General features: G+C 43.5%; 3 protein-coding genes across 4 annotated transcripts; 1 reads left to right on the forward strand and 2 right to left on the reverse strand.

Moving 5' to 3' along the window:
- Positions 1 to 1,273: 1,273 nt before the first annotated feature.
- Positions 1,274 to 5,483, reverse strand: rtca (RNA 3'-terminal phosphate cyclase). The gene is made up of 11 exons (XM_084547970.1): positions 5,337 to 5,483; positions 5,058 to 5,158; positions 4,202 to 4,345; positions 3,994 to 4,117; positions 3,471 to 3,529; positions 2,750 to 2,891; positions 2,538 to 2,659; positions 2,365 to 2,423; positions 1,960 to 2,054; positions 1,769 to 1,873; positions 1,274 to 1,614 (listed from the first exon to the last, which is right to left on the reverse strand). Exons 1-11 carry the CDS (start codon positions 5,385 to 5,387, stop codon positions 1,516 to 1,518), a joined length of 1,101 nt encoding a protein of 366 aa, XP_084404096.1. The 5' UTR covers positions 5,388 to 5,483; the 3' UTR covers positions 1,274 to 1,515.
- A 1,060-nt stretch (positions 5,484 to 6,543) lies between these two features.
- On the forward strand, positions 6,544 to 10,899 carry LOC311491099 (uncharacterized protein; the record flags this gene model as incomplete). Its single annotated transcript, XM_084548968.1, has 6 exons — positions 6,544 to 6,609; positions 8,109 to 8,269; positions 8,793 to 8,912; positions 9,394 to 9,418; positions 9,599 to 9,640; positions 10,670 to 10,899. Exons 1-6 carry the CDS (start codon positions 6,561 to 6,563, stop codon positions 10,897 to 10,899), a joined length of 627 nt encoding a protein of 208 aa, XP_084405094.1. The 5' UTR covers positions 6,544 to 6,560.
- Positions 10,645 to 38,059, reverse strand: orc1 (origin recognition complex, subunit 1). 2 transcript variants are annotated; one of them, XM_084548213.1, is made up of 18 exons: positions 37,764 to 38,059; positions 36,574 to 36,701; positions 36,000 to 36,172; positions 35,215 to 35,683; positions 34,461 to 34,707; positions 33,957 to 34,019; positions 32,780 to 32,887; positions 31,840 to 32,101; positions 31,401 to 31,507; positions 31,209 to 31,310; positions 30,940 to 31,111; positions 30,211 to 30,318; positions 27,356 to 27,505; positions 22,957 to 23,076; positions 22,704 to 22,873; positions 22,536 to 22,623; positions 20,539 to 20,746; positions 10,645 to 10,772 (listed from the first exon to the last, which is right to left on the reverse strand). In XM_084548213.1, exons 1-17 carry the CDS (start codon positions 37,856 to 37,858, stop codon positions 20,552 to 20,554), a joined length of 2,757 nt encoding a protein of 918 aa, XP_084404339.1. In that variant the 5' UTR covers positions 37,859 to 38,059; the 3' UTR covers positions 10,645 to 10,772; positions 20,539 to 20,551. The 2 variants fall into 2 exon arrangements, with proteins under 2 accessions (XP_084404339.1, XP_084404338.1); XM_084548212.1 differs by lacking the exon at positions 10,645 to 10,772 and having other exon boundaries at positions 20,288 to 20,746.
- Between the last annotated feature and the right edge of the window lie 33,720 nt (positions 38,060 to 71,779).

Consider the following 71,779-nt stretch of genomic DNA (forward strand, 5'->3'; position numbering starts at 1 on the left):
TGATACACCTGTCCCGTCTCACTGCAGCCTGTAAACAAACTACAATACCCAGAATTCAACTCTCAGATCATATGCTGCAGCAGATAAATTCACCTCAACAATGACATTATTCATGTTCATGAAAAGTCTTAATTTAGATTCAAAATGTTCACCTCTGATCCAATGTGAATAAAACAAAAAAGAGGAGGAGCTTTAAATACTGGACGTCCAGACTTAAACCAGCTGGTCTGGGTACTGGAGTCCTCTCATCCTTCCACATGTGTGTGGTTGGTTCCTTCATGACTGTTTTAACGTTGAGTTGATGTAGAAGCAGCGTCAGAAAGGTGGTGATTGTTAAACTGGAGTTAAACTGGATTGATATGAGGAGATGATCCATATTTTAGAACCAGCTACAGTTCAATAGAGCTACACAATGAAAACACAGTAGAATCTCTGTTAATAAAAACTAATGCACTCCTCTCATCCTTCTACAGGTGAGCAGGAGGATGAAGGATCCTCAGGACGAAGGCTGCACAGCTTCAGGCTCTTTCCTGAAGCTTTAACCTCCTGAGACCCAGCGTCCTCATACGGGGACATTCAGTGGATTCATTCCGCAGCCGATGACGGGACAAAAGTGGACAAGGTACAAAACCACATCAGATCATATGGCTGAAACTTGTTTATTTATGCTTATTAACTTTTCTAGTTTGATATGATACGCAAATGTAAGAAATTCTAGCAATAGTAACGAGCTACAGCGTCGCTAATTAGCAAGTACTCATTTGAGGACATTGGGTTTTATTGTTTGTAATTCTGTCTGTTCAGGAATTGAAATAAATTGTTTTACATTTACACATTGGTGACTTTATTGTATTATACAGCGAAATAATCCCCATGTCCACATATGAGGACAATTTATTATTTCTCCAAAAACTTCCTGTTCAAAGATGGTTGTTTTTCTACTTTCTACTAATCACAAATACCGTGGGAAAAATTCAAAATGCATACCAAACAAAAGCTCAGAATCTCAGAGTCAAACTCTGCCACCCAATAAATCTGAATATTTACTGACATTAATACTGAACTGTGCTTTAATTTCCATTGTTTTTTTTATAGCTTTGTAATGAAATTAAGAACCTTGGAACCTAAAAACTCCTCTGTTTCATTCAAATGTTTTAATTCACGGCTTCATATCTTCAGTTAACTCAAGGAAGGAAAGTGGAGGATGAAGAGAAGAAAGGTAATATTATTGAGTAGTAAAGTCTCTCCTTATTGGAAATGATCGGACAGAAACGAGTGTGAACATTTATTTATTTATTTATTTATTACAGTATTTAAGGAAAAACCCTGAGAGACAGAAGCTAAGAGGGTCGGCCACGTGGTGAGCAGCTACCGAGTCCAGTAGAGACAGGGTGGTGTGTGTTTGGTGTGTGTGTGTGTGTGTGTGTGTGTGTGTGTGTGTTTGGTGTGTGTTTGGTGTGTGTTTGGTGTGTGTTTGGTGTGTGTTTGTGTGTGTGTGTTCGAGTGTGTTGACGGCTACAGGTTAGCGTTAGCTGCTCCTGATCCTTGACATTCGATGATGTAGTTGACGTTGCTGCTCAGCTCGTCTTCACACTTCGTTATCGTGAACTTTGCCTGAAAAAAAAAAAAAAAGACAACCAGAAATAAACGGGTTAATAATTCCGACCTGGATGAGGCCAAAAAAAAAAAACCTCCAGAAACCAGAGAATCAGTTTGTTTCTCAGCTCTCAGATCTTCTCCTGCTGAGTGTGATATCTTCTGTTCGTACCTGAGTCAGCTGCTCTGCGATGTGAATTGCCGTCTGTGTGTGCAGCGTCACGGGGCCGGTTCTAATCCGAGACGTCCCCTTCGCCAGCGCCATGAAGACGATGAGCTGTGGAGGAAGAGCAGGTGGAGGTGGAGGTGAGGTCGCCGCCGGGTGTTGGGTCAGCTCTGCTCTAAAACGTGTCGGTGTCTCACCTGGTCCTGCAGGAACTCGTCCACACAGCCGTTGTGTCTGATGTTCCTCAGCAACATCTCAGCAGCTTCAATACCAATTTTATCTGCATACACACCTGAAACACACACACACACAGTTTACCTGGATGTCTCATCACACAGAGACCATCTACCGTTAAAGCTTCAGAGACTGAAATTGGGATTAAATATAAACTAGATTATTGAGTGTGCAACAAATGAATTTTAACTATGTTCAGAAACTCACTCTAAGATTATTCTTTATGTTCATTACAGTAACAGATAAAGCTGAGTGGTACAGACGTGTACCGCGTTCTAATTTAAGTCATTTTCTCTATGAAGTCTGGTTGTGTGTCCGGTGTCTGGTGCGTTAGCGCCTCCTGCTGCTTCACATGAACTTCAGCTCACCTTTCTTTCCCAGAGCTGAACCTGCGAACATACAACCTGTGGAGGACTCAGCGATGATTCTGGAACAGAGAGAGGAGAGAAGGACCAATCAGAGAGCTGCTCACCTGAGCCATTAATGACATCACGGTGCATTCACTGACTGGTAGCTGACTGGAGTGTTAAAGTTTGTTTACATGATGCCGTTCCCGTTCCCACAGGCGTTTTCTTTCTCCTGCAGCGCCTGGATGTTGATGTAAAGGTCTTTAATTTCCTTCCTGATGGTTCTAACAGCAGCGGCCGACATGTCTTTAGCCAACTGAGGACGACACAGACACGACGAGTTACAGTCAGCTCAGTAAAATAAAATAAAATAAGTAGAACATGTGACTGAAGGATGCAGCTTTACTTTGTAGGGCAGGACTCCAGCGACGAACGCTCTGCCGTGGATCTTGGTGATGTTTCCTCTCTCCGTCATGACGACGGGCTGCAGCTCTTTGACTGGATTCACCGTCACCAACACCTCCCCTCCTCCTTTAGGGTAGAAGCCCCTGAAACACGACAGGACGCTGGCTCAGATACAACAGATACAAAACCAGAACCAGTTTACCTCTGAGACCACAACAAGACCGGTTCTGGTTTCTGTCACAGACTGGAGTTCATTTCACTTCTGACAATACAGACGAGTCTCATCTCAGCAAGGATCCTCCTCCTCCTGCTCCTCTTTCATTTCTTCTACCTCCTCCTTCTCATTTTTTCTGGCTACAATTTAATTTAGTTTCAAACTTTATGTTTTGTGCACATTTTTACTTCTGTTCTAGTTTTAATTTATATGAAATATTTTTATTTCTATGTTCCAGATGTTTTATCCAGGTCCAGTATTTTTACTCATGAATTTACTAAAGCTAACGTCCTCATTGGTTCCAGAGGTTTGTGGCGTCTCCTCCGTCTTTGCTTTCGTCCAGCTCTTGTCTGTCCTCAAGTCTTTCAGTCCTGACACTGCTCTCAGAGCTGGACGAAGAATTCCATCCGGAGGAAACGTCATCCTCGATATCACATCTTTCAAACTGAGACCGATTTCAACTGTAAAAGAATCTATTTCTAGTTTTTCTAGCCGGAAGATGTCTGACCTCATTTTGATGTCACAGTCAAAATGGACGCCGAACCTCTCCGCGATGGGTTTAAAGACCTGAAGAAGAAAAGACGAGAGACGGTGACTCAACAATCAGAGCTAAGAGTCAAAGACTGGACTGGGTGAGCTTTAGCATGCTAGCTAAGGTTAGCTGCTAGACAAAAACACCGTCTGCTGCCTCTTGTGTGATGCTAATGACAATGCTAAAGGTAATGATGAAGCTAATGGTGATGCTAACAGCTAGCATGTCAGTGCTGCTTTCCATCAGTGTGTTTCTGCACATCTAGAGCTCTAAAACTAAAGCTGGGGGTAGTTTATATTTGTGAGTATGCAACCTCTCCTACATGTCGCATCGCTGCCCTCTGCAGGAAAAAACTATTAACAACAACAAGAGTCTCATGTTTGAATAACACTGAATAAATATGTATTAGGGGGAAATCAGGAATTGTTGATGAGGCCAGTGTGTGTTCAGTGTGTGTTCAGTGTGTGTTCAGTGTGTGTTCAGTGTGCGCGTCCAGCACCTTGACAGTGTAGTCGATCTGAGGAGCCATCTCTGCGTTGGTTCCTCCCTTCAGACAGAGCTGTGAGGCTTCACCAGCAAAAAGAGCGCAGGGCAGAGCGGCCTGGAGCAGCAGACACACACTCCTGCAACACACACAGGTCAGTCTTTATAAGCAGACAAAACCCAAATAAGACCACACACAGTCAGGCCCAGCGAGTCGGTCTCACCCTGCCGTCTGAGGGTCGGCCGTGTGGTTTCCTGACCGGATCTTTCCTGGAGTCAGGCTGATGTCGGTGGAGCCGATGCTGGCTCCCTGCAGACTCCCAGAACACAGGTCTGAGACCAGCTGCAGGCCGCTCAAGTGCTGCGGTCTGGACACAGGAAAACATGAGAAAAAATCCTCACCAAACTCCATTCAGAAAACCTCACATTTTAATGGCTTGACTAAGGAGACGCCGTCTAATGAATTTACGCTAAAATTTGAAAGAAAACCTTCAAAATCTGACAAAGACACGTTAGTGAAGATGATCAGGGTTGATGTAGTAAGCTTAGGATGCAACTATTTAATTAACAGAATTGATAAGGAGCTGCTGGATGAGGTCATTGTGGAGTTTTCTAGAAGGAGTGCAGCACAGACGTGAAGGGATTATTTGGAGATTTTTGGTAAAAATTAAATAAATTAATTGATATGTGTGATGCCGAATTACAGAAACTGCATCTTATTTTATTAACATCATGATTGGTGCTTGAAACGTTGAGTGCGTTTACTAATTCTCTTAATTTGCTTAGATTTTGAATGGAGTCTGGTTGGCGTCTTCCTCTCGGTGGATGCTGCACATTGTACCAAAGTTTCTCGGCAGCAGCATCCGGATGAAACCGGGTTGGTCAGTGCGGTTTAAATAAAATATAATCATGAAATAATAAATAAATATATATATATATATATATATTAATAAAATATTTTAGAAAGGAGAGCTTGTTTTTATTATCATGAATTAATTTGTGCTGAGTAAGTTAGCCGACGCACCAACTTCAATGAATAGGCTAACGGTTAGCCTGCTAGCCAGTGAGATGCTAACTCACCTGAGCCCGGGGGTGCTCCTGCCGGCTCGGACTTTGGTGAGTTTGATGGCGGTGCCGATGATGCAACTGAGCGCCGCGGAGACCCTCAGGATCTGTCCGCCCTGCAGAGAACCGGAACCGGGGGGGGGGAGGGGAACAGAACCGACATCAGTGAGGACAGAGCCGGGTGCTACAGGGGTTAGCCTTCTGTTAGCATGTTAGCGGCGCGGAACAACGGCAGCCCCCCCTTTTTCTTTCTTTCTGTCGTGTCTCCGGTGAATAAAGTGTGCGTGTACTCACTCCCTCCATCACGCTGCCGTCTATCTCCACCGCCGCAGAGTCCATCTTCATTCACAACACAAAACTTAACTTTTAATTCAGATACAAACGTTCAGAACAACCGCAGCCTCCGGCACTTTCTCCTGTGTGTGATTTCTTCTTCGTCAAGTTTCACGTTAGACGGTGGCGATGACAGTCACTTCCGCTAGATTTCAAAATAAAACAAAGCAAGTTCCTGTTATCAACCGACAACAGATTCTTTTTAAAAAGTAAAATATTTTAAACTTTTAATTTCAGTTTTTAAAACACAGATGTGTGATGACATCATATCTTCTAAAAGCTGTAAATATCTTGTTTATTGTAGAGTTTTATGTCTGTGCTGTGTCAGAGTGTAAACACACCACACACGCTGTGAAACACTTTCTAGAAACTGTGGTTTCAATCCTTTGAGATTTGTGAAACTGAAAGAGGACGAGGAGACGAGGAGGTCATACAGGAAGATAGTAGCAATGTCATGTAGTTACACCCACGCAGATAGTTTTGCTGGTGTGTTCTTTCTACCGGGGCACCATCGAGAGTGTCCTCACCGGCTGCATCACTGCGTGCTACGGAGGCTGCTCTGCCTCCTGCAGAAAGACTCTGCAACGCGTAATGAACACAGCCAGCAAGCTCATCAGTGCCCCTCTGCCCTCCCTCACAGACATGTTCCACAGCCGCCTCACTCGCAGAGCCACCAGCATTGCCAGTGACGCTTCCTACCCCCCCCCCCCCCCCCGTCTCTTTTTTATTATTATGTGAGAAAGAGAGAGAAACGTTTTTTCGTTTTTTTCTGTATGTTGTGAACGTAGTGGAAAAATGACAATAAAGAAATCTTGAATCTTACAGTAATGGCCCCATAAGAAGATGATCAGCAGCTCCTGAGGCAGCTTGAACTTCATGAGCTGGTGCTGGAAGTCCAAGCTCTGCTGGGCCTTCTTCTGAATGTTTGTTAATATTCTAGCTCAGCCTGTTATGATCATCAGCTGATCAGTCAGTCTTCACCTGGGTTCCAGTCTGAACACACGGTGGCGCTGCAGCTCTGCGCTGATCCAGCGCTGATCCAGCAGGTGACAGTAAAACTTGTGATAAGGCTGAGGGCTGGACTGAGGACGTCACCTGTCCCTCCCAGGAACCAGGCTGTTAGGCTACTTAGCGGTAACAGCAGGAAGAGTGTCAGTGAGCGGCTGCTGGAGAGGGAGACACACCATGATGAACCCGAGGAGCCCGAACCCGAGGAGCCCGATGGCTGCAGTCTGTGAGTTCACTTTTACGCGTCCAGATTAAAGTTCAGTTTTTAGATTCATTTAATGTCAGGGATGTGTAAAAAGGTGAATAAAAGTGAACTTAAGTTAAAAACAAACTAAATGAATCGACCCGTTTTTATTTAATCAGCTGTTTATCTCGGTCACACCGGGACATGCGCGCTCAGACCGCTGCTCCACATCTGGAGCACGAGGAGGTGGAGAGGAATGATATCACTCTCAGCTTTCATATCATATAATAATAGGCCGTAGTTGTGGTGGTGGTGGGGTGGTGGTGGTGGTGTGGGGTGGGGTGGGGTAGGAGAAACGTGCGGGGAAACCCCTGCGCGTAAAGTAGGCCCACGACGCGGCTTCGCTTCAGATCAGAGGAGGATGAACCGGAGCAGAGTTCTCAGAGTTTTCTGGATTCTGGAGGCGATCAGTGAGTTTAAGGACAGAGTGGACAGAGAAATGATCAGTGACATGTTAGTTTAGAGCAGATTAACTCTGACAGAGTCAAGACCTCATGGTTTTAGAGCTGGGGCGTTCCTCCGTGTGTGTGTCTGCTGAGCTCTGCTCCAGGATTACTATACATCAAGAAATGGATTTAACTGTAATGAACCGTTTTTTATGTAAATGCAGTAAATGCTCCTGTTACTCGGTTTATTCTCTCGGTTTAAAGTCCAGAGAAAATGTTTTAGGTTTTTTTTTTTTGTTGCTCTCAGACACAAACTAAACCTGATGGAAACGAGCTGCAGCATGAAAAATGATTCAGCCATTCCTGGAAATATCCTCTAACGAACGGATGGGCCCTGGGGGGTATGGGGGCTACGGGGGGTACGGGGTACGGGGTGGAGGTGTCGGGGTCTCTCCTGATGCTCCTCGTGTTCTTTGTTTCTCAGAGTGAAGCTCAGTCCTCTGGTTGTGGTTGTGCTGCTGTGTACTCAGCTTTTGTCTGTTCTGTGTTTCCTTGTAGCTCTTTCTGTTGGTTATTTTAGTTTTCTCTGTGTAATTTTATTGCACCTGTTTTCTTTTTTTAATGCTTGTTGCCTCTGGTTTCTTGGTTTTCTTGTCTTGTGGTTTGGCAGTTAGCGACTGAGCAGTGCCAGTAAGCGTGAAGTGGATTCATGTGTGTCAGTGTGTGGCTGATGTACACGAGCGTGGGAACCCCCAGCTTCACCTCACATCACCCTGGTCATGTTAGGCAACCATGGGTGACATGAAATAAAATGTGTTATTATTATTATTATTATTATTATTATTCATGGAGTTAGACGCTCGCTGGTCGTTTTAAATGTTTCCTGTCTGACTCTGTTCAGACCGGAGCTGAGGGTGGAAGCAGCTCATTAATTTTCCAGTCACCTGTTGTGGAGTTCAAACGCCCACAGAGCCACAGCAGTGAAAGCAGGCGTCTCTCTGCAGCTCTCAGATGAAGTTGTTGTCGACTTCCTGTTCTCTAACTCCAAAGAGACTCTGCTGTCTGGTTCACGGTGTTGTGTCGTCCATGTTTCAGGTTTTTGGACTCTGATGATGCTGATGATTCAAACTGCAGCAGCTTTATCATCGTCTTCCTTAAACTGCAGCGTCTCTCAGCTTCCTAATGGACACTTCTTATACCAACTGTCTCAGACGCCCACCTCAGGCAAATGTGACACGTGCTGGGAGGATCAGAATGTAAGTCAACCCTCTGAAGCCACCGTGTGTTCATTGGCTGTATCATGACTGACGGTGAGAAAGTGAACATTTAGAGAGGTTTCCATTAGAGGAATGTTGAGGAAAGCTCTCCAGATTTATCATCCGGCACATTTTTGGTTCATTTCAGATCCATCAGGTACCAGGTTACCATAGGTTACCACAGGTTACCACAGGTTACCTAGATACACCAGATTTGTCTAAAGACTAAAAGCTTCTGGGCTGTTTTGGAAGAAAGTTGACCACAAAGAGACATAAGACGATCACAACAGACACAGGACGATTATAAGACAATCATAAGAGACCCAAGACTGTCACAAAGAGACAGAAGAGGATCAAAATAAGACATAAGATGATCACAAGAGACTTAAGACAATTGCAAAGAGGCATAAAATAACAGACATAAGATGATCATAAGAGACAGAAGACCACAACAAACAGAAGACCTATCACCTTTACCTGAGTCTGACTTCATAACAAACCATTCTGTTTATGTTTCTTCCAGAAAACGGTGCTTGTCCGGGACTCAGAGTTTTATCCAGACATCGTCCAGAGTGTCACTGATCACTCCATCGTGATGACAGACTGCCATGATTACCTGCGCTACACCTGGGAGTGTAACGGGGTAAAGAGACCTTCATTTAATTAAACCGTGACATTAATCAACAGAGAAAACGTTAAAACTCTGATTTCATCTTCTTCTACTGAATCAGTTCAGGCTTAGAGACAAAGATGTTCTGTTTCTGGTAGATGTGATGCTCCACAGCAGCAGAACATCTTCGTCTATAAAGTGATAAATTCATCACAGCAACAATTTACTAATTTACAGACTGGCCGATGTTAGAAACATTAAGTTTTATGTGAAAGGTTTGAGTTTAATGTCAGATTGTGTTTGAGGTTGTGACGCAGTTTAGTTTAAAATAGACACAACAGACGCGTCCACAGCTCAGTCTGATGCTAACGCTAGCAACAGGCTACAGAACATGCCCAGACATGTTCTCTATCTACGCCAGGTCCAGACGAGACCCCGGCACTAAACCAAAGTGACGGTTATTTGATCATAATCTGTGACGACAACTGTTTTATGATTTACTTCCTCTTCTTAGGTGGCGGAGGAAACGTCCTGCAGAGGTGAGAACATTGCAGCGATGGCAACACTAAACCACAACGTGATGCGGTTTCAGTGCCAAACCTCTATCTCTTGAAACATTAACATGCCTGCTTTCACTCATTCTGCAGCTTCAACCATCTGAGGCTGGTTTAATAAAATAAAAGCTAAACTAAACGTGTTCTCTTCTGACTCTCTTCCAGTGAACTGCAGCCTCTTTATCACCACACGCCACACACCGTCATGTAAGTGTCTGTGGTTTCTGTCACAGCGCATCTCAATGTTATGATGAGATCAGACGATCAGATCTGAATTTATAAAATGGTCTCGCAACTGTAACTTTCTGAAGTCAGCCTTGTTCTCCACTCTATAGCTCTGTCTCACTTCCTGTATGCTGGTAACCCCCCCCCCCCCCCCCCCCCCCGACCACCACCCTCCCCACCCTTATTGTGCTCCACCTTTTCTTGTAAGACAAACTTGTTTTTGCTGATTCAGGATGAGTGACAGTGGGTGCACAGCTTTAGAGGAAACCACCGTGATATTAATTCTTGGCAGGGATCTGTCAACACTTCTTTTGTCGATGATTTAATGTGGTATTCTAGGTAAGAATGCAGCAGAGCCACGTACCTCACCTCTTATCGCTCAGATATCAGTGAGATCTGAGGCGTCTCCGTCCTTCAGACGACTGCAGAACTTTAAAATGGAAAATTTCTCTTTATTTACGACAAGACAGAAATCAGATCCTAAGAATCTAGTCAGTAGAATATTGTAGCAGCTGCTGTCTCTAATGGATCTCTACCTACCGCTGGATCAGAACCATCAACAGCTGCTTGTTGACTTGGAGACATGATCCAGATGTTGGAACAAGATGGAAAGACTCTCACACGTTAAGATCTGATTTATTTTAGAGAAGGAAGGAAGGAAGGAAGGGAGGAAGGAAGGAAGGAAGGAAGGAAAAGAAGGAAACAGGAAGGTTTTATTCCCTCAGGACGGAGTTAGTGTCAGGAACTGAACATATCTGAGGACCTTCTGAGGGACAGGTCGTCCGTCCTTTAGACTGTCTTTACGTCTCTTTAGGGACGTCATCTCTTAAAACTACGTTGTTTCTTGGGACGTCCCAAGATGGGACTGAACGTCTTATAATCCACCAGGCTGGATTATCATGATCTGGTTGACTTTTGTCCTGAATGCCACTGAACTAAGATGGACCAGTATGAGTTCCAGTGGTGATGCTAAGCTAGGCTAAACACTTTTGTCTCATCTTTGTCTCTCAGGGCTCTGCTTCTCCAGTTCTCTGTGTGTCAGTGAGTTGGTTGGAGGTCTTCTCATCGGTCTTCTCATTGGTCTCATCGCTCTGGGTTTCATCATCTGGTTTGTCTGGATGAAGTGCAAGAGAAGAAGATCTTCAAACATCCCACCGTCTCCCACAGAGCTGGAGCCCATCCAACAAACACAAAACAACTCAACGGAGGGAGGAGAAAAACTCAATGGTGCAATGGTTTGAACTCTTATGTACAATAAGAATAATTTGTATATATTTGTGTAGATTTGTATTGATATATATATATATATGTATGTAATAATAATATGTAATAAAAATATTTTTAACATATATTTTTTATAACATATTCTAAAGTTAATTTTAGAAGTAACGATAAAAAATATCTAAAACAATGATAATACAATTTATATAAAAATATTTTTATTTAAAAAGTGATGTTTGCTGACGGCTGTGAGTAAATAATGATCTGTTAATATTAGGATCAGTTTAGAAGAAGAAGTTAAAAACAGTCCAGTCTGTTTTTACCTTTTAGGACCTTTTTAAACTATAAATATCAAACTTTTTATGAGCTGTTGTTACAGATCAGATTGTGAACCAACACGTCTGATCTTTAGTTGTGGTGCTCATGAGCTAACTGCTAAAGTGCTAGCCATACAAACTAGCTTGCTGTTGCTGCTGCTGAGCTGTTAGCCAGCTAGCTAATAACTGCTTGCAGGACTAGGGTTTATCTGAGAATTTATTTTATGGGTAAATCGTCAAAAAGAAAAAAGCTGCAGCTCCACCTCAGTGACCGTTGCTGAATCAGCTGAGAGCCTGGAGGAATTAGTTTGTTGACGTTTGTTGTTCGTTAGAATCGTAGAGCCTTGTGTCATCTGATGCTACTTCCCTTAAATATCCAGATAAGATGTTTGTGTTCAGCCCTTAAAAGGACAGACTCAGGGGAACACGAGTGACATTCACTGAGAAACACCTTCACTCGTTCTACAAGTTTAACTACAATCCTCTGAGGACTTCCCCCGAGGATTCCCCGTCCACACCCAGACTAAGATAAGATAACAACTAGATCAAGCAGTGCTGCTTAAAAGCCTTTGTACCCTTCAGAGTTTTAAATCTACCTTTATGACTAAAATACTAAATCCCAAGTCCTAAAAGTAGACAAAGAGACCCCAATATTACATATCAGGTCCACCACTTCAACATCTCATTTAAACCAAACTATTCTACTTTGGTCTCATCTGTCCACTAAACATTGTCCCAATAGTCTTCTGTCTTGTCCACATGATGTTTAGAAATGTTCTTCTTGGAGAGCAGTGTCTTTGTCCATCACACCATGGTTGTTCAGTGGATTCATCAACATTAACATCAGCCAATGAGAGAGAGGCCTTTAGCTGCTTAGAAGTTCCCCTGGGTTCCTTTGGGACCTCTCAGACTATTATGGAGTGATCTTTGTTGGTGGACCACTCCTGTGGAGGGGAACAGTCGTCTTCAGTCTGTCTGACTGTGGACTATTTGTGGGTTCCAAACTCTTTAGAGATGGTTCTGGAACCTTTTCCAGCCTGATGAGCAACAACAACTCTTTCTCTGAGCTCCTCAGAAAGCTCCTTTGTCCACAAACATGTGTTGTGAAGATCAGACTGAGACAAATCCCTGATTTATTGAAACTAAACCAGGAACTGAACCACACCTGAGTCTCATTACATTGATGGAGACACTTCTGAACACATGGACTCTGATTGGATCCTAGAGGAGCTCCTCTCTGATATGTAATATTGGTGTATTTTACTGGATAAATAAACACGTTATAATATTTCTGTCAGTATTTATCAGATACAGTCGTAGGCGGCTGTGTTTTATTTCATAGACAGATAACGACTACCAACCAGCCGCCGCTCCCACACCCACGCCAGCGCTGATAAAATCTTGATTTCGTAACCTCAGCGTCGTCTCAATCAAAACACAGCAGCTATTATCTTTACTCAGCCTTCTGGATATGTTCCCTGGTTTATTTACTTTTAGAAATGCATATAGCCAAAATAATTTGACTTCATTTACAGAAAAAAAAAAATTACAAAAATAAACCCTCTCCTGTCAAAAGTGAAAACAGATTTCTACAAAGTTAGGGTAATTAATTAAAAATATATAATGTAGTGAATACTTTAATCAGACTCCAGGTTCAAGGCAGCAGCTCTAACTGTTATATAAGTCTCTATTTCAATGTACAAACAAGAATAAATATAGTTATATAATCCTACTGTGGAAGTGGATATAATAATAATAATAATAATAATAATAATAATAATATATATTTGATTATCTATGTGATATTAAGACTCGGTGAATGAACGTTCAGTGTTGGGATCCATCCCCCCAACAAAAGATGATTTTTATTTCCTGTTTTCTAATAAACTCCCTGGCCACTTCATTAGGTACACTGGCCACTTCATTAGGTACACCAGTTGATGTAGAAGCAGCGTCAGAAAGGTGGTGATTGACCTGATGATGATTGTGGAGGATGGAGTTAAACTGGATTGATTTGAGGAGATGATCCATGTTTTAGAACCAGCTACAGTTCAATAGATCTACACAATGAAAACACAGTAGAATCAACATCTCTCTCAGTTAGTAGAAACTAAAGCTGAACACCAGAGTCACTGCTGTACCTAATGAAGTGGCCAGGGAGCGCTGTTTTCTGTGTCGTCGTGTAACATCTCAACAGGAAAAAGGAAAATCATGTTTAACATCCAGTTTGTTTTCTGAACACGACACTGACGTTATATCTGATGAATGAACCGTTTAGTTTTATCTCTTTATTCTACTAACAATCATTTTATATCTTTATATCATCTGGTGCTGGTTTAGTTTTGGGCTTTTTGTTTGAAAAGTTGTAGAACAGTGAGTCAGTGATGATGGACAACAAACATGGTTCAGTTTCTGTCAGATTAAATAAAAAAAGACAAAATGAGTTAAAACGGGCTGTTTTTATTATTATTAATTATTAATTATAATAATAATTTTATTTGCTCTGATTTTATGTTGAAGAACAAGTCGTTGTGATTGGTTCTTCTCATCAGGCCTCATTCTTTGTTAACAGAATTAACTCTTTATTTTTGTTAATGAAGTTAAAAACCCTTAACTCCTCCACTGCCACGGATCCAGAGGATTGATTGATGTGCATGTAGTTCATCTATGTGCTTTTATTCACCATTATTTCTAAATATGCTTAATAAAATCATTTTAAATTACTTTGTCTTTTTGATTGAAATCATTTCAGTTTCAGTTTTATGATGGAAAAGGTCGTCCAGTGGTTTATAATTTATAATCAGGTCAGAAAGTCTCACTCTCACGTTTTCATCATTTCCAGGTAGAAACGTTTATTAGATTTTACTGATTTATAAAATATTCTTCTTCTTCTTGTTGAGATGGGGATGTTTTAGGTGAGACGACTGGAGGAGTTATGTGTGAACATCAGCTAATACAGACGCTTCCCTAACGTTGTGATGTTTAGATGCAGAATCGTTCTCGGCTCCTCAGTCTGAGTCTGAAACAACGGAGGAAATAAAAACTCCTGGAGGAGAAGAGAAGCTACATGATACATGGATGAAGAGAGTCAGGTATAGATGAGATAGCATAGCCTAGCTTAGCTTAGCTTAGCATAAAGACTGGAGACAGTGGAAGTAGTCTGGCCTTGAAGACGGAGGACGAAGCATTCATGGATATTTGACTTTCTGCCAAACTGAAGGAGGGAAACTAATGACGTCCAGTGTGTTGCTGCTGCAGACGACAACAACACAATCTGTGACTCACTTCCTGTTTAAATGTCAGCTTCACAAACCTTCACAAAAAACTTTCCTTCATTTTCCTGCAGGAAAACACTTCTACGACCCTGATCGGATAAAACTGAGATGTTGACATCCACTCAGGACGAGAGGATCTGAGCTACTTGTTTCCATTTTCTCATTTCGGGAGGAAAATATTTATTAGACTTACAATAAACTATAAACACTTGAGGTCACCAGGCTCTCTACAGCAGCAGCAGCAGCAGCAGCAGCAGCAGCACATCTGACCTGGAGCACTGGTGTCAGGTTTACTGAGCTCAAACCTAACGAGTCGACCTGCGGTTCAGATGATTAGACGCTAAAGTGTTTTGTTATAAAACAGAGCTGAGTGTTTTATGAAGTCAATTACATGAATGAATGAGCTTCAGATTGTTATAGTTACCGTCTATTATCACATCAGCTGTGACTCAGTGAAGCGTTATCTAAAGAGAAACCTCTGAGGCTCTGCCGCTCCCTCGTATGGAAGTTTACTTTACACCCTGAAGCGTGTCAGATGACATAACTACTGAAGCAGCTTCCGACACGCTGAGGTCAACAGCTCTGCTTTATTTGCAGATCAAGAGTTATTTATTTATTGTCTGAAGAGGCTCTTAAAATAGCAGTTTGTTTCCAATTAAACCAGAAAAAGTGACCTCAGCCAGTCATGATCTGAGCAGACCGGACTACGAGCTGCTGCTGAGTCTGTTCATCTTCAGCTCCTAAATAAACCCAACGCGTCTGAGTCACGTCGTGGACATCGCTTTAAAAATGATCAGTCAGTCATTCAGTCACTTTCTGAAGAGAATCACCAGCGCAGGGAGGACGGAGGACGGAGGACGGAGGACAGAGGATGGAGGACAGAGGACGGAGGACGGGGGACAGAGGACAGAGGACAGAGGACGGAGGACGGAGGACGCCTCGTAGAGGTTTTAATTTGACAGCTTTAGATTAAAGATTAAACTTGTGCAAATATGTGCGCCCCACCCCAGGTCACCTGTAAATAACAGAGCTCATAAAGCTCTGACAGGTGCAGCAGCGTCTGCAGGTGCTTCATTCTGCTGCTGATTCCCTGGACTGGTTTGGGGAGTTTCTCTAACAGGGCTAACCCCCACAGGCACCTGGTCGCCTGCAGGGGATGTTCTAAAAATAGCACTTGTCGCCATGAGCGCCTCTAAAAATTGTATTTAATTGTGTCGCTGTTCTTTTTATATCAATAATACTTGCATTACTGTACAGTTGAACATGGTATTATTTAATATAAAATCATATATATGTTATGTTTTCTGTTTATATGAACTCTGACCTCGTCTGGTGTCAAAGTTCAACATCACGCGCAAGACAAACCGCCATCTTTGTTTGTACCGACGTATGGAAGCGGCCGCGGCTACGCTGAGGAGCTAGATGAGGGTCAACAACAGAAACACATGGAAGAGAAGCTAAAGATAACGTACCATGTTGTGGGACGTCCCAGTGAGTGGGAGGAAGCCTTCTTTTTTACCGCAGTAAAAGAAACGTGCGTATATCTCATTTATGGGGTTGCTGTGGCAACGGCAAAGCGGCACAACGAGGAGAGACGTAAGGGAAGCACCATTTAGCTAAACGGATGTTTTTAGTGAAACGCCATGTTCTAAAAGTTTGTTCTAAAAGTTTGTTAAAATGCTACAGATTTGTACAAATGTGAAATGATTCATTTAAACATGTGAAAGAATGTGTTTCTTTAATATCACATTACTGGTGGTTTGTACAGACGTGGGACAAAGTTCATGATTTGTTCAAAAATGTCATAAAGGTGTTAATATGAACAAAAATCAAACAGGTGACTTTAAACAAAGTGCTGCAGATGTGCTCCTTCATACAGAGCAGTCTGGAAAGAGAGATGAGTCAGAGACGTGTGATAATAGCTCAAATGTTGAAACTGAATGATAGGAACAAAAATAATAATAAATGTTTTAAATAATTAGGTTTCTACCGTGTAAATCATTACTAATATTTATTGTGAGGATTCATTAACAACATTATGATATAACAGCAACCACTAACTTGAGCAGACAGCTTTATTATTATTATTATTACTGTTCTTCTTATTAAAGGTGAACTTTGTGACTGTGTTATTCAGTAGGTTTGTATCAAAGCCCTTTGAATTACTCGCTACCTGTGAAGAAGCTCTCAGTTTCAAAAAGGCTGGTGAGCCCTGCTCTGCTCTAGAAGCTAAATGTCAAGCAGTTAAACTTCCTGAATGAAAAACAACTACCTTTAAACTTCAGAGGCTTCCCTGGAGGATGACTCAGCTTCCTTGTTCTGACCTTTTCTCGTGAACCGACAGCGTGCGCTGCAGGCAGTCTGTTGTGACGATTTAGGAAACTATCTGTGAACTGTGATTCTTTGAAACTAAATTTCTCATTGTCCTCTGGACACACACAAGCGGTAAGCAGAGCGCTGGCCTCCTGTAATGATGCTCTGCATCACGTACCGTAAGGTAAAGCCACCATCTCACTTCCCATCATTGATCAGCTGCTGTGGTCGGGTTGCTATGGCAACGCCTGCATACGGGATATGTTAAATAGTGCGCTCGACTTGTTTATAATAAAAAAAAAAAAAAACAACAACACAATTTTAACTCTAAAACACATGAAAGCATTATTAATTGATTAAATATTTCTTTCTCTCGTAAGTGACCATGGTATAAGCGGGACAATGCCCTGGGAGGTGTCCATCAACAGAAATGTTAGAATCATGTGGGGAGGCAGGACTTTACTTTACTTTACTCTCAGTTTAAAAAAGCTCGTCTTGACGACTGAACTAATCTGCTGGAGTCAGATTTAAAGCTGGAGTCAGAACTCCCGCCGAGGTTTCTTCCAGCAGGGCGCCAGTAGGAGGCTGGGGGGACGATGACAAAACCATCTCAGAACCAGGGTCCAGGTGATAGAGAGTCAGTTTGGTTTTATTTAGTTTCAGGACGTTTGCCTCCATCCATGACTGTACATACTTCAGACTATAACTGAGAGATGTTGATCCCCCCCCCCTTGGTGTAGTTCCCCATCATCATGATGAGATGTCAGCCTCTCAAGGTATTGAAGGTGTTTTTTTTTTTCTCAGTGTTCACTGTTCAGTTCTTCCTGTTCACAGAATGAGTCCTCCACAGCTCTCTAAGAAACATTCACCACGACCCACTCACTGTTCTTGGTGATGGTGGTGGTTTGTCTTTAGGTGGTTGTCTTTTTTTATTTTATTCAGGTCAGCATGTGCTCACATTAATCATTTTAAAGGAATAAGAAAAGGAAAGATGTGTGCCCCAGATTTAGCAGAAGCTCATTTCCATGTGTAGTCCTCCATGTAGTCCTACCTCATGTACACACTCAACCTAGAGCTGAACAGTGAGTACAAGTACTAGCACTCAGAACCACACCACATCGAGCTCTGGAAGAAATAAGAGACCACTGCAAAATGATCAGTTTTGCTGGTTTTTCTACGTATTTATTAAAATGAACATTTCTGTTTCATTCTATAAAGTGCTGACAACATTTCTCTCAAATTTAAAATTCAAATATTACCTTTTAGATCATTTATTGGCAGAAAATGACGACTGGTCACAATAACAAAACAGATGCAGTGTTTTCAGACCTCGAATAATGTAAAGAAAACATTTCTTCAACAACACAACACTAATATTTTAACTTAGGAAGAGTTTAGAAATCATTATTGGTGGGATAATCTCAATCTTTAATCACAGCAGTAGGTTTTTTATAATCTTCCTCATAAAATAAGATTTGGTTCAGGTGATCAGCTGATCAGTGTCTCAGTCAGTAGAATGAGGAGGCTTGTGTAGGAATCGAACAAACACTGGGCTGGTCTGGCTGCCGTAGATGTAGAGATGCTGATTGAAGAGACATTGGTGGTCTCTTCATGTTTTCCAGAGCTGTATACTGTACATGCTGTGTGCACCGTGCACGCTGCAGGGCACATACAGAGGAAGATAAGTATCTGATGCGCCGCTGATTTAGCAAGAATGGAGCGGTCCAGCAGAGGTTCATCACAGGGACACTTCAACTGGATCTAAAACAAGAATCCAGATCTGTTTGGAGGAGTGGACCTCAGTCTCTTCTGCAGTGAGTCCAGACCTGGTCCAGAACCATAGGAGACGTCTGATCTCTGTGCTAAATATTAAGTTCCGTTTTTCTAGTGTATCAAACACTTATTTCATGCAATATAATGCAAATGAATTATTTATAAATCATACAATGTGATTATCTGGATTCTTGTTTTAGATCCCGTCTCTCCAGTTGAAGTGTCCCTATAATGAACCTCTGCTGGACATGTCCATTCTTGATAAATCAGCGGCGTATCAGATACTTCTTTTCACACTGTATGTGCCCTGCAGCGTGCACGGTGCACACAGCAAACCACCACCAACACCAACACCAACACCACCAACACCCACAACAGTGGGTGGTGGTGAATGTTTTTCTCAGAGAGCTGTGGAGGACTCATTCTGTGAACAGGAACAACTCAACAGTGAATACTGAGAAAAACCCACCTTCAATACCTTGAGAGGCTAACGTCTCATCATGATGATGGTGAACCACACCAAGGGGTCTCTTGTTTAAGAAATGTTTTCTTTTCATTATTCGAGGTCTGAAAACACTGCATCTGTTTTGTTATTGTGACCAGTCGTCATTTTCTGCCAATAAATGATCTAAAAGGTAATATTTGAATTTTAAATTTGAGAGAAATGTTGTCAGCACTTTATAGAATGAAACAGAAATGTTCATTTTAATAAATACGTAGAAAAACCAGCAAAACTGATCATTTTGCAGTGGTCTCTTATTTCTTCCAGAGCTGGATGTGGTGTGGTTCTGAGTGCTGGTACTTGTACTCACTGTTCAGCTCTAGGTTGAGTGTGTACATGAGGTAGGACTACATGGAGGACTACACATGGAAATGAGCTTCTGCTAAATCTGGGGCACACATCTTTTCTTTTTCCTTTAAAATGATTAATGTGAGCACATGCTGACCTGAATAAAATAAAAAAAGACAACCGCCTAAAGACAAACCACCACCCACCAAGAACAGTGAGTGGGTCGTGGTGAACGTTTCTTAGAGAGCTGTGGAGGACTCATTCTGTGAACAGGAAGAACTGAACAGAATACTGAGAAAAAAACACCTTCAATACCTTGAGAGGCTGACGTCTCATCATGATGATGGGGAATCATGGGGGGGGGGGGGGGGGGGGGTAACAACATCTCTCAGTTATAGTCTGAAGTATGTACAGTCATGGATGGAGGCAAACGTCCTGAAACTAAATAAAACCAAACTGACTCTCTATCACCTGGACCCTGGTTCTGAGATGGTTTTGTCATCGTCCCCCCAGCCTCCTACTGTCGCCCTGCTGGAAGAAACGTAAAGTCCTACCCCCCCACACATGATTCTGAGAAGATAACTCATCTTATTTCCTCTCATTTAGACCAACTCTAACTCTCTGTACATCAGACTGAACCAGACTGATCACATGACACCGGTACTGTCACCCACTCTACTGTAGGATTCAATTTAAAATGTTTATACTAGTTTATAAGAGTCTTGTCTGAACTAATTCCTAGTCTGTGACCACCAGATCAACAGTGGACTGGTCCAATCACAGACGAGCTCTGATGTCATCAGTCCTGACTCGAGGTCCTCAGGTTAAACTCGTCCTCTGAACTAAATCTAAACGTTTCATCTCCTCTTTACTTTGACCTGCTGTGAGTTTATTTTATTTTACACATTAAGGCTGAAAGCTGAAGAACGGAGCAGCTCAGTTCATATTAAAGATGGCGCTTTATTGCATATTCAACTTGTGAAACATTTAAAACAAGATAAGAATCAACACGAGAGCCAAACGTCACGTTTCCATTAAAACCGGGGACGTCACAAAGTCTCCCATTAAAACCACAGCACACGGAGGAGTCTCTGTCTCTGTCTGGTCTGGTCTGGTCTGGTCTGGTCTGGACTGGTCTGGACTGGTCTGGTCTGAGCAGTCAGTCAGTCAGTCAGTTTCAGGTGTGAATACCTCGGGTCCTCCTTCAGTCGGCCTTCAGGGCGTAGAGCACGTCGTCCTGGCTGACGTTGAGGCGGACCCGCTGCAGGACGTCCAGGCGGCTGGGCTCCAGCAGCAGCAGCCTGCAGGCCCCCAGGCGCCGGCACACGGCCAGGCCCTCGGACACGCTGATGGGCTGGAGACCCTCCACCCGACACAGAGCCTGGTGCTGCACGAACACCTGACAGACAAAACCCAGGACACGGTGAATATTCATCTACGAACACGTTTAAAATCTGATCAAATATAAACGAAGAGGAAACGTTCACATTCAAGTCTCATCTAAGAACTTTACTCAGCGGTTCCTGTTCCCAGGCTTTCATTAGACCCCGTCTCTTTTTTTGTGTCTTAATAAAATACATAATTATGAAAATCAAATATACACGAATATATGATTTAGCGACAGCAGCAGCCTGTCCACTTCATCTACATGAGACTAAACATAAAGCACCAGTCTAACTTTGCTAGCTAGCTCTTCTAAAGCTAAGCTAGGTCACGTTGCGTCTGAGTCGCTTCCTTCAGGTTTTGACCGACTCTCTTTAAATCATTTTAAATCTCCGTCGTCTAAAAAGTCACGAGCACAAACATCAGGTTATAAAAAGTGGAGGTGACGTAAAAGTTTTAAAAGCGAACAACACAAATGACGTCACATGCAAAAATGTTTGACTGATCATTAGACGCTGGCAGGCTGCTGCAGCATTAACACTGCTTCACACTACATGAAGGTCTTGACCTCTGACCTCTGACTGACACAGCGTGGACGATGGATTAGCATTTAGCATTTAGCTAAAACTTTCCATAGATGTAGCTCCTGGAATAAATCCGTCCTGTTTAATCTGTAACGTCTGATTCAACCTTTTAAATGATCGAGAGCAGCAGCTGATCTGTGTTGATCCAGAAGCTTCACTAAAGACACAAACACTCTGATTAATGTTTAATCTAAAGACGACAGATTAAAAGCAGACAAAAATGCAGTGAGGATCAAAAATGTCTGTCAAGATTAACACCAGAGTTCCTTCCACTAATAAAAGTATAAATAGTTTCAGTCGTTTGTCACGAACAAAAACAAGGAACTTCAGAGTTTTCAGAGACGTCAGTCGACACAGACTGAAAGGAGGTGAACAGTCTCTCACTGTTAACCACAGACCACATCCTTGTAGATGAACTCGGAGCTTTAAGTAAAAAAAAAAATCATTTTTTTCGATTGATTTTTTAGCTGAACAGAGACGGAGATGATCTACAATCTAAAATATGACTTTTAGAAATTAAAGGTCTGTGAAAATGGAGATTAGAGCTTTAAGTACAGGAAGTAAATAACAACGAGCTAAAGAGATTTTGTTGAATAAAGTTTGAACCGCTACAGATTTAACACACCATACACGATCAGCCACAACATTACAACCACTGACCACTGATAACATTTAAACCATCTTGTGACAGTTCAGTGTTCTGCTGGGAAACTTCTGGACCTGGCATTCATTGGTGTGGATGTTACTTAGACATGTAGCACCCACCTAGACCAGACCAGGCACCCCCACCCCATAGCAATGACACTCCTTGATGGCAGCAGCCATCCCCAGCAGGATGCAGCCTGACACAGACACACACACAAAAACACTTTAGGAACAACTAAAAAAAAAACATGAAGAACAGCACAAGGTGTTGACCTGGCCTCCAGATTCACTAGATCCCAAACTGATCAAGTATCTGTGGATTGATCCAAAGAGGCCCCTCCCCTCAAAGACCCCCCCACTAACAACAGGACACCCTCAGAAGGACCATGTCCATTCTCTGATGAGTCACCGCAAAGGAGACCTACACAATATTAGGAAGGTGGTCATAATGTTATGGCTGATCAGTGTATCTTTATAAATCCAGCTTAAATAGTCAGTGCCTCTCCAACCAAGATCCTCAGGTCACAGATTTAAATGTGCCTGATAAATAAAGTGACGTCTCTGATTCTTCTTCACCTGTTGGAACGTGGCCTCCTCTAATCCCAGCCTCCTAAACTCCGTGATGACGGCTCTGAGGAAGAGCTGCTCCTGCGTCGACGCGCACCTGAAAAACACACATCGGTCACTTCACCCGCCTCCGCCGCCTCCGCCGCTCCTCCGTGAATGATGCGACGAGAGTCTCACTTGATGGCGGTGACGTAGGCCGAGGAGAACATCTCGTTCAGCGCCTCCATCACGTGACTCATTCCCACCAGTCCCGTGGCGGACGGCTCGGCGGACGAATGCTCGCAGATCTCCGTCGCGCGCCGGCAGATGTCCAGACATCGGCGAGCGTCGCCGGACAGAGCGGCCACCTGTCGGAGGAAGGAAGAGGAGCACGGAGCGTGAGCGGAGCGGAGACGTGGCGGCGTGAAAGAACGCCGGCGGCTCGTCCTACCTTCCTGGACGCCAGCTGCAAAGCGTCCTCCTCGAAGGCCTTCACCTTGTTGAGCCGGGACATGATGATCTGCTGCAGCTGCTTGAAGCCGTACGGCTGGAACGACATCCGGGTCAAACCCTGGAGAAACAAAAACCAGCATCCGCCAAACTGTCTCAGATCAGTGTTTCCCACACAGAGACGAATCTGTGGCGGTGCACCACAGATTCAACACCGACCAAAAAAAATAAATAAAAAGATTCAACACCGACCGTCAAATATTGCGTTTCGTTTAGAGATGCACCGATTTATCGGCTGGTGACCGGAATCGGCCGATTTTCACGTGATCGGCCATGACCGGAGACCGGCCGGTCAGTCTGACATATGCCGATTTTTTGCCGGTCAAATGCGCTCGCATTTACATCGCGCAACATCAGCATCACACGCAGGCCAGCTGACAGTCTTGCCTGGGCCCGGGACGAGATAATCTTAGATACCCCCCCCCCCCCTCGCTCCACTGTGACCTTCTCTCTCTTCTCTCACCGGTAGCCTGACTCTGTCCCTCCGCTCCGGGACAGCGGGCCCCTCCCGCATCACTCTCTCTGTTACATGACTGCAGCTGGATCTCTCTCCTCTCTGACGGAGCTACCAAACTCAACTGTTTCTGTCAAAGATAACGTGTTGTGTCGGGTTTGTATACAAGCTAATGGACGTTAGCATTAGAGCTAGCCTGTTAGCTTACGTTACAAGGCGATATTTTATTATTATTATTTTTTTGTTGTTGTTATTTATATATTATTTTATTGCCATTACCTGTTTTCATACAGAAGTTTAGTTTGCTAAATACATCACATTTCTTTAGTTGGATACTGGATATGAAAAGAAAGAAATGGTTCTTCCACAACACTGCACTTTAGATGTGTGTGAACTTCCCACACCAGGAGTAATTTATATAGTTCTATTTTTATAGTGATAGCGATTATCTGTTCAAAAAATGTTCTATTAAAGAAAAGATAATATTAATATTCTATTAAAGAAGAGAAAATAAATCTTTGTGTGTGTTGTAAAGTGGTTAGAAAAAATGGAATCGGAATCGGTTAAAATCGGTATCGGCAGGTCAAACTCAATGAAAAATCGGAAATCGGAATCGGCCGGGAAAATTGTAATTGGTGCATCTCTAGTTTCTTTATTCTTTTTTTACGCTATTTAAAACACGCAGCGTATTCGTTCAGCTGCATTTCCTTTCCCTGCTCTCTCTCCGTCTCTCCGTCTCTCACTCTCTCCGTCACGCCTCCGTCTCTCTCTCTCTCTCTCTCTCTCTCTCTCTCTCACTCACACCTCCGTCTCTCTCTCTCTCTCTCTCTCTCTCACTCACACCTCCATCTCTCTCTCTCTCTCTCTCTCTCTCTCTCTCTCTCTCACTCACACCTCCGTCTCTCTCTCTCTCTCTCTCTCTCTCTCTCACTCACACCTCCGTCTCTCTCTCTCTCTCTCTCACTCACGCCTCCGTCTCTCACTCTCTCTCTCTCTCTCTCACTCACACCTCCGTCTCTCTCTCTCTCTCTCTCTCACTCACGCCTCCGTCTCTCACTCTCTCCGTCTCTCCGTCTCTCACTCACGCCTCCGTCTCTCACTCTCTCTCTCTCTCACACACACACACACACACACAGCCACACACACACACACACACACACACACACACACACACACACACAGCCTCTCACACACACACACACACACAGCCCCTCCCCTCCGTGCACACCACGTCTGTCTGGATTAGAGTGCGGATCGGGTCGCATTTTTCTGTCCGAGCCCGGCCCGCGTCCAACAGAGCAGTAACCGAACCCGACCCGAGCCCGACAGGCATTAAGATATTTATGTCCGAGCCCGACCCGGGCCCGACACAGTTAAAATCTATTTTTTTTCTCATATTAATGACACATGCACTTTTTTGTGTGTACAGCCCGCTTATTAAGCAACTGTAGGAAGGCGTTCGGAAATGTCAACAGATGAGCGCATCAGCCCGATGGATACCCGGGTCCTCTAGTCTGGACCATCTGTGCCCTCATGCCCTCATGCACATACCCTATCCAATCGTAGATGTAATTATGCCAGAGTATAGCAACAATGCTAATTTGCATCCACAGGCAGGTAACACAATTAGAGATGCCCCCCCGCGCTCCACTGTGACCTTCTCTCTCTTCTCTCACCGGTAGCCTGACTCTGTCCCTCCGCTCCGGGACAGCGGGCCCCTCCCGCATCACTCTCTCTGTCTCCTGACTGCAGCCGGATCTCTCTCCTCTCTGACGGAGCTACCAAACTCAACTGTTTCTGTCAAAGATAACGTGTTGTGTCGGGCTTTTATACAAGCTAATGGACGTTAGCATCAGAGCTAGCCTGTTAGCTTACGTTACAAGGCTGGTAAACGTTGGCTGCGCTGTTTCTAACCTACGTTCACTTTACTAGTCCCAGCTTCACCGTCACCACCTTTTTTTAAATATTTGTTAAGAAAATCTTTAAGGCCTCTATTTTCTTCTTCTCTTCTTCTCTTTTCTTTCCTTTTCTGAGCACCGGACTAATGCTGACCGGACATTTTGAGCGTACTGAACTTCAAATCAAACGGCAACATCAAATTTTGATCAGTGGCCAAACCATTTTTGTGTTGGGGTGGGGGGGTTCTTGACCACTATTTAAAGGACAATTAGGAAGAAAACAAATAAAAAGCTTTTATGTAACTCAAATATTTAAAAAAAAAATTTTTTCCACACCAGGAGTAATTTATATAGTTCTATTTTTATGGTGATAGCGATTATCTGTTAAAAAAATGTTCTATTAAAGAAAAGATAATATTAATATTCTATTAAAGAAGAGAAAATAAATCTTTGTGTGTGTTGTAAAGTGGTTAGAAAAAATGAAATCGGAATCGGCCAAAATCGGTATCGGCAGGTCAAACTCAATGAAAAATCGGAAATCGGAATCGGCCGGGAAAATTGTAATCGGTGCATCTCTAAACACAATAACATGATAAGACACAGGACAGGACAACAGATGACAATAAGAGCACATCACATGACAGGACATTACTGAGAAGATAAAAGTCAATGGTTTCAGACTGGTTTGGTTTCAACCGCTGCTTGAGGTGAGTTTTGAAGGTTCATAATGTGGGACACTGCCTCATGGAGAGAGGAAGACTGTCCCAGATCTGACTGGTCTTTATAGAAAGAGCATTTTGTCTGAAGGTTGTTTTTCTGTGTGGGACGTCCAAGTGCCCTCTAGAGGAGGGGCTGGTGTATAAAAGTAGAGTAGCATTATGAGTAAGGTCTGAACTCAGCTCAGATTCATTCTCTGCAGCAGGAAACGTGACTTCAGGTCTGCTGAGTTATTTTCATGCAAATGAGTTTATGAGAAATGCCAGATTAATGGTAATCTCAACCACAGATGCTGCAGAAGAAGAAGAACTGATGTGAAGCTTTGTAGGAGAAATCTGCAGATCAGATCAAAAGCAAAGACCACAGAGACAAACAGGTGGTGGCACAGAGCTCCAGTCTGACTGACAGCTTAACAGTTTAACCTCAGCTACAGATACAGAACCATCAGGTCCATGTTCCTGACCCTGGTCTCTGTGGACCCTGGACTCTCGTCTCTATAACCCTGGTCACCACGGACCCTGGTCTCTAGTCTCTATGGACCCTGGTCTCTAGTCTCTATGGACCCTGGTCACCATGGACCCTGGTCTCTAGTCTCCATGGACCCTCGTCTCTATAACCCTGGTCACCATGGACCCTGGTCTCTATGGACCCTGGTCTCCATGGACCCTGGTCTCTATAGACTCTGGTCTCTATGGACCCTGGTCTCCATGGACCCTGGTCTCCATGGACCCTGGTCTCTATGGACCCTGGTCTCTATGGACCCTGGTCTCCATGGACCCTGGTCTCTATAGACTCTGGTCTCTATGGACCCTGGTCTCCATGGACCCTGGTCTCCATGGACCCTGGTCTCTATGGACAGGTCAGACTTCAGTGTCAGTAACATTGTGTCTGATTAATTAGTGATAAACTAAAACATCTTCTAGATCAGAGAGTAGAAAACACCCTGATAGCAATGATATCATTCTGAACTCATTCAGCAACCCCTTGACTAGAACTGGACCAAGAGTTTAGAGAAATACCACAAAGGTTCTAGTAACAAGAGAACCAGGCCCACTCTCCATCTGGACATGTGGAGAACCAAAGAACCCAAAGTGTTCCACGTTGGGTTCTTACCTCTTGAAAGGGAATCGACTACAAAATCGACTATTAAATTGAGGCCCAGGTCTCAGATTCTATCAGTCCAGTCACCGTGTGGTTCATAGCTGATGTAGAATCATGTGATAGACTCTAAAGACTCATGAACGCAGCGTGGTCGTGACGTGAGCTCTCACCAGTCGGCTGGCCACCCTGTTGATCATGATCCTCTCCGGCAGGTCCATGGTGTTGGCGATGGTCAGGACCACCAGGCGGGCGTGGCGTCGCGTCGGCCAATCAAACAGGTTGTACATGACGTTCTGCTTCCTGGTCCACAGCAGGTCCAGCTGCAGGGAGGACGGGTCATGGTCACAGAGGTTAGACCTTTATTAACTCTGAACTAATCCACCTACAGCAGCTTAAAGAATAACGAGTTTAAGCAACAACACTGTCATAATCACTTTATTGTCAAGGTCTGCTTCTTTTATTTGGTCCATCATTTTTAAGTTTGAGTTTCAAATCAGTGGAAAAACAAAGAAACTGGAAAATATTCCAGATTTCAGACTAGACACTAGAATTCAGTTAATTAATCGATTTTAATTCCAGCTGAAATATTCCAGTATTAATCATGGACTGCATATAAAGACGCGTCTAATAGTCGTTGTTCTATTTCTGCCTTGGAGTGGACAAGTGGGAGGAGCTGGGGGCGGAGCGAGGGGTGCATCTGACAGAAAAAGAAAACGAAGAAGACAGAAGACAAATAAGACGACAAAGACGGCAATGAAGGTGATGGAGACAAATAAATGAAGACAATGAACGGCGAAGAAAAAGACAATTAAGGTGATGAAGAAGAAGACGACGACACTGAAGACAACGAAAGGTGAAGAAGATGACGAAGACAGAAAACCTGTCAGTGTCTCCAGATTAAGAGTGTCAGTCTAACCCAGGACACCTTGAATCATGTCCGTCTCTGAGGACGAGTGTCTTCCTCATAGCCTTTGTCGTCTTCTTCAACATCTTCTTTGACTCCTTCATCTTTCTTGTCGTCCTGTCCGTCTTCTTCATCATCGCAATCGTCTTTATTGTCTTCTGCTGTCTTCTTCACCTTTCTTTGTCTTCATTGTTGTCGTCCTATCCTTCTTCATTTTGTCTTAGTTGTCGTCTTCTTCATCACCTTAATTGTCTTTTTCTTTGCTGTTTGTCGTCTTCTTCATTTATTTGTCTCCATCACCTTCATTGCCGTCTTTGTCGTCTTATTTGTCTTCTGTCTTCTTCATCATCTTGACTGTCTTCTTCGTTTTCTCTTCATCTTCATCGTGTTTGACAGTATTTTGTAGTGATGCACGATATATCGGCCGCCGATATAATATCGGCCGATATGGTCATTTTTTTACACATCGGTATCGGTCAGGTGTAAAAATAGAGCCGATGTGAACAGGCCGATAATTATTCCTGTGTATTTGATGTGTGTGCAGAGCTAGTGAGCGGAGCTGAGCGGTGCGAATGTCCTGCTCCTCGCTCAGGTGGCTGTTCAGTCGGCCGCTCCTCCGCTCAAATTCACGTCAGGCCGCTCCGCTCAATTTCGCTCCCCGCTCCACCTAAAAGTCCTCCCCCGCTGCAGCGAAATCGCTCCACGCTCGCTCCAATTTAAAAGAGGGAGAAATAACCCTATCAGTTTCCTTTCTAAAATATTTCACGAACTCCATCTTGCCATGGCAATTTTTTTGAAAATGAACGGTTTTGGTTTTATTAGGAAGAAATTAATTCTGGGTGGATTTGGGCACGCGTCAGGCTGGTGGTGTGAGCGGTATCGGAGCGGAACAGAGCGCCCGCTCCGGCCTCTAAATTAACAAGCGCTCCGCGCTCCACCAAAGTTCCATCCGCTCCGCCCCTCGCTCGCTCGCGCTCCGCTCACTAGCTCTGATAGCAGTAGCTTTCTTCCGCTGCTTAGCATTAGCTAGTTTTTCATATTCTTTGTAGGCTTCGGGATGCTTGTTTTTTAAGTGGGTGATCAAATTGGTTGTGTTGAACGATTTGACACGAGCTCCCCCTCGCATCACCCGGCCTTCACAGTCATTACATACAGTATAGCGAGGAGTCATTACATACAGCATAGGATCCTCTTCAAAGACTTTGAAAAATGACCAAACAGACGACATCTCTGCTCAACTAAAGATTTTTCAATGTTTACAGAAAACAGTATCAGTCGTTTTATTTTGCTAAGTGGCTTTGGCCATTTTTTAGGCCTACTACTGTACCTTAAATATTTTTCAATGTTATCAGAATACAGTATCAGTCATTTCTGAAAATAAAATGCAAAAGTAAAAGAAAAAAATGATTTATTGATGATTAATGATTTTGATTATCATAAAAATGTGTTTCATATATATATATCGGTATCGGCCATAACAGCAATATTAACATCGGTTATCGGTATCGGCCAGAATTTTTACATCGGTGCATCACTAGTATTTTGTCTTATTTTTTTCCCCCGTTGTCTCTGAGGACTGATTACTGGTGGACAACACCACTTTCTTCCCGACATTCAACAGGAAGCGTCAATGCTTCGAGAAAAAAAACACAGAATTTCACACTTGAAATCCCCTGGCTCCCCGTAACTCACTTCCTGTTTGAAACTCAATAAAAAACTTTATAGTTACTTTCAGAACTTTCTTATTCATGCACTAACTGAGCTGCAAGACTTTTAATAAATTATTTTAAATCACGTGACTTCAGTTTAAAGTTTCGGCGCTGCTTCATTTTAAAAGAAGAATTGAAAGATTTGTTTGTTTTGACTGAACAAAGAAGCTGCTGAATCGCTGAGCTGTGGTTTTAAGAGGAAACCATGCAGAGTATTTTTAGCAGAGAAGCAGAAGCTGTTGCTATGCGCTGATATTAAAAGTCACCTGTCAACTGATTCATTACCGAATATTTTAAATGCCTGTACGACTGATTTATTTCAGTTCTGCATTGCAGAGATAAACAAACTTATAAATACTCCAGTGTTCTTGGTGACGTCTTCCAGAGTAAAAGTTAAATATTGTGTCCTTACCTCGTCCACCAGCAGGACGGTGGTCTCCTTCCTGGGCGCCGGGTGGCTGAACCTCTTCTCCAGCAGAGCGGCGGCGTGGTCGGCCGTGGCTTTCTGACCCGTCAGTTTCTGCAGAGAACGAGAACGAAGGCTGAAGCAGCAGATTTAACGAGAGCGTCTGAATCAAGCATCTAAACACCAGGGCTGGAAAACGTCCACGAGAGCCCGTCCCCACAGAAGACCATGATAAAAAGACATGTTTACATCCTGGTGTTTCTACGACTGTGGGATCAGAGTCAGGGAGGAAGTCTCTACATGAGGATGAGGAGGGTTTTAGGTCAATGAGCTACGAGACATTTCAGTTCACTGAGGTTGAGCTGGTCTGGTACCGAAGAGGAAGAGGAAGAGGAAGGAGATGGAGATGGAGAAGAAGAAGATGATGAAGACAAAGTAGACAAAGAAGAAGATGAAGAAGGAGACGAAGAGAAAGAATTAGATGGAGAGGAAGGAGGAGGAGGAGGAGAAGATGAAGGAGAAGAAACCTCCACATGTTTACTGAGGTTGGCCCCCACCATTAAACCATTAAACCATTAAACCATTAAACCATTAAACCGTTTTGACGCTACAGAGTTTTGGTTTATCACAGACCTGAAACTAAAACCTCCAACAGATCAGACCTGATTATTTTAAGAACTGATCGACCCAGACACCGATGTGGGACGTCCCAGGTTAAACCCACTCCGTCCTCACCTGCAGGATCTGGACGTAGGCCTGATGAGGGTCCGTCATCTTCATCCCGTTGATCTCGATGAAGTGGAAAGGAGGGATCTCGTCGGCGTCGGCGGCGTGCTGCAGACAGCGCATCACCTCGTGGACCGTCGCCGTCTTCCCCGTCCCCGGGACGCCTGAGATGTACATGCACCTGGAACACGACGACCGCAGGGTCAAAGGTTAAAGGTTAAAGGTTAAAGACGAATCAATGCGGCTCGACTCCTCAAAGGTTTCTGTCTGCTCCTCACCCTCCAGTGCCGTCGATGATTTTACTCTCAACGAAGCTGTAGATGTCCTGAAACTCCTGCTCCCTGCACGGCAGAGACTCCGGGACAGAGGACACGTGAAGCCTGAACACAGACCAGTCATGTCTCATCATCATCATCATCATCATCAGATACTGGAGTTTAATCAGAGGTCAGGGGGACGGGACGACTCACCTGGTCCTGGCCTCCTCCAGGACGTTAGCGGGCTGACGGGCCGGCAGCGACCTGCTGGGAATACTGGGCGTGGCATGACGGGGCGTCCGAGGAGTACCGGGCGTGATCTGTCCAGACAGAGTCCACAGGACAAGGAGGATGAGGAGGAGGAGGAGGAGGGAAGAGGAAGAAGGGGGAGGAGGAGGAGGGGGAGAAAGCAGTAAGGAGGAAGAAGGACAAGGAGCAAGAAGAAGAAGGGGGAAGAGAAGGAGGAAGAGAAAGGAAGAAGAGGAGAAAGAGGAAGAAGTGGGTGAAAGGAGAAGGAGAAAGAAGTAAAAGGAGGAAGAAGGAGGAGGAGGAGGGAGAGAAAGGCAGAGGAAGAAGAGGAGGAGCATGATGAACAAGATGAGGAGCAAGAAGAAGGAGAAGATGATGAAGAGGAGGTTTTTCTTCTTCTCACCTTCTTGTTCGGTGTTTTTCTCGGCGTTCTGGTCGAAGAGTGACTTTTCTGTTTGGATCGAGGCGTCCGAGAACCTGACGCCAGCCGACGGCTCTTCTTCGCCACGACCTCTTCATCGCTGTCCAACCCAGCCTCCTCCTCCTCTTCTTCCTCCTCCTCCTCCTCCTCCTCGCTGCTGCTCTGCAGCTCCTTCTTAGACGGGACAAACTCGTCCTCGTCCTCCCCGTCCGACTCCATGTCTGGTTTGTTCTCCAGAAGGTTCCTGAACAAAGAGAAATCAGACAAAGATTAAATCATTTAGTTTATTTAAGACGAAGAAAATAAACATTTGTTGAAAAAAAGTGAAGAAAACTGTCTCTCATTTAAATCACATTTTATCTTTGAATTTATTTTATTAAATTAGAAGAAAATACATTTACAAAACAAAAAGAAAATGTTGAGAATTTAAAATCTGTTTGACGTTATCAAGACAATAATCTGCAGCTATTAAAACACTAATCTAAAGCTACAGAAAACACGAACGTATGATAATTATTATTGATTAGAAATATAGAAATGAGGTTATTTGACTTTTTAGCAGAACACGTTTAATGAATCTGATTTTATGTTTAAAAACTTTTACTGTTAAACTTCTTTTTATAATTCACTCTTAGTTTAAAGACCTTTTCTTTTCTTTCGTGTCCTGAACTAAACAACATTAACTGTCACTGGTTTAATGTTTATTGATGAATCAGGGTCGATATATAATCTGATCTGTCAGTTAATGAACCAGAAACCTGAGCAGAGTGTTTGGAGAGAATAAAGAAGTAAAGCCGTGTTCCCGTCTCCTGACTTCATGTTTAGTTTCTCTTGTAAATATTCTACTGACGACGATTCTGATATAAAAGCAGCAGCAGGTCAGAGGTCAGAGGTCAGAGGTCAGAGGTCAGAGGTCACTCACAGCTGCTTCCTGATGCGAGACGACACCAACATGGCCGACCTCCTCTTGGAGCTCCTCGGCGTGGCGGCGTCCGGCAGCATCGGAGAGTTTTCATTGTCCACCTCAGCCCTGTCCACACGGAAGAGACACAGTCAGGACAGAAAAGATTAAAGACAGAAACTAACTCTTCTTCTTCATCTTCATCTCCAGAGCCGTCGTCATCAAAACCCTCCAGACATTTAAAAAAAAGAAAGAAGAAAGTGATGTTCTGCTCTAAACCTGATATAAATAAACCAGGTGCTGCACAGGTGTTACGGCCCCTGTCAGTCCTCAGGTGTGACTCATGGCCACGCCCCCCAATGGCCACGCCCCTTCCAAGGGCTCTGTGGTGACTGGAATTGAACTCCAGCAGTTTCCCAACACTGACGTACCAATCACTGCTTATTGTTTATGAATTACTTCAGAAATATTTAGTCAGTGAGAACTTTGTCTTGTTTTGTTGCTGGTTGACTTTAGTTGTTGGGTTTTTCTTTTGAGATTTCATTTTTAGAAAGGACTCAGTCTACATGTTTTGTTTTATTCATCCAGCCTCAGCGCTGCACTCTGTTAACCCTTAAATCATTCACAATAAACTCACTAAAAGCTCATAAGAGTCAGGCTCTAGAAAAACGACGCATCGCCGCCACCATGAGGTTAAACCCAGAATTACAACACAGCCTTTAATTATTCATCCAGGTCACTGGTTCATCCACAGAAGATGTTTCAGCTGTAAATGTCTGGTGGAGGGTTTAGGTGACTGAAGGTCACATGACCAGAGTCTGTTAATGACCTCATACTCACCTGGATCCTGTCGCCAATCAAAGGCTCAAGGTGTCAGTGAACCTTGTTGTGGACAGATGTTCACACTGATTCCACCAACATTACATTTCCACAGCTCCAGTAAAACACTGAGTCCACGCTGAGCAGTTCATCTATAAATACACGCTGCAGCAAACTTTCACAACCTCCACTAGAAGCACGTGTTTTCTACATAATCTCCACGGTGACGTCAGTTAGCTTGCAGGCGTTAGCCACGCCGTGAAACCAAAACAAACAGAAAACCAAAACCAAAACTGCTGCGTTATCTGCAGCCACTTCCCGTTTCCTCTGAATGACACAGTGACACAAAGTGATTTAAATCTGACGCTCGTGTACTCACAGCATGGCCAGGGACGGCTCCCTCAGGGTTTTGGGTTCTTTCTTTCTGGAAGGAGTGGACGCTCTGTTTGAACAAACACAGACGTCACATAAATAAATATATATGAAAATATACATATTCTCCTCCATTAAAGTCTAAGCGGTGCAGCTAAAGTAATAACCAGAGGTGGGAGCTCAGAAGAAACACCAGGACTCCAGGTGAAGGTGTGAACACCCAGAACAGGACGATAAACCAGAGAGGAGGAGGTTTAATTCCCAGGTCTGATATTTTTTTCACCAGAGTGTGAGCGCAGCCTAAGAGCGACCTCCATGTCTGACTCACGTCTGCCCCCTGGTGGCAAAGCTCCTCCTCGGGGTGCTTCGTCTTCGCGGCGTCTTTGCCGTCTGATCGCGGCGCTGAGGACTGGAAGACGCCGCAGCGCAGCCGCAGTTTCATTTTTAAACTTTTTTAATTTAAACGTGTTTATTTCAGACATTTTAAAACTGAAGTTTGACTAAATCAGACCTGGAGGAGTCGTCCCTCGCAGTCGACGGGGGACTGTCCACCTCGGAGCGGGACACGTCCTTGAGGACGACGGCGATGGGCTTCAGGGAGATGCTGTCCAGAGAGGCGGGGGCTCTGTGGGTCTTGTTGAGAGGGGTGAGACTGAAGGTGAGAGGCCGAGGGGGAGACAAGGACAGCTGAGACTCCAGCTCTTCGTCCAGCAGCTGCCTCAGAGCGTCCTCGCTGATCGTCTCCTTCTTCTCCGGACCTGATGGGACAGAGACGTTTAATCAGGTGTTAAAGCAGAGACAGTCTCCTTCATACCGGGGGGGTCATGTTAGTTCAGGGGCCACATACGGACTGCTGCATTCTGTTATTGAAATATTGTAGATAAAGTCTTCTCTGTCTTTTTTGCACTTTGCATATTCATCTCAGGGGTCATACTGAACCCTCTGTGGCCTGGTTTTGGTTCCCGGGACTTATGTTGGACACCCCTGCTTTACATGGAGCCAAATCTGGACCAGATTTGGCAGATTTGGGGGTGTCTGGTCTGGTCTAGGTGGGGGTGTCTGGTCTGGTCTAGGTGGGTGCTACATGTCTAACTAACATCCACACCAATGAATGCCAGGTCCAGAAGTTTCCCAGCAGAACACTGAACTGTCACAAGATGGTTTAAATGTTATTCACTTCTCCTGTCAGTGGTCATAATGTTGTGGCTGATCGGTGTAGGTCATGTTTTTAGCTTCATAACTTTTCCAGAAACAAAAACACTCACTGATGAGCTCCAGTTTCTTCCGGACCCCTGGCGCCCTGGCCGTGGCGTTCCTCCTCTTGGCGCTCAGACATTTGGACGCCGACAGTTTGGAGGCCGAGTGAAGCGACTCCGCCTCCGCCGCCGCCGCCGCCTTGCCGGCGCTCATGATGGCGCGGCCGATCCTGACGTCCCCCGACGCCGCCTGCCGCATGACGGCGGGGTCCGGCGTGGGCAGGGCCCGCCGAGAGGGGCCCCTGGAGGCGGGGGTGGCTGCGAGTGGGGAGCAGGGGGGTGAGGGCGGGAGGGAGGGTTTGGTACGAAGAGGAAGGGAGGAGGAGGAGGAGGAGGAGGAGGAGGAGGAAGACGGAGCAGACTCCACCAGAGAAGAGTCTACCTTCCTGAAGGTCTTGGAGTCCCAGGACAGCTTCACGTACAGAGAGTCTTTGTCGGGGGAGTCGGGGAACGGAGCAGCGGCGTCCAGGTGCTTCACCTGGAGGAGGAGGAGGAGAAGGAGGAGGAGGAGGAGGAGGAGGAGGAGGAGGAGGAGTTTAAGGAGACCGTACATTCAAAAAGAAGTCATGTGACCAGATAAATAAATCAACTCTTATTTATTAAGTTCAGTCCTTTAGTCACAGGATTCATTCTCCCTCCAGTAATTTATACTAAAGTTAAATGTTTAGTTTCTCTTTCTGTTCATCCAGAATGATGAAGGACAGATGTTTGGGTGAAAGGTCCAGACGTAGCTGCTCTCACACGTCCACCTGAACAAGGGGGGCGGGGCTAGACCTCTAAAAGAGGACGCTCACCTGCACGGGTCTGAGGATGGACTCGGCGTTGACCTCGTCGTCACAGCTGCGGCCCTGATAGTAGAAGATCTCCTGGGGGTGAGGCTCTCTGCCCAGCAGCTGCAGTTTGCTCAAAGGCACCTCGGACACGCGCACGAACCACTGGACCGCCGCCTTCTTCTGCATCCCGCTCTCTGAAGACACAGCAGGACGACATGAGACGGACGAAGCCAAGTCACAGACAGGAAAAAGTCAGATGAGAGTAAAGGCAGCAGAGACTGAGAGGAGACACGTCCAAGTCGAGATAAAGTCAAGTCAGATCTGAGACACGTCAAAGGAAAGTCGAGACTCATTCAAGTCCTAAAGAAGTCTCAGGTTCTTCGTCATCACTGGAGGCTCGTCCACGTCACGACAAATCAGTTCTCGGTCTTTCAGAAGAAGTCTCGTCTCAACTGAGTCTCAGAAACCCAAGTCTGGGTTCATCTGAAAGCATCAGCTCCATTAGTCCAGGTCAGAGACGAGTCCCGAGTCGTCTTCCAGGACGTTTAAAGAGCTGAAGCCTCAGAAACAAGAGGTGCGACTGTTTGTCTCTCACCGTCTTCAAACAGTCGGACGACCCGGGCCACGTACGGGTGGTCTTCATCGTCGCCCTCGATGAGGATGTGCTGGCCGGTGTTGATGACCGTGGTCCTCGGGAGTCCCTCCACTCTGATGCCCAACGAGCTGAGGACGAGGAAGTTGAACGTAAAAGGTGGAATTTCACAATAAAAGCATCGAGACTGGGACGTTTGTCAGAAGAGGTTCATTCGACGTCTCCCACATTATTAAATCTACTGGGGGTTTGCTGTTGATGTCTTCAGAGACGTGTTTCTACTCTTCTATTCAGGCTGAGATTCTATTTATTTTCTCTACAGAGCTGCTTCATAAATGTTATAAACCATGAATCATATTAAATTAAATGAAGGTTCCTACATCTTCTGAGCCTCAGCCGTTAAAGACTTGGAGAGTAAAATACAGTAGATTAAATGTCAGATAAATTATAAAACTGTAGAATTATTTAATAGACAGAAATAACCTGAATCTTTTATAGTGTTCAATCCATCAGCCAATAAACCAATTAGTTTTTTTTAAGGCAAATAATTTAGAGAATAATCTGGAGGTTAACCAGTAATTCATTTGTACTTGATTTAATGATTTAATTAAATGACAAATGAATAAATATGGAAGGAGGATTTATACTGTTTACTGTAATTAAAATATGAATCTTTAAAATAAAGCTGTAAATTCAAGAATTAAAAATGTGTCAGAAGATGAGGTGACAAATAAACAATAAACGTGTTGACAGTTCATTTCATCATGACTTTATGTATTTACATGATTTTATTTTGAAGGTTTGACGCAGCTCGTTCACATAAGAGGACATTTTATTTTATCATTTTATTTATTTTGATTTTATTATTTTATTTAACAGGAAACTCAATACACGTTTATTTTACTTTTATTGTTTAATTTTAATATAATGTTTAACTTTATTCTCTGTTCTATAGAAATGTGAACCTATATTCAAACTGCGCATGTCTGTTTATTAATAATTTAATGGATTAATTATTAAATAATTTATTATTGTTTGATGTATGGACTCAAATCAAATCTAAGTCATATTTAAAGCTTTAAAAGGAACTCATGTGTCTTATTTTAATATATTTTTCCCGTAAAATGAAGCATTGTTAACAAAGCGAACATTTAAAAGTCGTAGAAGAAGAAACGTTAAACTCAAGCACTCACTCATATTCGTATGTTTTCAGCTTCCTGTTGAAGTTTCGAGGCTGTCCGCGCCACTCGTACGACCTCCGGACTCTGAGCCTGGTGAAATATTTCATCTTTGTTCCCGATCAATAAACAAACTGAGACTTTTAACTGATTTAGATCTAATCCAGGTCCGACATTAGAACAGACTCAGAAGATGTCCTGACACATTTCGCGCGAAAACTGTCGCGTAACTTCCGTTTCCTCCTCCTTCTTCTTCTTCTTCTTCTTTTTTGGCTGTACGGCCGTACGCCTGCGCAGTCTACCGCCCACTACAGGATAATGCTGATAGTACAACAATTACACTCAAATTCTATTTTACGTTTATGCAAAATAAAAAAAATGAATAATACATTTTTATTATTATACATTTAACAATTAAAAATAAAAACCCTTGGTTGTGATGTCTGGATGAAAACAGCTCCTCTTGGACATCTAGAAAAAAACCCTCATGACACACACACTGTCTATAAGAGGATTAAGAATCAGTGAATGTCCTGTAGAATGACAACATGTGGAGACCACACATGAATGTTTTTTTAAATAAAGCAAATTTCACAAAAAAAGTCCACGCCTTAATTTATCCAAATAGGTTTATTGGTAGACAGGTTGTGAGAGAAATGGATGGAGGGATGAGAAGAGTCGAAGGGTGTGGAAGGGGTCAAGGGTGTGGGATGAAGATGGGTTGAGGGAGTAGGATGAAATGGAGGAAATGGGGTCTAGAGGCTAGGAGAGTCTATAAGAGGCTAGATTAGGAACCAGGGAAGCATCTTCCCTCAGTGAATATAAAGGGATGGATGGATGGATGGATGGATGGATGGATGAATGGATGGATGGATGGGTCTTCCTCTTCCTCAGTCACATGTCCTGACATCTGGAAAAAATAATCACCTTCAAAACCAGGTACCAGGTAAAATGACAGAACTGAGGAAAGATGATAACATCAGCTCCTTCTTACCTGTTCCTGTGACTCTCTGTCACTTTTCTTCCATTTACAGTAGAGTACCAAGATGAAGAGGAGGAAGAGGAGAACGCTGAAGAGGATGGGCAGCCACCACCACTGACAACCTGTACAGTCTATGGGTGAAAGGAGTCCAGGACACTCTGCAACAAAGCAGACATGAAGGTTAACAGTCAGTTCATCCTGTTTCTGTCCCGTTGTGTGTTTCATTAAATAAAGACTCAGTCTGTCTCTTACTGCTCTCTGTGATGGGTATTTCCTGACCGTCTCCCTCCATCGTCAGTACTGTGTTGTTCATCAGGCTGTTGCAGACAACATGGAGGATCCGTTGGAAGCAGACCACACAGCTGGAAGGTGGAGGTGTCTGGGTGGAGGAGCAGGGAGGAAGTGGACTGATCTGAGTCCACAGGTTATAATGATCCTGATCAGAATTATAGAGCAGAGCAGCATCTGTGATGTTGGGATTAATGGTCTGATAACAGCTGATGATGATCATCTAGAGAGAGAGAGAGAGAGAGAGAGAGAGAGAGAGAGAGAGAGAGAGAGAGAGAGAGAGAGAGAGAGAGAGAGAGAGAGAACTTCTGTTATTGACACATTATAAAAATCCATCATCATCTTGATGCAAATAGGTTTATTGGTAGAAAGGTCATGAGAGAAGAGTCGAGGGGGTGAAAAGGGTTTCCACTTGAGTTGTTTGTTTTTCTCTCATGTTGAATGAGTAAGATCACTCTCTCTCTCACTCTCTCTCTCTCTGACCATATATGGACTGTCACAGAGTGACACAGAGTCACGTCACAGAGCATCTACCTCACGCTGATTCAAAGAATAATCCTGACTCAACCTCAGCATAATCAGTAAATCATAATCCATGTGAGCATACGATCTCTGAGTAACGTTCATTAAAACTCATTATTATTTCTGCTCAAAATCACATTTAAATAAAAAAAAAAAAAAAAAAAAAAATACTGACCAAACGTGACTAAAAGAATAGTTCAGTTTGTGTTTTAAAGGAACTAAACCAATGACAGTAACACAGACTTTGGGAGATCATTTTATATTTCATGTTTCTAAAAGTTTAAACCTGGATTAAAGTGTGAAGACGCAGCGTCATTCAGAATAAAACAACCTGTTCACCACTTTGCTGTGTTTTTAAAAGTACATATCTACTTTGATTTACTATTTTCATAGAGTATTAATAGTACTTCTACATGAGTACCATCAGCCTGTAGATGATCCTGCAGATATTCATTCATTCATTCATTCATTCATTCATTCCATAACAGAGATAAAGACTAAAGCCTGGTAGATACTGTTCACTGGTTAAAGACACAAAGACAGAAACATAAAACTGCAGCCTCTTACCTTCCTTCTCTCCTTCTTCCCACAACTGTTAAGATTTCTGAAGAAACTGATCAAGTGGACGAACGTTCTGCAATTTAATGGCTGCGACATAGACAATTGACGCCTCCAGTAACATGACAGAACAACTGCAGTCAGTGGTTTAGCCCTCACTCATGTAACCCTGAAGGTGTGAAACCACAATTCCTCTGTTGAGTTTCCTTCTATTGAGTTGTGTCACTGACATCGTTCTATCTACACTGATCCGTTACGATAATGTTTTGTAAAAACGGGTCATAACCAAAGCGAAACTGTACATGATGCAGAGCTTTGTGTAGAGTTCTCTGTCTAAAAGTATACGCTACTGAATATAATCTGTGTTTAGGTTTTTACTTCAGCAGAGCAGAACAACTTGATTCTACTTTCATTAAGTGGTTCTTCATGAGCTTTGTTACGTTTGATGGCTGAAATATGATCGGATAAAAGCTCTAATGCAAAGTTACACTGCAGGAGTCACCTCAGCTGAGAGACAGACGAGACACAAGATGAAAAGAAGAAACTATTGGGAATAAATGAATGAGATTAATGGAAAAATAGTAAAATGTAAGTTATTTTGATGAAGTTTAGGCAGCAGAGAAGGATTTGCTGGACCTGATGGAACCACCACTGGGTTTCAAGATGACACAATAAAATATCTTTTTTTTTTTTTTTACAATAAAATATAAAAACTTTTTGTGTCTGAATAAAATAAAAACAGCTCATAAGTTAAAAGACAATGAGTAGTGAGTGTCCACTACGTTAGATGGTAAATGTGATATCCAACCTTAAATAACACTCAGCTTGGGTACAGCTGAGTGGTAACTGTCTCAAGTATGACGGCATTAAACAGGAAGCAAGCAGAATGGGGGGGTGGGGAGCGGAGCAAGTTTTGTGGTTTTTTGTACAGATGTCGCGTAGCAGGCACACACTCACACAGTGAGAAGGACAATCCTGATATATGTGCAATAGTATTAAAACTTCAAAACCCAGTTACACCGGTCTGTGCAATCTTTTATTATTCTATTCTATTTCATTATTCAATTCAATTCAATTCAATTTTATTTATATAGCGTCAATAACAAAACAAATCGTCTCAAGACGCTTTACAAAAACCCGGCCTGAAACCCCCAGAGCAGCCTGAAGGCGACGGAGGCAGGAAAAACTCCCTTTTAACAGGAAGAAACCTGGAGCAGAACCAGCTCAGGGACACACAGCAGTAAACATGTTATACAGTAATAGCACAGAACTGCATGACTAGTAGTAGATAGGAAATTAGAGGACAAGAGCTCTGTGCCAGAGAAAAGAAGGTGGAGGATGAGAGAGAGGAGAGAGAAGAAAGAAGGAGGCAGGCCCGGAGTGGCTAATCGGGAGGACCGGGACTGTAGTGACTTGTTCTTATCAAAAATAAAACAACAAACGAACCTAAGCCACTGAGGGGCTGCTGTACCGGTATTTGTGGCTCTAACAGGGACAGTTCCTGGTGGGCCGGTCTGACTTTCAGGCCTCGAGGGCCGGTGTTCAATTATTATTTTTATTTAGGGCCGGTGTTCAGTCATGGCACTGAGTGGGTATCACGCGTACATGCTGTTACCGCTGTCGCTGGGCCGTCTCCACTTGCAGCTCTTTTCTTTTTCTTGTTTTGCAGACGCAGCCTGACGTAACACGTCCGTGCACACCGCACGCTGTCAGTGGTGTTTGGAGCCTGGCTCCAGCCCCAGAAGTGCAAGGGTGTTTGCAAAATGGAAAATAAAAAGAGCAAGGGTGGCGCAGAAAAAGCGAGAATTAAAAAGAGAAAAGCACTGGATGTCATGTTTTCTGTCATGTCTTTCATCATGTCTTTTCACAGTCATGGTTTAGTTTCTTGGATTTTCTGTTTATTGTATTTTGTTAAGTCTTGGTTTTTCTCATTGTCATGGTTCAGGTATCATGCCACTGTTTGTCCGCCATGTGGATGCCATAGTTTTTGTTCATGTTGTAGTTTTTCATGCCACGTCATAGTTTCATGGTAGTAGTAGTTTTAACGGATCAGGGAGACTGGCCAGGTGATCCTCATACCCAAACTGAGACTGGCCCACTAAGGTACCTGCAGAAACAGACAAGCAACAACACGAGAAGGAAAAACACAGAACAGGTCCTACAGCAACAGGTGGCCATCACACCCTTTTTTAAGAAGTCCAGAAAAATATACTGTTGTAGAAACATGTAAGACTACTCTATTTAGTTTACCCAGAAATCTGTCAGTAGTATTTACTCACTATTTACATTTACATTTTGCATTTACATCACATCAACAGTGACACTGTCTCCATCCAGTACTGGGTTTCTCCTGGTTGGGAGCTGCCAGGGCTGCTGGGTTCATGGCTGGGCCTAATCTGGGTCAGTCTGGACCTGATCTAGGTCTGTCTTGACCTGATCTGGGCCTGATCTGGGTCAGTCTGGATCTGATCTGGGTCTGACTTGTGCTTTTTTACAAACAAGTCTGGAATATTTCCCTTTCCTTTTCATTGTTATCTGTCCCTACACAAAATAAGACAGCCTGGTTAGACCTCAGTATTGTGTTAGGTCTAATCTTAAACCATTTTTGTCACCATACTTGTGCTTTAACTTACTTTAAAATCAGCTACCAGCCTGGCTACTATAAAGTTAAACTAGATCATCTAGCTCAGTCAGTCAATTCAATTCAATTTTATTTTTATATCTCCACCAACTCCATCACTCCCGCCACTCTTTCCACTCTCTCCAATTGCCTCGCTGACATCAAATCCTGGATGCAGATCAACTTCCTCAAACTAAACTGTGACAAATCAGACCTAATCATTATCGGCCCCAAATCCCTCAACAACACCACAGACAGTTTCCGCCTCACCATCGACAACTCCACCCTGTCTCCATCCCCCAACAGTCGCAACCTCGGAGTCATCTTTGACAGTAACCTCTCCTTTGATCATCACATCAATCAAATCACCAGAACTGCCTTCTTCCACCTCAAGAACATTGCCCGACTCCGTCCATCACTCTCCTTCTCTGCTGCTGAAACCCTCATTCACGCCTTCATCACTTCCAGAATTGACTACTGCAACAGCATCCTCTATGGCACACCATCCAAAACTTTAAATAAACTTCAGTACATCCAAAATTCTGCTGCACGTCTGCTCACCCACACCCGCTCCCGTGATCACATCACTCCTGTCCTCCAGAATCTCCACTGGCTCCCAGTTCCACAGCGTATTCAGTTCAAAATCCTCCTCCTCACACACAAAGCCCTCCATAACCAGGCCCCCTCCTATCTCACTGACCTGCTCCATCGCCACAATCCATCCCGCAGCCTCCGTTCATCTGACGCAAACCTCCTTACTCCACCACTCAAGACCAAGCATCGAACCTGGGGCGACAGAGCCTTCTCTGCAGCTGCCCCCTCCCTCTGGAACTCTCTCCCCAAACACATCCGCGACTGTACCGACCTTCCTACCTTCAAATCTCTGACAAAAACACACCTTTTTAAAATTGCTTTTAATGTTTAGCTCAGTTTATTGTGTTTCTGATGTTATATTTCACATTGTTTTGCTAATTTGATGTCCTTTTTATGTAAAGTGTCTTTGAGTGCCTTGAAAAGCGCTTTTAAATAAAATGTATTATTATTAGTATTATTATTTATATAGCGTCAATAACAATACAAATCGTCTCAAGACGCTTTACAAAAACCCGGCCTGAAACCCCCAGAGCAAGCCTGAAGGCAACGGTGGCAGGAAAAACTCCTTTTAACAGGAAGAAACCTCGAGCAGAACCAGAACCAGAACCAGAACCCAGCTCATATGGAGGAACCATCTGCCTAAGTCCAGCCGGGTACAGACAGAAAAAAGAGAAGAGAACAGCAAGATAAACATACATCTGTCATAGATACACATATCTGACTAAAGCGTACATGTGGAATCTGATGATGTTACATGACAGTTTGAAAATGTAAGAGGAATCATAGGCAGGTTGGAGAATTGTTCATTCAGGTAGGAGTGGAGAACTGCAGGATTCCATGAAGACTGGGCAGGCTGATGAGACCACGACAACAGATGTAGTATAGAGCTCCACAGGAAACACACCACTCCAGGCCAGAGATACTCACAAGAAGGGGGGGGGGGGGGGGGACACACACAGCAGTAAACATGCTATATAGTAATAGCACGGAATTGCATGACTAGTAGTAGATAGGAAATTAGAGGACAAGAGCAAGAGAAAAGAAAGTGGAGGATGAGAGAGAGGAGAGAGAAGAAAGAGTCAGGTGAAGTAACTTGGTAACGTTATACTTTTAGACCTTTACAATAACAAACAAGCTTCCTGGACATTGATATAATCTCTGGGCATTTATTACAGTTTCATCTAATGTTACAGTCCAGTACAGTGGCGGTTCTACATGCCCATACACGCTAAATGTCTGTCATAAGACGCTATACTAATCTTTCTAGCTCCTTGGTTACTGCCTTCAGTTCTATGCTTGGAACACTTTTAGTTCTGACTGGTTAAACTATGTTTGACACCAAATAGAGTTGTAGCAAATGTTCATCTTTGAAACTAGCTACAGAGATGAATTAATTACAGGACCCAACGTGATGGAAATAAATAAGAACTGAACCTGTAATAGTTTTGTTTCAAAGCACAATCTTAGGGTGAAATTAGATCTGGTGTTAAGATGAATTACTGTTGTATAAGCATTGGAAGCATCGTAGCAAAAAGGCTAACAAACATATAGCACCAGTTAACCTTAGCCCTTCATTCATGACATGATACTGTAATCACACAGAGAGAACATAGCAGACCTTTATCTTTTCTTTTGTTCCTAAACTGGTCACCTGATGCTTTGACCTTTTTCTGTCCATCTCTGTTTATTTGACACTCGACAATCAACAGATTTCCATCCTCCAACGCTGTCACTCACGACCAGAAGTCAAGACTAAACCAGTTCACCTTGGTGACCACATCATCGTTTTGTATTAACTAGTTTTATTTGGCCATTTCACACAATTCATAAGAACAAAAACGTGCAGGAATTATAGGCCTGTATTTATAATATTAGGAATGAAATGTGTGTTATATGGAAGAAAGTCAAGGTGTGACTGCCTTTAGCCCTTTATACAGTGGAGTTCTCACACACACCTTCTGTTCATGGCACCTTCTCAGCAGCAGGGGGAGACAATGTCCCCACACAGAAATGACAGATAATAGAAAACAATGGAGCGGTGCAGATGTTCATTCATTCATTCATTCATTCATCTTCTATACCCGTTTAGTCCTGTTAAGGGTCACGGGGGCGGTGCAGATGTATTTATTTATTTTTTAACAAGTGCTCGTGCCGCCCCCCTTGTGTCATGAAAAAATGCCCGCTTGGCCCGTGCCTAAGACGACTGCTGCCACAACGGGTTGCACCAGAACCAGAAAGTCTCCAACCAACTACTCAGGAAGCTTGAGGCCTGGGAGCTGTCACAATATTAAAAGATAAGCTGAATTATGAGCCACTCATTACACTCAAACTCCCGTCTCTGTCTCCTGCTTGAAAGTTCATTCCATTGACATAATGTGTTACAAGGACCAACCCGTAGTATAATTATCACCTCATTATGACTCAAACCATAACACCAGGTCTCCAACAGACCTGAATGCAGAGTAATCCTGTATTCATTCAGATCTACTTCACTGCTGCTCATAGTGACACAACTACATGTCTGTTCACACAAACACACAACTCTGGGTTCAGTGTCTTGTTCCCAGACACACGGATGTTGTGTTGTGTTGTGCTATGCAGATGTGAACATAGAAGGCGCCTCTCCGGCTAGTCATTTTTACAAACATTACTAAATACCACAGCGGGTTGCCCCAGAACCAGAAAGTCTACTTTTCATGTGCCCACACCCTGCAGAACCCCACAACATCAGAGTTTAGTCAAATCAGCAGAGACTCTGAAACCTTTTCTCATGCTCTCCTATGAAGGTGAGCCTCAGGCCTCATCTCTGCCCCCCCCCATCCCTCTATTTTCCTTTTTCCCCCCCCACACCCTCTTTAACTGCAGGAAACAGGACGACAGGACTTTGTTTCTGTCTGACTTTCTCTGAGGAACGTGAAGAGTCGATGGAGGACGCAGGGCCTCCAGGCAGCTGTACCCCTGCCCGCAAAACGGATTGTGATCAAGCCGGTTTGATGATCATATCTACTGAGATGATTAATGAATCATAAGCATCTTACCTTGTCAGCGTCCCACGATGAACAGACTCCTCACTCAGTCCGTCCCAAATGTCTCATCTGAATCAGAGAGAGTTGGCTTCAGAGGGCGTGACCGTATCTCAGCCCTGGGACCTCATAATATTTCTGTCCCTCTCCCTTGCACTTTCTAGCGTTACCACATACCTCTTCTGTTTTGGCTCTTCAGGTGTAAAATGAGTCATAAGCACACTGTGTTTAAAAAAAGAGGTTTACAAAAGGCAATTCTCGGATGAGTGGTGAAACGTCTTCTCAAAAAACTCTACGAGTCCAGTTTTCTTTTTTAAACCTTGTTGGATATATCATGACCTGGATGACTGATGAGTCCTGTGGCTGAAATAACTGCAGAGAAACTCTTTCAGCCTGATTTCTAAACTTTCTTTCCAGCCGTTTCCTCAGAGACGAAGGTAGAATCTGTCTTTCTAGTTTTTCATATTTACTGTGTTGTTCTATTTTTTGTCTTGTTCTTGCACGTCATGATGCTCACATGTGCCTTAAAGTCTGAATCATTTGGATCGTTTGCATCGGCCGAGAACCAAACTTCACTCATTAAAACCTGAACAGATCAAATCAGTTTTTACCTTCTCGTGGATTTACTGGAAATTAAGAAGAAAACACAAAACAATCCAGCCTGTCCACAACCAGAGACAGAGAGAGAGTTTGTGACTGTGTTATGATTAACACACAAACACTCTGGGCTTTTCTCCATGTGAGTCATGGAGGCACCAACCAACTACTCAGGAAGCTTGAGGCCTGGGAGCCGTCACAATATTAAAAGATAAGCTGAATTATGAGCCACTCATTACACTCACACTCACGTCTCTACCTTTAAAAGTTCATTCCATTGACATAATGTGTTACAAGGACCAACCCGTAGTATAATTATAACCTCATTATGACTCAAACCATAACACCAGGTGTCCAACAGACCTGAATGCAGAGTAATCCTGTATTCATTCAGATCTACTTCACTGCTGCTCATAGTGACACAACGACATGTCTGTTCACACAAACACACAACTCTGGGTTCAGTGTCTTGTTCCCAGACACACGGATGTTGTGTTGTGTTGTGCTATGCAGATGTGAACATAGAAGGCGCCTCTCCGGCTAGTCATTTTTATAAATGTTACTAAATACCACAGCGGGTTGCCCCAGAACCAGAAAGTCTACTTTTCATGTGTCCACACCCTGCAGAACCCCACAACATGAGCCCCCCCCCCATCCCTCCATTTTCCTTTCCCCCCCCCCCACACCCTCTTTAACTGCAGGAAACAGGACGACAGGACTTTGTTTCTGTCTGACTTTCTCTGAGGAACGTGAAGAGTCGATGGAGGACGCAGGGCCTCCAGGCAGCTGTACCCCTGCCCGCAAAACGGATTGTGATCAAACCGGTTTGATGATCATATCTACTGAGATGAGAACCAAACAGGAAACAGGACGACAGGACTTTGTTTCTGTCTGACTTTCATATCTACTGAGATGCTTAATGAATCATAAGCATCTTACCTTGTCACCGTCCCAGGATGAAATGACTCCTCACTCAGGCCGTCCCAAATGTCTTATCTGAATCAGAGAGAGTTGGCTTCAGAGGGCGTGACGTCATTATAATATTTCTCTCCCTCTCTCTTGCACTTTCTAGCGTTACCACATACCTCTTCTGTTTTTGCTCTTCAGATGTAAAATGAGTCATAATCTGTGACAATAAAGGCTGATTGCATCTAAAGAGGTTTAAAAAAGACAATTCTCGGATGAGTGGTGAAACGTCTTCTCAAAGAACTCTACGAGTCCAGTTTCCTTTTTTAAAACCTTGTTGGATATATCATGACCTGGATGACTGAGAACCTTCACAGACGTATCTCAGAGTTTAGTCAAATCAGCAGAGACTCTGAAGCCTTTTCTCATGCTCTCCTATAAAGGTGAGCCTCAGGCCTCATCTCTTCTCAGCTCTTCAGGTGTAAAATGAGTCATAATCTCATTGTGTTTACTTGTACTGTAACAATAAAGGCTGATTGTATCTAAAGAGGTTTAAAAAAGGCAATACTCAGGTAGGTAGGTAGGTTTTATTTGTCACATGCACAGTTGTACCTGCAGCTAGTAGTAAAAAAATATATATAAGTACTACAGTAAAACAGTAGTTTACACACAAGGTAAGCAATATAAGTGTAATGTACACCAAGAGAAACAGAAATATAGAATAAAATATAGACTAAGACTCAAGTGTAAACTTGGGGGGGGGGGGGGGGGGGGGGGGTAGTTGTATATGTACATACATTTACAGTATTTAGCAGCTACATGGATAAAGTGCGGTGATATTTAAGTCCGGTTAAGGCTCAGAGTTGAGCAGGCGGATGACATGTGGATAGAAACTCTTCTTCAGCCTCTTAGTCTTTGTCCTCAGGCCTGATGGCAGTAGAGAGAAGAGAGAGTGTCCGGGGTGACTGGGCTGTTTCAGGATCTTTGTGGCCCTTAACCTGCAACGTTTGGTGTAAATGTCCTGCAGGTTGGGGAGGGGGGTTCTGATGGTCCGCTCCGCTGAACGGATCACCCTCTTGAGGACCAGGACGTCCTGCCTGGTACAATTTCCCATCCAGGTGGTGATGCTCCCACACAAGATGCTCTCGATGGGGCAGGTGTAAAAGTTTCTGAGCACCTTGAGAGGGAGCTTAAAGTCTCTGAGGCGTCTGAGGAGGTAGAGACGCTGTCTGGCCTTCTTCACCATGATGTTCAGATGGTGAGTCCATGACAGGTCCTGTGAGATGGTCACTCCCAGGTATCTGAAGGTGTCCACTCTTTCCACCTCAGAGCCACAGATAATAAGTGGATGGAAGTCCCTCTGCTGTTTCCTGCTGAAGTCCACAATCAGTTCCTTTGTTTTGCTGACGTTCAGCAGGAGGTGGTTCTCCCGGCACCAGTCCTCCAGGTGGGACACCACCAGCCAAGAAGATCTGTCCCTGCTGCACTGGAGGACACACATTGGATGTGTGTGCGCGGTTGGAAAAAATGGCACACAAAGAGAAAATTGACTTCCTGAAGGAAAATGGTGCTTGTTTTCGCTGCCTGTGTATAGGACACATCAGCAAATATTGCCAAAGGAAGATTTCCTGCTCGAAGTGTGGCCAAAAACATCCGACTGTGCTCCATAAGGACAGCCTGGCAACTGCAGAACCGGCTGAGAGAAACGTCCAGGTTACAGTGGACGACACCTTGGTTTCCAGTGGGCTTACAGGGGCTGGTGACATGGATTGCAAGCTTCATATCGTGCCGATCCAAGTGAAGGCGAAGAAGGGCAATAAAATACTTTGGACCAGGGAAGTACTGCAGTGTTCTGTCCTGAGAGTCTAAAGCAGAAGCTCAATTTGTCCGGGAAGAAGGCCAACATTCTTCTCAGGACCATGGGGCAGGAGAAGGTGGTCAGTAGCTACATCGTGCCAGAGCTAGAGGTGGCAGCACTTGAAGATGACAGCTTCATTGAGTTGCCAAAAGCGTACACTCAGTTGTCAATGCCAGTCCACAAAGCAAACATACCCACAAATAAGGATCTGACAAGGTGGCCATATTTAAAACACATCTCCTTGCCACAGATTGAGGCTGGAATTGAGTTGCTGATTGGAACGAATGTCCCACGAACCATGAAACAGCTTGAAGTCATCCACAGTGAGCATAATGGACCCTACGCTATAAGGACGGTGCTGGGCTGGATGGTAAATGGACCACTGACAGGAAATGGTGGAGAGGCCAATTACTGTGAGCAGCCAGTAACTGTGAACCGTGTGTCCGTTGTAAATTTGGATGAACTGTGGCAACAGCAATTTAAGATGGACTTTCCAGAATCTGCTGTGGAGGAACAAGTGGGTCTGTCCAGGGAAGACCTGAGGTTCATGGACATGGTCACAAAGTCAGCCAAACACGTCAATGGTCACTACCAGGTCGCCCTGCCTTTGAAAGATTCAAACATCAGCATGCCAAATAACAGGAAAGTACTGGAACAGCGTCAAAACCACCTGAAGAGGGGGCTCCAGAGGGATCCAGTGTTTTACAGGGAGTATAACACCTTTATTAATGATCTACTTGGTAAAGGCTATGCTGAAAGAGTTCCTGATGCAGAGCTGGAGAGAAGTGATGGCAGGGTCTGGTACATACCGCACCATGGTGTCCACCACCCGACAAAGGGAAAACTCAGAGTTGTGTTTGATTGTGGTGCCAGTTACAAAGGACAATCTCTGAATGAAGAGCTGTTGCAAGGGCCCGATCTAACCAGCTCACTAATTGGAGTTGTGACCAGGTTCAGGAGGGAACCTGTGGTCATCATGGCTGACACAGAAGCTATGTTTCACCAAGTGCAAGTGCTCCCAGATGATGCTGATCTGCTGCGATTTTTCTGGTAGCCTCAAGGAGACCTGAGGCTAGCACCATGTGAATACAGGATGAAGGTACACCTTTTCAGAGCTACATCCTCTCCTAGCTGCGCCAACTTTGCTTTTTTTTTGGACATGAGCATAAGGAGGAGACAGTGGACAAGCTGCAGCACTGCTTTTATGTGGATGATTGTTTGGTGGCGGTTGCAACAGAGGAGGAAGCACTGACCCTCTGTCATGAGCTCATGTCTCTGTGTGCTAAAGGGGGATTCTGTTTGACCAAGTGGTACAGTAACAGATCTGAAGTGCTCAAGGCCATCCCAGAGCCCCGCAGAGCTAAAGGTGTGGGACAGTTGGACCTGGACCCATTGAAAGAGTGCTGGGTGTAGAGTGGTGTATCAAGTCAGACACCTTTAAATTCAAAATTGTATGGAAGGACAGACCACTCAACCGCAGAGGCATCCTTTCTACTGTCAGCTCTATTTATGACCCTCCGGGCATGTTAAGTCCCCTTGTTCTGACAGCAAAAAGGATCTTGACGGATTTGTGCAGAAGAGCAGTTGGTTGGGATGACCCCATTCCAGAGACTGTCTCCAAAGAGTGGCTTAAGTGGGTGCAAGGGCTCCACCTACTGGACAACTTTGAGCTACCCAGATGTCTAAAACCTCTGGAGTTTGGAGATGTTATTACTGTGCAACTACACCATTTCTGCGATGCTTCTGAGGAAGGCTATGGTACAGTCACTTACCTGCTGTTACAGAACGAGCACCTCCAAATGCACAGTGCTTTCATTATGGGAAAGGCTCGTGTTGCCCCACTGAAGACAGTTATTCCAAGAATGGAACTGATTGCTGCAACAATGGCCAGCCGCATGGATTTCCTGTGGAAGAAAGAGCTACACATGAGTCTTCAGGAATCTGTGTTTTGGAATGATAGTGCTTCTGTGCTGAAATACATTAACAACGAAAGCTCCAGATTTAAGGTGTTTGTTGCCCATCGTGTTTCGGCAGTGTTTGGAATAACGCCGTTTAAAAGAACGGCGTTAGGTAACGACGTTATTTTTTCAGTAACGGGGTAATCTAATTAATTACTTTTCCCGTCGTTACAACGCCGTTAACATTACTGGACGTTAAATGCGGTGCGTTACCATGCATTGAATGAATATGTGTAATCCGAACGCACCCCTGGCTCACCGCTCGTGAGGAGGTGGGTTAATAACGAGGTAAGCGATTATGATTGGCTAAGGCAGAGTCATGTTTCATGGTAGCCAATCAGAGCCAGTGGTTTTACACACATGCCAGCACACGCGCCATACACACACACAACAGCTAAACAGAGATTCGATGAAGCAGCAGAGATGGCGAGTCAGGAGCAATCCGATGAAAAGTTGGCATTTTCAAGGTGGAGATATAAGCACTACTTCAATAAATAAAAAAATTCATCGTGGTCAAAGGGAGGAACGTGTATGTAAGCAACTCTAATTTAATGAAGCGTCACACAACGACACGCATCTACAAAGCTTGTGGCAAAAAACACCGATACCTCCACCACAGATGATAGCTCGCCGTCTAAACCCTATCGAAATATAAATATTATATATATAAAATATATATATAATATATATATAAAAAATAAATATAAAAAATATATATATAAATATCAAAAGTTATGTACAAACACCTGTCTGTTCTACCAATTTCAACTGACTTGTGAAAACTGCTCAAAAAAATCCAAATTCTTTGACATATAGCAACTTTTTTTTTTAACAGTAACGCAAATAGTTACTTTCCCTGGTAACGAGTTACTTTTATTGTAGAGTAATTCAGTTACTAACTCAGTTACTTTTTGGAATAAGTAGTGAGTAACTATAACTAATTACTTTTTTAAAGTAACGTTCCCAACACTGTGTTTCGGAGATACTGAAATCATCTCTCCCTGCTCAGTAGAGGTATGTGGATACAGCTTCAAATCCAGCAGACGCAGCATCCAGAGGGGTCAAAGTGGAAGCATTTCTGAAGGACAGACCTTGGTTAACGGGACCTCCGTTTCTTTGTCAACCTGAAACAGAATGGCCTGTGAACCCTGAGCCTGTGAGCCATCTATCCCAGGACGATCCAGAGGTGAAGAAAAGTGTTGTTGTCAACGCTGTACAAACTGGAGAGGATCCCACTACTCACCTGATCCATCATTATTCCTCGTGGATCCGATTAAAGAAAGCTGTGGCGTGGTGGCTGAAATACAAGGAACGGTTGTGGTCCTGTATCAGGAAGAGAAAAAAGCTAACAGCCAATCAGAGTGAAGAGAGTATGCGGCAACAGAGAATGATGGAGCAGGAAAGGTGCACATTTAAAGGCGCAGCTGTCCTAGGAGCTCTTACAGTGGAGGACATTGACAAGGCGGAGCTGACCATAATTCAGTTTTGCCAGAGGAGAAAGTTTTTAGAGGAGCTCTCGTGTCTGGAAAAGGGACAAAATGTCAAGAAAAGTAGTCACCTGTACAAGTTGTGTCCAAGGCTGGAGGATGGAGTCTTGTGTGTGGGAGGACGGCTCAGTAAAGCAGCACTGCCTTTGGAGTCTAAGCATCCTATCATTGACCTTCATATTTCTACCCTGCTGCTGAGAAATATACATCAAGAGGTAGGACACAGCAGCCCGGCCACATGTTGTCCAAGCTCAGGGAGAAATACGGGATGACAGGAGTAAGCACTGCCATTACGAGAGTTCTGTCCAAGTGCACCATCTGCAGATACTTAATGCCACTCCAGTTTACCAGCAGATGGCAGACTTGCCCATAGAACGACTCAAGCCTGATGAACCTCCATTCACTTGTGTGGGAGTTGATTATTTTGGACCCATCGAAGTGAGGAGTAGGAGGAGTACAGTGAAGGTATGGTGTCCTATTTATCTGTCTTGCATCGAGAGCTATTCACATCGAGGTGGCACCTTCTCTGGATACTGACTCCTTCAGAAATGCACTAAGGCGTTTTATATCCAGAAGAGGACAGGTCCGCGAGCTGCATTCTGACAATGGGACAAATTTTGTGGGAGCAGAACGTGAGCTAAAAACAGCAACTGCGCAGTGGAACCAGGCATTCGGATTAAGACAAGACCCAGTTGCTTGGACAGACCCATATCCAAGGTATGTTTGTTGCTGGAGAAGGAGGAGGCAGCATGAGGACGTTGCTGACCTCTAGGGACTTTGTGTTTTCCGGACTTGAGCTGGACTTTGCACTAGTCGGTCATAGAGATGACCAGAAGAAGGAATATTCAATGTAATGGCTTATTCATGGACTTGAGCAATTTATTAGACAATTTTGCATTTTTTTATTTCTTTATTTAGAAAAGATAAAAATAAATAAAATAAAATAAAAGCAGAATTTTCTTGATTCCGGACGCACACCGGCTTGTGGTGGGAACGTGGGACATATGCGCTCCTGAAATTACAGAGCAAAAATAAAAACTTTACTATTACTATTTCAACAAAATAAAGCAACAATGAATATGGGGCTAATAAAAACAGTAATAAGGCTTAAAAGATTACTCACTTAATGGGAAAACTGGCATCACCCTTCAGTCATGATCTGTCAGGAGATATGGATGTGACTTTAACCCACAGGCAGTTCTCCAGATTTTTGTGCGTCAGGCCGACTCCTCTCGTGCGTCTTAATGTCATTCATAGAAGAAAAGGTGACTTGTAGGTGGAGGGAAACATCGCCAGCACATAAAAGGCGAGTTTCTTGATCCATCTGTACTCATCTGAGCATGTCATCCCCGGAATGAGCACTTTGAGCTCATCGCTGACCAGAGAGGTTGTTTGGAGATCAATAAGCTCCAGCTGAAATGCGGCCTCATCCAACGAACTGCGGTCGTTCACAGAAAGCGACTCAAGCCAGTCGCGTTCGGATTTTTCTTGCGCGTATATTTGTTTACTTACAAATTTACTTTACTTACAAAAATGAATAAACATAAGCTTTTTCATAACGCAGCCGTAGAGTGGAGCTAAAGTAGGAACACGAATAACAGCCTGTAGCTAATTCAAGTTACTTTATTTTAAACGAATGACTTTCTTAAATTACTTTTTTTTTGTACAAGATATAATAGTAGCCTATAGATAAGGGGAAAACGTTTTGTTAAGTAGAAAAAAACAACGACATGTTTCTGATTGATGTGATGTTTTGGCCCGACACTCAGTTGCTCGGAAACAAATTGGCCCCAGGTCAAACTTACTTGCTGACCCCTGATTTAGACTGACATGTGCCGGATCCTCCGGGTCCTGATATGAACGCAGATGTTGCATCCAAACATGCCATCGGTTTATCACATCAAATAGATCAGTTCGTTCTGGTTCACATATCTTTCCATCAGTATAAGATAATGGACAGTATCTTGTCTCTCTAATTTGTCCTCGTCCTATTTCTACCCAAGGACCCACACGGAAAGAACCTATATGAGGATATATGCGCATATATGAAACTATATGCAATTTATCTGTGCATATATGCTGCATACATACATTATATATGCAGCATATATGATAACATGTATGCTGTATATAAATAGCATATATGCGTATATATGAAAACGGCCAATTTAATGTATGTCACATACATTCAAAACCTATATGTTCATATAGGTCCTTTCCGTGTGGGGAAACATACCCGGATTTTTTTCATTTTTTCTGGGTCTCAGGTCATGGTGACGTGTAGCACCCACTTTGCTATAAACTGTTGCAGTATTTCAAACCATCTCGGGTGGGTACAGGCCATAGTTTGGGGTTTCCATTTGATCTATATCGCTGTCGGGAACAGGGCTTGAATCATCGGTATTGGTAACTAAGTCATTAGTCTTCCGACCAGTACTGGTGTATTTAGGGTGCGTTACTCCAAAACTGTCCTGAAACTCCCCCTCCTCTTCCTGTAGGACAGGGGTCGGCAAGTAAGTTTGGCCTGGGGCCATTTTTTTTCCGAGCAACTGAATGGTGGGCCAAAACATCACATCAATCAGAAACACATCGTTGTTTTTTTCTACTCAACACCTCGAAAAAATACCTGACAAAGTGTGGGCTACTGGACCTTATGACGTAGGACACTGCACAGAGATACCTCCTGTTATGCTACAAATGAAGACACCAGAGGTTATAAATCAACCTCAATACCCACTCTCCCCAGAAAAGGTAAATGGTATCAGGGGGACGACTGAAGGCCTGCTACAGTCTGGAGTACTGATACCTTGCCTATCTGCTTTTAATACTCCTATTTCTCCCGTGGCTAAACCAGGGACAGTGACCCACAGGTTAGTGCACGACCTAAGAAAAATAAATGCAAGACTGAAGGACACACATTTTGAGACACCAAATCCTTACACAATGCTTTCTAATCTCGATCACAAATTCAAATGGTTTTCTGTGATGGATCTCTCTAACGCATTTTTCTGCGTCCCCATAGCTCCAGAGTGTCGACACATGTTTGGGTTTACGCTTGAAGGGAAACAATACACATACACTAGACTGCCCTTCCCTGTTCAACCACGTTTTACAGATCTTGATGTAATCCTGCTGTATATTACAGTACATGGATGACATTCTGATGGCAGGACAAACAGAGAGAGAGGTGGCACAGCTGACAGCTGATTTGCTCTCATGGCTGGGAAATAAGGGGTTTAAAGTGTCCAAGTCTAAATTATAAAACTGTAGAGCTGGTGTGGTGTTCTTGGGAAGAATATCAGGTCATGGTGTAGGTATGACAGCAAATCACATAAACAACATCCAGTCACTGTGCAACAAATGATGGCCTTTCCGGGGATGGATAATTACCGTAAAAATGATGTACCCGAATACATTGAAACTGTCTCCCCATTGCGACGACTCATCACTGATGCAGGACACAGCCACCTAAAGGCTAACTTAGCATGGACCAAAGAAGCTGAAGAGGCCTTCATTGTACTAAAACAGCAGCTAGCACAGGCTAGTGAACTCTCCGCTCCTGATTTGGGTAAAATGTTTGAACTGGATGGTTTTGTGAGCTCTGTACTGTGGCAGCCTGGAGCTCAAGGGAGGAGAGTGTTATGCTATTATAGCACTAAACTAGAACCAGTGGAAAAGGCCATCCTACCTGTACTAGAGCACTATGTGCTATAGCTACAGCGCTGAAAGGGACAGCTCACATCACAAGGGGACAGGATATCACAGTACACACAGACCATGCAGTAACAAGCCACATTTCAAGTCAAAAGTTTACTTTAAGTCAACAAAGAACCAGCAGAATGCAGGAAATATTGCTCCAGCCACATGTGCATTATGCCAGCTCAGATAATAACATGGCCGCTCCATCAACCAGTGAAGTACCTCATGAGTATGAAGCCGTAGCCAGAGAGGAGATGAATACTTTTCCCAACATAGTTACTGAAGCCATAAACAACACTGATAGTTTGTTCATGGATGGCCACAGCCACGCGGGGCCTGGAGGATGAATAATAGCCTCCTCCGCTGTAGTCAGCAGACATCATACCACCCCCCGCCTCCGCACAATCAGCAGACATCATAGCTATAACCTGGGCCTGTGAACTGAGGGCCGTAGACCTAAAACAACGGATGAGAACAGATTTCCTTACCAGTACAGGTAAACATGTGGAACACATGACTCAGATGATAAAACTGAAAGATGCTCTCTCTAAACCCTGTAAAGCAGCCGTCATAAACTGTTCAGGACACCAGACAGGGACAGGTATGATAGCATTAAGTAACAAAAAAGTAATTTGTGAAGTGTTGAGCATGCAGAATGGAACAGCCCCTCATGAAAAACAGGCGTGGGTTGAAAAAGGTGCCACTAAATGTAAAACAACAGGCATATGGAGGTCACATGATGGGAGGACTGTAGCCTCCTCTACCTTACTGATGATGTTGTGTGAAGAAGGACATAAACGGGGACATCAATCAGGAAGAAGACTTACTGAGATGATGGTGGCATCCCTATCTATCAGAAGTGTGTAAATATTTTGTAGATACATGTTCCAGTTGCTCTAAGTTTAATCCTCGAGTGACTCTTAAGATGGGGATGGGGCGTTCCCTGTCCCAGACAGACCATGGCAGGAAGTGGTGATTGACTTTACTGACATGGGGATGAATCAAAGAGTAAAAGGATGTAGATATTTGCTTGTTTGTGTTGATACTTTTACTCGAAAAACTGAAACAGCTCAAGAAGTCATTAATTGGTTGATTTATGACTTGATACCTCGCTACGGTGTCCCTGAATGTATTCGTTCTGATAACGGGACACATTTTACAGCGGAGTCCTTGAAAGAAGTTGAGAAGTTCAGCACCGCTTTGGGTCTGCCAACCACTCAGCATCACAGGGGCTGGTAGAGAGAGCTAATCAGTCAATTAAACAACAACTGGCTAAAATATGTGATGAAACAAAAATGAAGTGGACAGAGGCTCTACCTGTGGTTCTGTTCTCACTGAGATCCAGCCCCAGTAATACCATAGGACTCTCACCTCATGAGCTGTTGACAGGAAGAAAATTGCTCTGTTCATTCACAAACAACCTGCACAGTGGAGAAACCCCTGACCTGGCCAGGCAGCAGAAGGAAACAGCCGATTATGTGAAACAGTAGCAGGACGCTGTGAGGTTAGGAGATCCTGATCAAGGAGCCCAGCAGAGCTCCACCTGAGGAGATAAAAGAGGGAGAGTGGATCTACAGAAAAGTGTTCCACAGAACGTGGGATGAGCCAAGGTGAACTGGCCCGTTCAAGGTAGTGTCGTGGACCACGTACTGGTTGGATGACTAAGGCGAGTAGATACTGGCACAAAACACACTGTAGAAGAGGAGAGCCATCCACAGAAAGAAACCTTAGAGAAATCAGAAAGCTGTTAGCTTTTTTAAGCTACTGTTTACGGTAAAAGGACTAGGGGGAGATGTCTATCCCACCAGTGGACGCAGTTGTGAAGCTAATAGGAATGTATTTCATCCTGGGTGTGGACCAGTCTGGCTCATACACCATGGGGCTGGTCTCACTAAAATTCTATAATAAACCTGCCAAACCGAATTCCCCTAGCGCTCAGCCCAAGCATGGGGACGTGGAGAAAGTGAAAGCCTTTGATACTAATAAAATCACCCAAAATGACCAACTCAGGATCGAGACCGGTTACAGCCAGAACAAACACCTGGATATACAGTGTACAGGAGGCCGCGAAAGAAGCTCATGAAACTAACTGCATTGTGTGCGCTACAGCTAGACCTAAACTTATGTTAACTCAGACAGCCTTCAAATACGAGGAATGCTACGTACAGCAATGTTACTGCATCTGGGAGCTAATGTCTAAAGATAACCCAAGTACTAAATGTTCAGGATGGGATAAGATATAACCTGTCGTACCTAAAGGAGCTGTACCCCCAATGTTTACACCAAAACTATTTTCCAATGTGTCTTGCATTACCAGTGAGGGCAGCAGTAGCAGGACGGATGATCTAGGCCACAGGTGTCAAACATACGGCCCGTGGGCCAAAAGCGGCCAGTCAGAGGTTCTAATCTGGCCCGCAGTATGAATTTGAAAAGTGCGAAAAATTAAATGAAAATATCTGATATCCCTAATTTGTCTACTGTTTTAGTCAGAGAAGTGGACAGAAGACAAGCAGCAGTCAGCAATTTGCCCAGATTGCACTTATTTTACTTTGAAAAAAAATAAATGACTTGTTCCTCTTCTTCTCTGCACTAAAGCAAATGGAAAAGGTCTGCAGTTGTTGTTACTTATAGGTTATTATGCTGCTATCTCACTGGTCCGGCCCGCTTGAGATCAAATTGGGCTGCATGTGGCCCCCCGAACTAAAATGAGTTTGACACCCCTGATCTAGGCCAGTTAAATAAGGAGGTGTGCGTTACCACGAAAAATGTTACTGGAAATAACTTGGGGAACCAGCTCTCTGTGGCTCGAGCTGATGTGTGGTGGTATTGTGGAGGAAAAGAGTTGTATGATCACCTGCCTGAGAACTGGGGGGGCAGCCTAACCAGTCTTCAGTTAGATTCAGTTCTTTTAGGAAGCAGAAATCAGTCTTGATGGGATAAAAATAATTAATACAAAACAAACGCCAACACAGGGCGGGTCAAAAATAAAACAATTAATCACACAGCAGATCAAACTAAAACCCCATCCAAACGACTGACGTCTGTCCTATAGTGACTGATAAGGACGCTGGAGATATTCCTTATGTTTAATTAACCAAATGAGAAGGGTACTTAGCTGGAGGAAGGGTGGAACGCGTCCCCACCCTTCCACGGCTTCCCCCTCTCGCACCGTGCGTCTACTGGGTCGGTCCGGCGTGCCGACGGCGTCCTCTCTCGCTGTACCGCAGTGGCTCCCGTCGTCCTATGGCCGTCTCCCTCCTCACCACGTCGTGACGACCAAAGGCTGCACTCACCTATCCGCGTCAGCTCAGCCGCTCCGTCCTGCTTCCGTGCTGCTTCCTCAATGCCGGAGTAAAAGCACCTACGACCCTCCCCCCAGCGCTGCCCAAATACGCACGTGCAGGTGATCAGGTAATCACCTCCACAGGTAGGCAGACACACACACACACACACACTGTCACCCCGTGACACATGCCAACATGGGGAGTTGTTACATATTAAAGAGTTATGGGAGGGAACAGAACAGAAAGAAATCTTCTTCTTCTATCATACCAGATACAGGGTTATTTACTGCTTTGCTGCAGCTTTGCTCACTAGATAAGATGCACCACACTCTAATATTTCACCTTGTAGAAACCAGTTAGAGCCGGCCTCAGCTACACATGGAAAACTTCATATAATATGGAAAACCAGCCAAGAGAGAGAGAAAGAGGCTGTCTAGATATCAGTTATATGTGTCCGCCAACACTCATCATAATAAACCACTTCACAAACACCAGCCAACTACTCAGGAAGCTTGAGGCCTGGGAGCTGTCACAATATTAAAAGATAAGCTGAATTATGAGCCACTCATTACACTCACACTCACGTCTCTACCTTTAAAAGTTCATTCCATTGACATAATGTGTTACAAGGACCAACCCGTAGTATAATTATAACCTCATTATGAATCAAGCCATACGCTTTAGTCAGATATGTGTATCTATGACAGATGTATGTTTATCTTGCTGTTCTCTTCTCTTTTTTCTGTCTGTACCCGGCTGGCCTCAGGCAGATGGTTCCTCCATATGAGCTGGTTCTGGTTCTGGTTCTGGTTCTGCTCGAGGTTTATTCCTGTTAAAAGGGAGTTTTTCCTGCCACCGTTGCCTTCAGGCTGCTTTGGGGGTTTCAGGCCGGGTTTTTGTAAAGCGTCTTGAGACGATTTGTATTGTTATTGACGCTAAATAAAATTGAATTGAATAGAATTGAATTGAACACCAGGTCTCCAACAGACCTGAATGCAGAGTAATCCTGTATTCATTCAGATCTACTTCACTGCTGCTCATAGTGACACAACTACGTGTCTGTTCACACGAACACACAACTCTGGGTTCAGTGTCTTGTTCCCAGACGCACAGGGGTTGTGTTGTTATTAAATACCACAAATTATTGCATCCCCCCATCCCTCTATTTTCCTTTTGTTCCCACACCCTTGTAGTTGTGTAGTTGTCACGACTACGTACCTCTTCTGTTTTTGCTCTTCAGATGTAAAATGAGTCATAATCTGTGACGATAAAGGCTGATTGTATCTAAAGAGGTTTAAAAAAGACAATTCTCAGATGAGTGGTGAAACGTCTTCTCAAAAACTCTACGAGTCCAGTTTCCTTTTTTAAACCTTGTTGGATATATCATGACCTGGATGACTGATGAGTCCTGTGGCTGAAATAACTGCAGAGAAACTCTTTCAGCCTGATTTCTAAACTTTCTTTCCAGCCGTTTCCTCAGAGACGAAGGTGGAATCTGTCTTTCTAGTTTTTCATATTTACTGTGTTGTTCTATTTTTTGTCTTGTTCTTGCACGTCATGATGCTCACATGTGCCTTAAAGTCTGAATCATTTGGATCGTTTGCATCGGCCGAGAACCAAACTTCACTCATTAAAACCTCAACAGATCAAATCAGTTTTTACCTTCTCGTGGATTTACTGGAAATTAAGAAGAAAACACAAAACAATCCAGCCTGTCCACAACCAGAGACAGAGAGAGAGTTTGTGACTGTGTTATGATTAACCAGGGTTGGGTCAGATTACTTTGAAATGTAATCGATTACTGATTACAGATTACATGGCAAATTTTGTAATCAGTAACGTAATCTATTGGATTACCCAAAACATGTAACGTAATCTGATTACTTTAGGATTACTTTTTACACAACTTGTACAAGACATACACAATCTTATTTTCCTCTGTCTTTAATTCAAAGTTGTGGCGATGTTGCCAAGTACTGAACGTATTTTTGCCGACTGGAACAGGTCTATTCCCAGATAGCAAGAGGCTGGCGGACCACCGTCAGCCCACTGGGGATAGACCTGGCAGTCCGCTGGAGTTTTGCTCATCGGTTCACTGGCGGTCCGCGAGCGAGTTGTCGTCAAATGCCCCAATGTTTTGTCACTATTGGTCTAAAACCTTTTTCATTTATTCAGTTATACTTCATCCATCACTTTAATAACATTTCATGTATTTTCTTAATATTCATGATAAGTTAAATTTCAAGAGATGGTGGACCACAAGTGGCATGCCACCAGCGGTCTGCTATCTGCCAATCTGTTTTTTTGCTATCTGGGTTGGTTGACGTTGACGGTTCCTCCATCTTGGGTTTTGATTTGAATCTTTTTCTTGTCAAGAAACTACACAGGCAAATGGATGATAATGACATCTAGTGAACAAACAAATGGGCTGCTTGTCAAATGAAAACACTGGCTAGGCTATCATAAAAAAGTTGCATTGTTTGCATGATAAAATGTAATCAGGTAATCCCCAACAATGTAACTGTAATCTAATTACGCATTTTTGTATTGTAGTCTGGGCTGATTACAGTTACTTGATTTTTGTAATCTGATTACGTAATCTAGATTACATGTAATCAGTTACTACCCAACCCTGTGATTAACACACAAACACTCTGGGCTTTTCTCCATGTGAGTCATGGAGGCAGATCTTTCCATTAGTTGACTTTAATCTAAAGTTTTCACGTTTGTTGACTCACATGTCTCTGAGTCAAACCTCTAGAGAGATTCCTTTCCTTTGTGTCAGGACTCGGTGCAAAGAGGATGTTTTCTTAACGTCTTCTTCTCACTTTCTATTTGAAACCTATGATTATTGTGACCTGTCCCACTTGGGGTAAATGAACCTGAAGCTGCATCAAACTGGTAGTGATGTCCAGATAAAGAGCCATGAAGCCTCGAAGCTTTTCATCCAGTTGGTTCAAATAAAGGTTTATCAAATGCTGTTTACTTTCATTTACCCTTTAATATTAGTTTTAGACCCTGAGACTGATTTCCAAGCAGCTGATAACCAGAGTCACTACAGTGAATATAAACCCTTCTTCTTCTTCTTCTGTGGTTTTCTCTTCTTGTTCTTTCTTTCTGGGAATGTTCTAGACTGACTGACCTTCACGTCTGAAAGCTGTGATGGATTTTATTTCTTTTATTTGATCGTCTGAAATTAATTACAGAGCAGATAACAGTTATTGTGTCAGATTTATTGTAATTCTCCACATTTAGTTTGTTCATTTGATTTCACGTTTAAATACATAGAAAATTGAAAAGTAAAAAAAATGTAAGAAAAGTTCAAATGTTAAGAAGGTGTGCTTTATATCCTAGTGAACAACATAAATATAGAGAAAGTTCCAATAGTTTCATCTTGAACTCTTGATGAAGTGGTCACACTGGTATGACTTCCTCTTCCTCTTCCTCTTCCTCAGTCACATGTCCTAACATCTGGAACAAATAATCAAATCAGGTACCAGGTAAAATGACAGAACTGAGGAAAGATGATAACATTAGCTCCTTCTTACCTGTTCCTGTGACTCTCTGTCACTTTTCTTTCCATTTACAGTAGAGCACCAAGATGAAGAGGAGGAAGAGGAGAACGCTGAAGACGATGGGCAGCCACCACTGACAACCTGTACAGTCTATGGGTGAAAGGAGTCCAGGACACTCTGCAACAAAGCAGACATGAAGGTTAACAGTCAGTTCATCCTGTTTCTGTCCCGTTGTGTGTTTCATTAAATAAAGACTCAGTCTGTCTCTTACTGCTCTCTGTGATGGGTATTTCCTGACCGTCTCCCTCCAACGTCAGTACTGTGTTTTTCATCAGGATGTTGCAGACAACATGGAGGATCTGTTGGAAGCAGACCACACAGCTGGAAGGTGGAGGTGTCTGGGTGGAGGAGCAGGGAGGAAGTGGACCGTTACGAGTCCACAGGTTATAATGATCCTGATCAGAAACGTAGAGCAGAGCAGGAGCTGTGATGTTGGGATTAATGGTCTGATAACAGCTGATCATCTAGAGAGAGAGAGAGAGAGAGAGAGAGAGAGAGAGAGAGATCTGTTATTGACACATTATAAAAATCCATCACCATCTTCACTTTAGTCTCAACAAAAAACTGCATAAACTTATAATAACACTTCAGATGAGCTGAGTCACGCAGCGGCCACGCCCATCATTGTGAAGTGTAGTAGCAAAGGATTATGGGTAATCCTCAAAGCAGCGAGTGATTTTCCTGAACATGGAGTGTGCCCTGGTTGTCCACACACAAGATGACATTTGTCTGTTGTCCTTTGTTAATGCAGAATAAACCTGCTGTTACCAACACCTGACCAGCTCCGAGAGATGAATTCATTTAGCCATCAGAAACATCAGACAGGCCCCATGAGCATATGATCTCTCTGATCTTAACGACAGTAACGTTCATTACAACTCATTATTATTTCTGCTCAAAATCACATTTAAATAATAATAATAAAAAACAATACTGACCAAACGTGACTAAAAGAATAGTTCAGTTTGTGTTTTAAAGGAACTAAACCAATGACAGTAACACAGACTTTGGGAGATCATTTTATATTTCATGTTTCTAAAAGTTTAAACCTGGATTAAAGTGTGAAGACGCAGCGTCATTCAGAATAAAACAACCTGTTCACCTCTTTGCTGTGTTTTTAAAAGTACATATCTACTTTGATTTACTATTTTCATAGAGTATTAATAGTACTTCTACATGAGTACCATCAGCCTGTAGGGTCCTGCAGATATTCATTCATTCATTCCATATCAGAGATAAAGACTAAAGCCTGCTAGATACTGTTCACTGGTTAAAGACACAAAGACAGAAACATAAACTGCAGCCTCTTACCTTCCTTCTCTCCTTCTTCCAACAGCTGTTAAGATTTCTGAAGAAACTGATCGAGTGGACAAACGTATTCGCAGTTTCTTGGCTGCAACGAAGAGAACTGGTACCAAATCACGCCTCCAGCGGCACGACACAGACAGTGGGCCAATGGGAATGTTTGTATTAAAAAAAAAAACCTTCACAGACGTACATACTTGACCTTAAGTAATCTGCTGGGTGAAACGGCATCGATGCATCAATAATGTCTTGTAAAAAACAAACGAGTCATAATCAAACTGAAACTGCAGATGTTGCAGAGCTACGGAGCTCTAAAAGTATACGTTAGTGAATGTAATCTGTGAAAGTGAATGTAGGTTTTTACTTCAGCAGAGCAGAACAACTTGATTCTACTTTCATTAAGTGGTTCTTCATGAGCTTTGTTACGTTTGATGGCTGAAATATGATCGGATAAAAGCTCTAATGCAAAGTTACACTGCAGGAGTCACCTCAGCTGAGAGACAGACGAGACACAAGATGAAAAGAAGAAACTATTGGGAATAAATGAATGAGATTAATGGAAGAATAGTAAGATGGAAGTTATTTTGATAAAGTTTAGGCAGCAGAGAAGGATTTGCTGGACCTGATGGAACCACCACTGGGTTTCAAGATGACACAATAAAATATATATATATTTATTTTTTACAATAAAATATTAAAAAAAAATTGTGTCTAAATAAAATAAAAACAGCTCATAAGTTAAAAGACAATGAGTAGTGAGTGTCCACTACGTTAGATGGTAAATGTGATACCATTTCATTGTCCCAACCTTAAATAACACTCAGCTTGGGTACAGCTTCATGGTAACTATCTCAAATATGACGGGGAGCACTAAACAGGAAACAAGCAGCATGAGGGGAGGGGATGGAGGGCAGGGGATGGGGGGGAGGGGCACTCCCATTCGGGGAAGTTTTGTGGGGTTTTATCAGGTTTCTCTACAGATGTCACATATCACAGGCACACACTCATACTCAGTGAGACGGACAGTAATTAGTTGCAGACAATCCTGATATATGTGCAATAGTATTAAAACTTCAAGACCCAGTTACATCGGTCTGTGCAATCTTTTTTTATCCTATTCTATTTCATTATTTATCTTTTATACTCTACTCTTTTTACTCTTGTTATTTTTTATTCTGCCCTTTCTGTACGCTGTTGCAAACTGCAATTTCCCCGTTGCAGGACCAATAAAGGTTTTTCTTATTTTTATTCTTATTCCTTTATTTTTCTGTCTTTGTGTCATTAACCAGATGTGTACTTTTAAAAACACAGCAAAGAGGTGAACAGGTTGTTTTATTCTGAATGACGCTGCGTCTTCACACTTTAATCCAGGCTTAAACTTTTAGAAACATCAAATATAAAATGATCTCCCAAAGTCTGTGTTACTGTCATTGGTTTAGTTCCTTTAAAACACAAACTGTACTATTCTTTTAGTCACGTTTGGTCAATAGACGCCTTAAATGACGCCGTGACTGCAGGTGAAGCCAGAGCCTGTGGAGATGCTGTCTTAAAAACAAACACAGCTCATTATTTCAAGTGTGGTACAATCTGAGGCTGACTGAAGAGTCCTCTGCTCCAGAGAGAGAATTACACGTGGAATCAAACCCAAGTCTGTGATTTTCATGACGCATCACGAGTTCTATCCACAACACCAGTTTATTTAATATCAGCTACACTACATGAGTGTTCATCAACTACTTTCATTTGTTCTGTGTGTCATAGTTTAATACCGCTGTCAAACTAAACCACTCATCAGCTGGAGCCTGTCTCAGCTGTCATTGGTCTGGGGGAGGGGGGGTGTAGTCATCCCTGGAGAAGTGGGTATTTAAACAAAGTCAACAACCAACCTGTAAGAAAGAAATGTGGTCTGATTGGGAGTATCAGTGTGTCTGTAAAACACAGTAACTAGGCCGAAGCCAACAGAACAAAAAGGTGATGCTGGAGGGATCGAGGTCGCGAGGCAGAGAGGAAGAGCGAGTGAGGGCTGTGACTGCCAGATCTTAACGGATCAGGGAGACTGGCCAGGTGATCCTCATTACCCAAACTGAGACTGGCCACTAAGGTACCTGCAGAAACAGACAAGCAACAACACGAGAAGGAAAAACACAGAACAGGTCCTACAGCAACAGTTGGCCATCACACCCTTTTTTAAGAAGTCCAGAAAAATGCACTGTTGTAGAAACATGTGAGACTACTCTATTTAGTTTACCCAGAAATCTGTCAGTAGTATTTACTCACTATTTACATTTACATTTTGCATTTACATCACATCAACAGTGACACTGTCTCCATCCAGGACTGGGTTTATCCTGGTTGGGAGCTGCCAGGGCTGCTGGGTTCATGGCTGGATCTGATCTGGGCCTGATCTGGGTCTGATCTGGGTCTGATCTGGACCTGATCTGGACCTGATCTGGGTCTGATCTGGGTCTGATCTGGGTCTGTCTGGGTCTGATCTGGGTCAGTCTGGGTCTGATCTGGGCCTGATCTGGGTCTGATCTGGGTCAGTCTGGGTCTGATCTGGGTCTGATCTGGGTCTGTCTGGGTCTGATCTGGGTCAGTCTGGGTCTGATCTGGGTCTGTCTGGGTCAGTCTGGGTCTGATCTGGGTCTGTCTGGGTCTGATCTGGGTCTGATCCGGGTCTGTCTGGGTCTGATCTGGGTCTGTCTTGTGCTTCTTTACAAACAAGTCTGGAATATTTCTCTTTCCTTTTCATTGTTTTCTGTCCCTACACAAAATCAGACAGCCTGGTTAGACCTCAGTATTGTGTTAGGTCGAATCTTAAACTATTTGTCTCCATTCTTGTGCTTTTACTTACTTTAAAATCAACTACCAGCCTGGCTACTATAAACTTAAACTAGATCATGTTACAATTGCGAAATTTCATCAGAACACAACAAAACCAATCACTGTCCAGTCCAGTATTGTCTACGATAGAAGAAATAATGGTAAAGGACTGCCATGGGAGGGGCTTGATCTCTAAAATATATAATCTCCTGGTAGATGAATCCCCAGAAACGTCAGTAAAAAGGCTGGAGGCATGGAGAGAAGATTTGCAGGAAAACATCAGTAATGAAGAGTGGAAGAGAGCCTGTGCCAAGGCCCAATCACAAACGGTTAACACACGCCTTAAACTTCTGCAGCACAATTGGTTAATGCGTACATATCTGACTTCAGATAAACTTAATAAATTCAATAGTGCCATACCAGATATTTGTATAAAATGTGAAAAGGAAAAGGGCACACTTTTTCACTGTCCTCAAATAAAAAGGTTCTGGGAAGAAGTGAGACAGTACATTGAGGATATAATAACTATACGAATACCTCTAGATCCTAAACTTTTTATTGAGTATATACCCAACTACCTTCAACATAAGAAGAAACCATAGAATATTTGTAGATATAGGCCTGCTGTTGGCCAAAAGGACCATCGCATTAGCATGGAAGGAGGTGGATAGGCCGAAGATAGGTCAATGGATTTCAGAGCTATCTACTTCTCTGCCCTTAGAAAAGATTACATATGCTATTAAGGGCAAACATTCAGTCTTTGAGAACATCTGGGGCCCTTTCATTCGTTTTCTAGAAAGAACCGACTTATCCTGTATGGTGGAGGCACCTGGAGATGACTTATAATGTAGCCCTCTGTGGCCCACCTGAATGAGATGTATAGTGGAGGATACAGAATGATTTGACACTGATCCAATATGACACAGTCCTCATCCAATCCAATTCTACCCAACATATTTGTCATTATTATTTACTTACTTTTACTAATATGTTTTTTTTTAAATTATTATCATTATTATTATTATTATTTTGTTTATTATCTTAGTAATACTTTTACATGTACGTTTGTATGTGAACGCGTTGGGTGGGGGTGGGATATTTATGTTTTAGGGCGTGCTGTGTATGTTCAGATGTGTTTGCTCTGCGCAGTGCGTGATTGTTCAATTGTTAAAATAAATAAAAATATTGTTTGAAAAAAAAAAACTAGATTATGTAGCTCAGTCAGTCAGGTGAAGTAACTTGGCTAACGTTATACTTTTAGACCTTTACAATAACAAACAAGCTTCATGGACGTTGATATAATCTCTGGGCATTTATTACAGTTTCATCTAATGTTACAGTCCAGTACAGTGGCGGTTCTACATTGAATTACGCCCCAGGCGAGACCACCTCAGAGCGGGAGAGACCCAGAGGTGAACTGTCCCCTGTTCTTATGAATTGTGTGAAATGGCCAAATAAAACTAGTTAATACAAAACGATGATGTGGTCACCAAGGTGAACTGGTTTAGTCTTGACTTCTGGTCGTGAGTGACAGCGTTGGAGGATGGAAATCTGTTGATTGTCGAGTGTCAAATAAACAGAGATGGACAGAACAAGGTCAAAGCATCAGGTGACCAGTTTAGGAACAAAAGAAAAGATAAAGGTCTGCTATGTTCTCTCTGTGTGATTACAGTATCATGTCATGAATGAAGGGCTAATGGTAACTGGTGCTATACGTTTGTTAGCCTTTTTACTATGATGCTTGTAATGCTTATACAACAGTAATTTATCTTAACAAACACCAGATCTAATTTCACCATAAGATTGTGCTTTGAAACAAAACTGTTACAGGTTCAGTTCTTATTTTATCTAAACCTCCTCCTCCACAAGACCATCTCCCATGTGGACACTGTGCTGTTTGTTGACTACAGCTCAGCATTCAATACCATAGTCCCCTCCAGACTGGACTCTAAGCTGGATGACCTGGGCCTGGACTCCTCCCTGTGCTGGTGGATCTATAGCTTCCTGACCGGCAGACCACAGGTGGTCCGAGTGGGTCACCACACTTCAGCCCCCCTGACTCTCAACACTGGATCCCCCCAGGGCTGTGTGCTCAGCCCTCTGCTGTACTTGCTGTACACACACGACTGCGAGGCCACTTCAGACTCCAACATCATCATCAAGTTTGCTGACGACACCGCTGTTGTAGGACTAATCTCCCACAACGACGAGACAGCCTACAGGAGGGAGGTGTCTCACCTGGAGGACTGGTGCAGGGAGAACCACCTCCTGCTGAACGTCAGCAAAACAAAGGAACTGATTGTGGACTTCAGCAGGAAACAGCAGAGGGACTTCCATCCACTTATTATCTGTGGCTCTGAGGTGGAAAGAGTGGACACCTTCAGATACCTGGGAGTGACCATCTCACAGGACCTGTCATGGACTCACCATCTGAACACCATGGTGAAGAAGGCCAGACAGCGTCTCTACCTCCTTAGATGCCTCAGAGACTTTAAGTTCCCTCTCAAGGTGCTCAGAAACTTTTACACCTGCCCCATCGAGAGCATCTTGTGTGGGAGCATCACCACCTGGATGGGAAATTGTACCAGGCAGGACTTCCTGGTCCTCAAGAGGGTGGTCCGTTCAGCGGAGCGGACCATCAGAACCCCCCTCCCCAACCTGCAGGACATTTACACCAAACGTTGCAGGTTAAGGGCCACAAAGATCCTGAAGCCCAGTCACCCCGGACACTCTCTCTTCTCTCTACTGCCATCAGGCTGGCGTTTCCTCTGCCTGAGGACAAAGACTGAGAGGCTGAAGAAGAGTTTTTATCCCCATGCCATCCGCCTGCTCAACTCTGAGCCTTAACCGGACTTAAATATCACTGCACCACCGCACTTTATTCATGTAGCTTGTAGCTTGTTGTTGTATTCATATACAACTACCCTCCCTCTAAGTATACCAGTCTATATTTTTATTCAGTCTATATTTTTATTCTTATTTTTTATTTCTCTATCCGTGTACATTACACTTATATTGCCTACCGTGTGTGTAAACTACTGTTTACTGTAGTAGCCTACTTATATTTTTTATACTACTGGCTGCAGGTACAACAATACATTTCACTGTGCATTGTACTATGTATAACTGTGCATGTGACAAATAAAACCTATCTATCTATCTATTTATTTCATCACGTTGGGTCCTGTAATTAATTCATATCTGTAGGTAGTTTCAAAGATGAACATTTGCTACAACTCTATTTGGTGTCAAACATAGTTTAACCAGTCAGAACTAAAGGTGTTCCAAGCATAGAACTGGAGGCAGCAACCAAGGAGCTAGAAAGATTAATATAGCGTCTTATGACAGACATTTAGCGTGTAAGGGCATGTTTATTTAAATTTGCAGTTCATGGATGTTCTTTTAGCACTGTTAAAGTCCCCGGCTACAATAAGGGCCGCTTCACGATGGTTAGTCTGAAGGGTGGAAATCACCTCATGTAGCTCGGACAGTGCAGCGTCCGTGTCCGCCTGGGGTGGGATATTGACGACGCTGATGATGACTGAAGTAAACTCACGGGGCAGGTAGTGGGCACGGTATTTAATGGTTAGGAGCTCCAGGTTAGGCGAGCATGAGTGTTTGACAGGGACAACGTTCCTACTGTCACACCAGTTGTTATCAACCATAAGGCATACTCTACCTCCCTTTGATTTCCCGACTCACTCGTTCTGTCCATGCGGTGAACTGTAAGGAACTCTACAGGTTGAATGGTGAGGTCCGGTACGAGAGGAGTCAGCCATGTCTCGGTGAGGCAGATGATGTTGCAGTCCCGTATGTCCCTCTGGAACTGTATCCTGGCACTGAGTTCGTCCAGCTTGTTCTCCAGTGACTGGACATTGGCTGGTAAGATACTAGGCAGTGGCGTGTGGTGTGCTCTTCTCCTCAGCCTTTCTCTTACGCCAGCTCTTTTCCC

This window comes from Chelon labrosus, assembly GCF_963514085.1.
Source record: "Chelon labrosus genome assembly, chromosome: 7".
NCBI classification, from domain to species: Eukaryota; Metazoa; Chordata; class Actinopteri; order Mugiliformes; family Mugilidae; genus Chelon; species Chelon labrosus.

What these genes read in the sequence shown, in the direction of transcription:
- rtca (XM_084547970.1), bottom strand. Translation starts at nt 5,387, where the DNA reads ATGAAGATGGACTCTGCGGCGGTGGAGATAGACGGCAGCGTGATGGAG. An exon ending in AGGAGCACCCCCGGGCTCAG is followed by an intron (nt 4,346 to 5,057) that starts GTGAGTTAGCAT and finishes TCCTGTGTCCAG; the next exon opens with ACCGCAGCACTTGAGCGGCC. An exon ending in GACTGTGACATCAAAATGAG is followed by an intron (nt 2,892 to 3,470) that starts GTCAGACATCTT and finishes GTCGTGTTTCAG; the next exon opens with GGGCTTCTACCCTAAAGGAG.
- orc1 (XM_084548213.1), bottom strand. Translation starts at nt 37,858, where the DNA reads ATGAAATATTTCACCAGGCTCAGAGTCCGGAGGTCGTACGAGTGGCGC. An exon ending in TCTCGCATCAGGAAGCAGCT is followed by an intron (nt 32,102 to 32,779) that starts GTGAGTGACCTC and finishes CTCTTTGTTCAG; the next exon opens with GAACCTTCTGGAGAACAAAC. An exon ending in GAAAAACACCGAACAAGAAG is followed by an intron (nt 31,508 to 31,839) that starts GTGAGAAGAAGA and finishes CTGTCTGGACAG; the next exon opens with ATCACGCCCGGTACTCCTCG.